We start from the raw sequence: 72,089 nt of genomic DNA on the forward strand, positions 1-72,089 counted from the left end.
ATCATATAGTTGAGGTCGTAGCAAAGGGCTCGTCACCAATCAATGCACGCCTTTCATGCCCTTACTACCACAGATCGGCTCGTCACCTCCTTGCGGTATCCGGGTATGCTCGAGGTCACTACAAAGGGCTCGTCACCAATCAATGTAGGCCGACAACAGCACGAATATAGTGTCCCATACCACCATAATCGGCTCACGAGTTTAGTTGCTCACCGGTCACTACGGGGAGGCTCGTCACCCCGCGTAGGCCGACAGCTCGACCACGGTGTCCCATACCACCATGTCCGGCTCATGAGTCTTAGCGGATCGGTACCATGGTTATTAGGATTTCACTGGTAAGTTCGGTACCCTAGATTCAAGCAAGAGCGTCCATACATGGTTAACATACACCGGACAATCGGGTTAGTTGACGAACTCGACTAGCACGAGCGCACGTTGAATTGAACGACATAGAGTGCGCAAACACTCCGCGTGGCCAAACCACCGCCGCCAACTCTAATACGACTCGGGTTCGTCTAATGCGTCTCACGTGGCGAAAGCAATCTCAACCACGACCAAAGGGTCAATTACCGATTTCTTGGACTAAGGCATAGTCCCAAACATCCTACACTACGACAGATATTCATATGGAATGTAAAACAGGAATGGAACAACCACTCAAATCATGGTGCATACACATCTGAAGAATATCAATTTAACATAAATGTAAGCATAGGAATGCTTGAATTTAAATAACTTGGAATGTAAATGCATAAAGGAAATCATGCGCATCCATGGGAGTATTGAGAATCACTTCTCAACGCCCACACTTAGTGTAATCGTTACACTTAGGTCATTCATGCATTTCTACAAACACTTAGCATACAAGGAATAACATACATGACGTATGTTGGAATACATGCACTTAGACAATTCCCTTTACCAAGGAGTTGTCATACATGCATCTAGCATACATACATGACCAATAATCATGGCAAGCACAAGTGCGTATTTTATACGTATACGGTACTTTATAAATACACTTAGAATACACAAATCTCAACATAGCACATGCATATCAAGAAAGCAATGTAAACATAACATTTGACATGTGAAATCTCATCCATAACAAGAATAAATCACTATCTGGGATTGAAAGCCTTGAAAACCATAACCTATACACTTAAAGTCCGCACCTTAAGCGAGGAAAGAATAGCCGAACTGATTTAGACGAGTTGTCTTCGTCAACGGCGCAAGAATACCCTAAAATAAGGATAGAAATGAGATACAACAACACCAAGTCTAATCTAAGCTCTAACACAAATTAGGGTTAGTTTAACTACCCCAAAAGAACTCAGAATCGTCCGAGGAACGATTCAAAGTAAAGGTTCAAAGGTGAAGAAGAACAAGGAAGAATCAAGGTGATTCACCAACCAATCTCTCTCACTTCCTCTCTCTTTTCCACTCTCTTTCCAAGCTAGGGTTAGAGAAAATTCGTATGGAAATGAGAGCTAGGGTTTAAGGACTATATATAGGCCTTAAAATGATGGAAATAACCCCAGGGTCAAGGTATACTTAGGTTATAACCAAAGTACGCCTTTCTCGATCCAACGAAGCACTTCGGTGGGCCTATAACCACGAAAGGTCGGACTTAAGCTCACCGACCATGGATCTAGGTCAGCCTGAGTTTTCGTACCCGATCGGATTTACAGATCACCGTGGCGGACCACACTCAATTCAACGGTCACTAAATCTCATCAAGTCCACAAGCACTAGGATATGCCCGGGCCAACCATCCTATTCGAGGGTGAAATTGGGTCGAATCCAACGGTCGAATGCTTAAAATCGTCGCGCAAGCGCCACGACGACTCGGATTTCATAAAAGCTTATTAAATTCCAACCGTTCTCACACTCTTCACTCCGAACTCAACCAAATCGACCTAGAACATCCGATCGACTTGATTTTCGAGGTGAAGACCAAGCCCAACTCGGTGACAATCTAAGATCATCGCCATCGGACTTTCGACGCGCGTCAGTCCGATCCAGATCTTCCAAAAATTCCCCGGAACAACCGGATTTAGCGATGGATCCCACATTTCCGAGTAACGTAGCGCTCACTAAACTGCACGTTTAGAGCCATGCAGATACGATTTAAAGTGATTGATGCGAATTTCACAAGCAATCAAGTAAAGCGCTAATTACCCCAAAAACAACTACTTAAGGAAAGATTAGCACAAAAATTCCAAGGTCGTTACAAATCTATTATGAAATCAATGTTTACAATAGACGAAAGAGCTTACCGACCAAGAATATAACCTCTAATATCACAAAACCCTAACTTTGAACTCTCTTTGCTCCACGAAAGTCCTAGACATATTATTTCCACCCTAATCTCTGATTACAAACCCTTTAATAAGTAAAAAAACGAAATAGGAAACAAAATCCGCAATTCTGTAAAACTGAGTAAGTCAGTCGATGGGAGTTTCGATCATATCAAGTGTCATCGATGTCTATCGATATAATTGAAGCCACCTTCAATCATATCAATTTGGACCTAGAAACTATTATCAGAATTTTCTCGATGGGATCGAGTGTCTATCAATGGGATTGACAGCTGCTCGATGGGATTGAGTGGTCTATCGATGCCATTGATAAACTTGGTTACAGGCAGATTTAAGACATTAAACAATAATCTTCACAATATCTTCAATCTTCACAAACTACAGCTCTAAGCTCCATCTCTAATTGCCTCCATCATAGTTACATCATTGTCTTCGTTTCTCGTGCACACTTCGTCTTCGTCAAGCCTTCACCAAACTTAGAGAAGTCGTATAGAAATTAAATTTCTATGTAGGAACTACCTTCGTAAGTATGTGATGTAGAGAGGGTCGTGGATAGTTTCATGGCCAAGATGGATCGAAAAAGGCCTGGTCGATGACAGAAGTGATCTGAACCATCGGACCTTAGATTAGGTGTATCTCACAATCCGAAATGAGTTATCGGGCGTAAAATATATGATTTTGGGGTAAAACGAGCTACTTTAGCCAACCAACTCTGCTATGCCAGGTTACAAAGCCGGATTTACGAAACACCCCTCGATCGACGGTCGTTTCCTTATTTTAATTCCATTTTTACTATAAATAGTAAGTTTTAGTTTGATTATAACTCTTCATCCGTTGGGCTTTACGAGTTGTGTTTAACATGAAAAGGGCTTAGAATAATTAGGAGAACAGCTTGGTGAAGCCAAATAGGACACTTACTATTTTTGGCTAAAAACCTTGCGCACCAGTAGACATCATGACCGTCTATAAATAGTAAGTTTACTATTTATAGCAAGTTGCGAATTCTAAGAGTTTTAGTTGTAGTTTGCTTCTGATTTCTCTCCCATTGCTTGTTACCCCTATTTAAAGGGTTGTGAACTCATTTATTTAATTAATTAATTAATTTTGAATTTTATAAAATTCATTTTCTATTTTGCTTGTTTTCTTTCTCGTGGATTCGAGAAGCCTCTGTGAGGAGTTTAGAGAAGTTCCATGAATTCAGAATAATTATCCCTAAGAAAGATGGTGCTCGACCTCATCACGTTCATCCCTGCGTCAATTAGTATCAGTGTCAGGTTCCCCCTTAGGCCGATGGCAAACAACGAAGGTATGAGTCAAAATTCTATGGACGATGATCCAGGGATTCGTTATCTTGCGGAAAGAATGAAAGCTTTCCATCGGGAAAGTCAGTTAACTATGTAAGGGTTGTAGGCAACACTCAACCATCTTGTGGATGCACTACTTCCACCCTGAGCTCTAGGCGGTGGTCCACCACTTATGGTTGCTCCACCACCCGTGGTTGCTGTATGGCACAACCCTGATTTTCGTATACCACCACCAGTGAAAAACCGTAGGGCTTTTTTCTTTTTTTATAACACACGCACACACACCCCACACACTCACGCCAGTGGAATTTCACCACCTATGGATACTCGAACCCTTGACCGGGTGTTGAAACTCTTGAGAGTCTAACACTTATGGATACTTGAAAACTGTAGGGCTACACCAGATGATTCAAATTCTAGCAACGAGGACATTAATGAAAGTTTTATCCGATGACCAATCCATGGAGGCGATCATCTAGATCGTGCTAAAAGAGACTATCGAGGTAAGGCTGAACTTCCTAGTTTTAACGGTTTATTACGCATAAAAGATTTCCTCAATTGGTTAGCCGAAGTAAAGAGATATTTTGATTATATGGACGTGCCAGATCATGAAAAGGTAAAATTGGTAGCTTTTAAATTAAAATCTGGTGCTTTTGTATGGTGGGAGCAATTACAACTCTCACGAGCCTGTCAGAACAAATCGTCCATCTCATCATGGCCACGGATGAGACGTCTTCTTCAATCACGATTCCTCCCCAGTGATTATGAGCAGATATTATTCCAGCAATACTAGAATTTTCGACAAGGAAATCGAACCGTCACAGATTACACTGAAGAATTTCAGCGGTTGGTGACATGAAACGATCTGTCAGAATCTGAGTCACAGAAGGTGGCACAATTTATAAGTGAGTTGCGACCGACAATTCAGGACCGAGTTCAGATGTATCCAGTCGAGACCGTGGATGAAGTAGTTTAATTGGCAGGTAGGGCAGAGATGCAACTTGCAAGAGTTCCTACTTGGCCCTATCCTTCAACTCGACCCCCATGACGGGTCCCATACAGGATCCAGTGTTGGTACAAGGAAAATATCTAGTAGGAAAACGTCCTTAATCTCCTTCAACTGCAAACCGTGATATGAGGAGTGGCTCATCCAGACCTCAACCTGCATCACCCACAACAGCGGGCCCCAGTAGAATTCCAAATCCTTATGCTCGGCCAAGATCGGACAATTGTTACCGCTGTGGCCAACTAGGCCACTTATCAAACACATGTCCTCAACGTTCCACAGCACACTTGACCATAAACAAAGGGGGCACTGAATATGAAGCCACAGAAGAAGACTCTGGTTTGGATAAACATGAATATGCCACTAAGGAAATAGCAGATGACGATGAAGTAATGGGTGAGGATCGTGGTGAATCTCTAGTTGTGATGCGATTACTTATACCCCACGAAAGGAATTACATTCATAGCGACACAATATATTCCATACGCGGTGCACCGTCAATGGAAAGGTCTGTGATGTGATCATAGACAGTGGTAGTAGCGAGAATATCGTCTCAAGAGTTATTGTGGACAAGTTATAGCTATCAATGACAAAACATCCTTGTAGTCAATTAGCTGGATAAAAAAGGTGAACGAGACCAAGGTAACTAAACAATGCACTATCTCGTTTTCAATTGGTAAAAATTATAAGGATAAAATACTTTGTGACATGGTTAACATGAAAGTATGTTGTATGTTACTCGGTCGGCCTTGGCAGTCGGACCGAGATGCGACCCATCAAGGACGAGACAATGTTTATATATTCGTCAAGGATAGTCGAAATATAATCCTTGCCCCTATGGCACCAGAGAACCACCCTGAAGCCTCTAAAGTGGAGAGGAGTTCTCTCTTGACTATTCGAAATTTCATGGAGGAATCTCAGGAAACAGGCAAGGTATACACCGTAATGGTGAAGGGTGAGGGATCGGAACCCTCAAACATTCCTCCAAGGTTAAGACTATTGCTAAACGAGTTTAAAGAAGTCTGGCTTGAAGATTTACCTGATGGATTGCACCCTATGAGGGATATTCAATATCATATAGACCTCATCCATAGGGCTAGCGTGCCCAACCGCTCTCATTATCGGATGAGTCCGAATGAATGTGAGATACTTCAGTAGCAAGTGGAGGAATTGATCCGTAAGGGTCTATTAAGAGAGAGCAAGAGCCCATGTTCCGTACCAGCATTATTAACGTAAAAAAATGGAAGCTGATGCATGTGTGTCGACAGCGGGGCAATCAATAAAATTACCATCAAATATCTGTTCCCAATCCTGTGATTGGACGACATGCTCGATATGCTAGAGGGGGCCAAGGTGTTCTCTAAACTAGACCTGAGGAGAGGGTACGATCAGATTTATATCTGACCCGGTGATGAATGGAAAACGGCATTCAAGACCAAGGAAGGGTTGTATGAGTGACTGGTCATGCCCTTCGGTCTATCGAACGCACCAAGTATTTTTATGCGTTTGATGAATCAAGTTCTAAAATCGTTCACTAGCCGATTTATGGCAGTATATTTTAATGACATACTAATATATAGCCAAGATGAGACGGAGCATAGGAAACATCTCAGGCAGGTGCTGCAGGTCCTACAAATTAACAAGTTGTACCTCAACTTGAATAAGTGTAGCTTTTTAACGGACAATTTGTTGTTTCTAGGATTTATTGTGATGTCCACGAGCATCCGTGTGGACAATGAAAAGGTGCGAGCCATTAGGGAATGGTCGATCCCGACAAACATTCATTAGGTGATGAGTTTTCATGAGTTGGTGACCTTCTATAGTCGATTCGTGCGAAATTTTAGCACATTAGTCGCGCCTATTACAAATTGCATGAAAAAAGGATCATTTCAGTGGACCGATGAAGTTGACAAGAGCTTTCATGAGATCAAGCATAGTTTGTCCACAACATCGGTCTTAGTGCTTTCTAATTTTGAGAAGCTGTTTGAAGTTGAGTGTGACGCTTCATACATTAGAATTGAAGGAGTATTATCACAGGAAGGCAGGCCGGTTGCCTTCTATAGTGAGAAGCTCAGTGAAGCCCGAAAGAAGTAGTCGACGTATGAGCTTGAGTTGTACACAGTTGTTTAGGCGCTGCGACATTTGCGGCGTTATCTGATTCAAAGAGAGTTTGTTCTATACACTGACCATCAAGCATTAAAGTTTATTAATAGTCAGACTAACATGAATCATGTACATGCTAGATGGGTTGAGTTTTTACAGGAATTCACGTTCGTTCTAAAGCACAAGTCAGGGCAGTAGAACAAGGTGGCTGATGCACTTAGCCGTTGTGCATCACTACTTGCTACGATAAGCAACGAGGTGGTTGGCTTCGACTATCTCAAGGAGTTGTATGCCAAGGACGAGGGCTTCAAAGATTCTTAGATGAAGTGCTACGAAGGTCACATCAATGACCTTCATATACAGGACGGTTTCCTCTTCAAAGGGAATCGATTGTACATCCCCCAAAGTTCTCTGAGAGAGTAGATTATTCAGGGTTATATGGAGGTGGCCTTGGTGGACACCTTGGCCGAGACAAGACGTAAGCTCTTTTGGAAAAGTGGTATTACTGGCCGTAATTGGTACGTGATGTGGGAAGAGTCGTACAACGTTGTCAAGTTTGTCAGACCTTTAAGGGACAATTTCAAAATACGGGCCTCTACACCACGTTACTTGTGCCTGACGGTCCTTGGGAGGATTTATCTATGAATTTCATGCTTGCTCTCCCATGAACACAATGCAGCATAGATTCAGTGTTCGTGGTGGTAGATCGTTTGTCACGCCCCAAACCCGGAGATCGGACTTACAGGAATCCTGATTGCCGACAGCCTCCGTAATACCCCATTCTCGGCTCCCAGTGCCCATTCACCAGATTCCGATTCTGGGATCCTATAAGAGGATTTTTCAACGTATATTAATCTCGTAAGAAGCATAACCACAAGTTTACCCAAATCATAAAGGCAACATTATCATCACATATCCACTAATATAATCATTTAAATACAATGCTGAAAGGAAAATACATATATCGAAAATCAAAGCTCCAGAGGTTCGCTGCATGCTCCAAGCTCAATGCTGCTGCAACCTAATGCCACCTGCATACATCTACCGTGCATAAGCTTATAGAAAGCTAAGTCAGTGGTGAAGGTGTGTGCACAAGGTAAGTGCAAAGTAAGCAATATCAAAGTAATCAAAGTAAGCAGAAATACTGATAAGCTCATAAATCATATAATATCAGGATAATGCGAAAACATGCTGATAGGCTCATAAATACCACTAGTCTTATCTAGGCTATGTGATGCAATATATATATATATATATATGTATATGTATAAAATAAATATCATATAATGATGAAGCAATATAGATTAGTTATGCAATGCGGAGACAATAAGCCAAATATCAGATGCCGATGATGCAGTACAATATGCAGTGCGAATGAAATGACTAAGCTGGAGTGAAGTCGGGATGATAATACGTAGTATCGCAAGCTATGGGGTCCATCATAAGGGACTTCTATCCAAACCAGTCTCATACCTAAATTTAGATAGTCAGACTCAATGTAGTAGACTCCTGATCTTAGGTTAGTTGCGCGCCCAACCGAAATCCTGGCCATGCGAAGGTACACAACAATTAGTTGTGCACCACCAGCCCGAGTGGATAGTGAATGAAATGAATGCATTAGTATGTAACTCCTACTCAATAATTTCACATATCAGCACAGTTCCTCTCTGGAAAATCACCGAGGTCTATTACACTCCAAACCAGATTGCCGCCCCATTGTGCGCAACAAGGTGAGTGGAAGAGACCTCACTATCTACCTGCAAATATCGAGCCCGGCTCATCGATATAGGACCCATTCCTCAAGCTGGTCAGACTCAGCCTAGCATTTAAAAGTGCCCTGGTTTGTTAATTAGCATGAGTGTTGAATCAGATAGACCGCAGAGCCTCATAGGAAGATCAATTCAAGACGTCTGCCTCAACCGGATGTGTGCAAGCTCACCATAGGTAAATCTAAGCCTCACATCCCTTGTCCTAAAACACCAGGTAAATAAAACCCTTAAAACAAATTAGAACATCATAGGGTTTTAATTTAAGAAAACTTTTTTAAAAACAAAAAATCCCAAGTTTTCTTACTTTGTCAATTTTCTCAATACACATCTCAATATGATCGACCTACGTTGTCGATGTCCTCAATGACGAATCGATTCATCGGTATGAGGACAAAAAGTGTCCAGCAACCACATAAATATTTGGACGGAATTATCGATGTATCGATTTACTTATCGATACCGTCGATATTTGAATCTTGGGTCCATCGAAGGTGACTCGATAATATCGACAGACAGATTTTTAGCGCTCCTGTTTTTACTTAATAATATCATATATGCCTCGATATATCGAAGCCTTCCTCGTTACCATCGAAGTTCAAATCTCGATGACATCGGAAGGCTCTTGATAATATCGGTCATGGGTGCGAAGACTTTCGGAAAAATATTTTAGGGTAGTTTATCTATGATCGAGGGTCACTCGATAGAATTGATATTCAAAAATCGATGGTATCGGTACAGTCTCGATGGCATCGAACTAGGACAGAAACTGTCTAGCAAGCTTAAATGAAAATCCTTTAAAATTTTTGATGCCTCGACACGGCTATCGATATCATCGACATTCAAATTCCGATGATATTGAAGGCCCCTCAATCATTCTTATAAACCTGAAATATTTCATAGCAAGTCTTTCTCATTTTCAAATATCGATGAATCGAACTGTGCATCGATGAAATCGGAGTTCAAAATCCGATGACATCGACACGTGTTTCGATTCCATCAACCAGCTGGCAAGAGGTTTCAAAAGTGTATGACATTTGAGTTTGTGTCATCGAGCGGAACGTCGATGCTATCGAGAGTATAAGCTCGATGATATCGAACCCGCTCGATAATATCGAACTGTTATAAATGTGACCGTTTTATATCCGTTGGAACCTTTTGCCTAGATAAAGAGGACTTGTCTATTATTGGTGTAGAAAAATAAGAGAGCACTTTTGAGTGTTTAACCTTAGATCATATATCTAAAGCCCTTTCTCTCAAGGGAGTTCATCCTCCAATCCACCCCCATCATTGATATTCAATAGAGTAGATTGGGGAATGAACTTCCGCATTTAAGGATCCTCCAGCTACCACCTTAATGGAAAATCATTAAGCTGAGATGCCTTGAATGCATAGATGATTGGAATCACTCTATCTCCTTTATAGGAAAATACTTGAGAGTAGGATTCTATCATAACCTTGACCCAACTTGTCGCCATGCATTAGTATATCTTTTGAGTTGTGGTTCAAGGAAGCAGAAGACTCTTCATCAACAAAGGAGGAGATTTTAATCGACGAGCTAAAAAAGGACTCATCTACTTATCTGTAAGTTATCAGAGTTCAAAGAACCCTTGTGATCATTCCTTTGTATGATTGGGTCTAAAGTGGTTCTCACCCTTGTAAGTCCTCTAAGAGGCCTCCAATGGGAGAGTACGTGGTGGGTATGTAGTGTTGACCCTTGCTTTGTGGAGAGCATAAACTTCCGATTAAAGGTGAACCTATCTAAAACCTTGGGTTCGAGGTGAACCGTGTGAAACCTCCGTTAGGGTCTTGTGGAAGATCCTTTGCCAGTGTGCCTAAAAGTGGGTGCTATGTGTTGACTCTTGCTCATGAAAGCATAAACAGTCAACCTAGGTATAGGTTGTAAAGGTTAAACATTAACCTGTCTAAAACCTTGGGTTCGAGATGAACCGTGTGAAACCTCCGTTAGGGTCTTGTGGAAGATCCTTGGTCAGTGTACCTAGAAGTGGGTGCTATGTGTTAACCCTTGCTCGTGAGAGCATAAATAGTCAACCTAGGTATAGGTTGTAAAGGTTAAAGGTGAACCTGTCTAAAACCTTGGGTTCAAGGTGAACCATGTGAAACCTCCGTTAGGGTCTTGTGAAAGATCCTTGACCAGTGTGCCTAAAAGTGGGTGCTATGTGTTGACCCTTACTCGTGAGAGCAAAAACAATCAGCCTAGGTGTAGGTTGTAAAGGTTAAAGGTGAACCTGATTTAAAACCTTGGGTTTGGGGTGAACCATAGGAAACCTCCTTAGTGAAATCCGGTACACTCAAGGGTTGAGTGCGATTACTGGGACTGGAGTAGACAAGTAGTCGAACCACTATAAAAATGACTGTGTTTGAGATTGTTATTCTTTTGATTGTGTGATTTACTTTAATATTTTCGTATCTGAATATTCGATATCACACCTCACACACATACACAGTCATATTCATCATAAACTAGTTTGCATATTGTTCACTTCTTAAATAGTTTGTGATTGGATCCTCTACCAGGCTTGGAAGCCGGTAGAGTTACTTTTGAGTAATCTTGATAAGTGCCTTTTGTTAGGATTAGTGTAATAGGATTTTTAATAAATCATAATAACTTTAAAAAGTCCTATTCACCCCCTTGTAGGACATATGGGCATATTCCTACTTCAACTAAAGCGATTTTCACCGCTATTTCAGCATTACCCCCTCCTCTCGGGCAAGTAAGGTCGTACCACCTTCCAATTGACCACGACACAGTGGGAGATGTGGCCTAATGGTATACGGCCCTCATGCACTCATACATTCACTCGGTCTAGACGTTGAAGTAACCTCTGGAACCAAGAGGGTTCTAGGACTTTCACCCAAGGATATCTATAGCACCCCATGTAGAACGAATTTCTGGTGTCACATCTGATCATCCACGATATGCCTGTGGAGGCTATGGCCTTGATGTCGCTAGGGCATACGGTGGTCATATCATAAAATGTGAGATACATGAGTCACACCATCCAGTCATGCATTAAACCTGTACGTACCACGCGCTCATGTGGGCAACTCCTCCTATTAGGAAGTACCATAATAATCTGCCCAATGGCATATGCTATGATCAATCATTCCTCATATCAGGCATACATATGATGCACATGGGCATAGGTCGTGAAGCTATACTAAGCATGTTATATGATGATGGTGTGATGCGCATGGCATGGGTCATGAAGCTATACTAAGCATACTATATGATAATGGTGTACTTTTCTCATATTGAGGATAGGCCTAGACAGCCTACTCATAACAAGAATGGGCCTCACAATGGGCTCAAGGGAAGGTCACAATGTGGACATCTAACCATCATTGTCTATTAATGTGGTCATTTAACCAACATCACTCCCAAGCAATGGCCTACATAAATATGATTACATACATTATAGTGAAATCACACATTACATCGGTCCGCACCTTCATCGCATTGGGCCTCACTCAAGGGCCACATATATACCACATCGGGTCTCGCCATACGGGCCACAAATACATTACAATGAGCCTTATCAAATGGGCCACAAATACATCACTACAGGCCACATACCTGGGCCTAATACATATCACAATGGGCCGCATGACATGGGTCTAATATACATCGCAATGGATTGCTCACACAGGCCTAACATACATTAAGGCAGGCCTCATCACATGGGCCTAATATGCATTGCAATGCGCCGAATGACATAGGCCTAATACACATCACTATGGGCCTCGACACATGGGTCATAAATACATCACATCGGGCCTCAAATATACATCACAATGGGCCTCATACATAAAGCAAGTAGGCCCTGAAAACTGATGGACAACAAGGATAAAACATATATCACGATGGTCCCCTGTCCCTGGACGGCGTGGATGAAATCACACATCAAGGTGGATCACATGTCCCATGGACGATGTGGATAAAACATACTTTGTGTGGGGTTCACGTCCCATAGACGGTCAGGATATAAGGTACATACATCACCTATGTCCCACGTGGACAGCAGGGATGAAACACGTACATCATGGTAGGCCCACCATCCCATGTTGGATGGTGCAACAGATACATCACCTAGATGGGCCCCAAGGTGTAGGTATCATGATGATATGCTGTTACATACTCATAATCAGTATCGATAACCGGCCTATACAATCGGCCTCGACAATCAGAATCGACCTTGACAATCGGAATTGGCCTCAACAATTAGAATCGGCCTCGACAATTGGAATCGACCTCGATAATCGGCACCAATGATCGACATCGACAATCGGCATCGATAATCTGCATCAATAATTGGCACCAATAGTTAGCATCGATAATCAACACCGACAACCAGCACATAAACAAGGCGAGGTCCATAGATGAATAGCTGATCAACCATAATATAAGGATCGGCCCTTGGTCGTGGTTATATCAAATTCGATAGTACGAAGCCATCCATCTATGGTGAATGAGGCCCACTTATTTGGGCTAACCTACTAAGAGAATGATGAGAATGGGCCTAAAAAGGCCTAAAGGAAGGTCACAATGAGGACATTTAACCATCATTGCCTATCAATGTAGACATTTAACCGACATCGCTCCCAAGGAGTGGTCCACATAGAGCCATACGTATAGTGGGCCCATGGCCCTACACAAGGGCCTAACATACATCACCATGGGCCTCACTCATGGGTCACATATGCATCACATTGGGCCACGCCCATGGGCCTCGAATACATCACAATGGGCCTCACCCATGGGCCTCGAACACATCACAATGGGCCTCGCCCATGAGCCTTATCACCGGGCTTCATATTTCAAGTGGGCCACATCACATGGGCCACATTATTTGGGCTGCATCAATGTACTTCATGTATATTAAATAGGCCACATCGATGGGCTTCATGTATATCAAATCGAGCCACACCAATGGGCTAAATCTATATCAGATTGGGCCTACCCTTATGTATTTGAGATCTGACCTACTCATAAGTTAACATAGAGATAGATGAAGTGAAAGCCAAATATCAACTTGAGTGGGAGCCACTATGGCTCCTAAGAAGTTTTAAACAGTGGATGTCACCATACCCCATTACTATTGCAAATGGTGGGGTTCACTTGAACTTTGGACTCACTCATTTACCCCATGTCATAAAATGATCTCACAAATGGTTGGACGGTATGGATATAACACATGCGTCATGGTGGGGATATAACACATGCGTCATGGTGGGCCCCACCACCCAAACAGTGGGCCGTGAAGATAAAACACATATATCCTGGTGGGGCCTCCACGTCAAATAGCAGTGGGACCCACAGGGTTGGACGGTATGGATTGTATCCACATGTGCAACAGGTCCCACAGACCTAGCTGACGCCAAGGGAGCAGCTACATAGCTGCTATGTGTACAGCTTACTGCCTTATAAAGAGCAAAGGTGGGTCCCACGTAGGGCCCGCCACAACATGTAATATAAAAAATATATATATTTAATATATTAAAAATGTCAGCTATTGTACATGCATCTTTTCTGTATTAAAAGGGAGAGGTGGGTCCCATGTTGGGCCCACCCTCATAGATGTATATAATATATATATATATATATATATATATATATATATATATATATATATATAACATATATATGCGTACATTATATTATATATTAATATAATATAATATAATATAATATAATATATCAATATTATATTTAATATATTACCACGTCCAAGCCCTGGACGACCTAGACATACACATGCATCATGGTAGCCCCACACGTGGGGTGGGTCCCACCGTCTAAGGATGGTGGATGCCCCACACCCATCATGGTGTGGCCCATCTAAATGGATGGACGACATGGGTGGGTCCTATGGACCCCACCGTTCGTACACACTTCACTGCTAGCCACCCATACTAGGGAATCAATGCCAAGACCTCAGCGTTGAAACGAGGTATCTTTCACCCAGTCTACCACTAGAGCTATGGATCTAGGTGTGGATAAATGCATTAAGGAGGGCCCCAAACGGACGTGGGTCCCACCGTCCAGGGGCAGTGGACGGTTTGGATAAAACACATACATGGGTGTGGCCCATAGAAAGGGATGGAGGGTGTAGATGGGTCCCATAGACCCCACTGTTAGCCCACACTTCACTGTTAGTACACCCACTGTCAGTCCACACTTCACTGTTAGCCCCATCCCACGTCAGTCCACACTTCACTATTAGCCCACGTCCAGTGTCCCTGGATGCTGGACAGTGTGGATACAACACAGACATCATGGTGGGTCCCACATGGATGTGGCCCACCTAATTGGATCAATTTAATATTTGTGTTTTTCCTTCCATCCATATCCGGTAATGGGTTAGATGGTGTAGATCCAACTCATCCATCGGGTGGGTCCCATGAAGGTGAATGGCATGGATAAAATATATACTTCATAATGGGCCATAATCATAGAAAGAGAGAGAGAGAGAGAGAGAGAGAGAGAAGAAGAAGAGAGAAAGAGAGATCGGAGAGGGGCCCTGCCACTATGGGCCCTCTTGGATACAAGCATACATCAAAGTGGGTCCCATCATATGTGGGCCCTCAGATCACAAAAAGACAAATACAAAAGGAATAAAAATGTGGGTCTAAGATCACCTACTGTCCACTTCTTCTTGGTCTTGTGGAAAGGTAGTCGCCTAAGCTTTGATTTCAACGGAGGATGGTGATGTTTTGATGGTTGAGATGGGAGATGAGAGGGTAGGAAGTGTGTTGAGGGTCTAATATTGCATATCAGACCCCGATTACTACCTGATTTTACGTACACGATAATGCCTAATATTATAAATTAATCGTGTTTTTGTTACAGGATGTAATAAGGAGCTTTGATTGAAAAATACTATTAAAAGCATGGATTTAACGCTCCGAAGTCACCAGAGCAAGGAATGGACTCCAGGGGACCGAGATCGATGGATATACATGCCAGAGATCCGAGAAAATCGAGAAACTAAAGCTCAAGTGGCTACAAAGTCAGCCAGAATGCAAGATCACAGGGTTTCCACCATCCTTTCAACTTGAAACTTCATACATGGCCTGAGGACCATAAATTAACAGTACACATCGAATTTCAACCATTAGATCCCTGTGAAAGTGGCTCAACGGACAGATCAGCCCATAAAATCTCGATTTGGGGCTCGTATGATATCAAGATATGCTCCAAATTCGGTTTCAACTGCTTTAATTGGGTGATAAAATGATTGAACGGAGCGGATTTCTTAAATACATCACCTTCGGACCCACACAGGCGATGCATGTGCATAGCATATACACTCCGGCCGCACACCAGTTTTCCAAAGGTCGGTCAGCGGGCGCTGACCGACTATTTCTAAACAAAGCAAAGACACAACAGCGTCTTTGCATGGTTTCGCCGGTTGATCATTGTGGGCCCCACTCATCATCCGTTTAGATGATCTAAACCGTTAAATTGTCTCAGGAGACGGCCAAGACCAACGCCTAGGTTTCCTTTTTCCACCATGCAAGCGTATGCATGTTCCCAGCCGTTAAACGCAGGATGGACGACGGAGAAGAAGATAATGTGGGCCACACCAACTTCACTCCAAAACCACCATTCCCGAACAAGTTTTCAAGGTGAACACAGTGGTCGGACTAGATTTCCTTTCTGGCACTGATCCTGGGCCCCACCAACATCACAGCAAGAAACATCCGCAGCTCTGTTTCGCAAAACAGAGCCTGCGGACGAATCTTGTGGGCCTCTATCATGCTTCATCGGTCTGATCTGGACCATCCATCAGAAGCCCACGCTCCCTATCATCCTAGCCTAGATGACGGAATTTCAAGAAACTGCGAAGATCAGCTTTCAACCATCTAAACGGAGGACGAATGGTGCAACAAAAAATTATGTGGGCCACACCAAAACAGAAGAAAATGGTCATGTTCGACCATTTTTCCATGCTTATCTCAGTGAACGGAGTAGATTTTCTATCAGAACTCATCTGTAAGGGCCACCAAAGATCATCGTAAAAGTCATACGCACGTCACTGCGTAAGAAGCCACCGATTTCTCTCCCATTCGCACCGACCTTGTGTCGATCCCTCTGCCTATATAAAGGAGAAGAGAAAGAAAAAGGGGGGATGGGGAACGTGAAGCGTGAAGCAGCAGGAGGGGAGGCTGGGAACGTGGGGTAGTTTTCTTACGGAGTATTTTTTTCCTTTTGCTTTGACTGTATGTTTTTCTTTTTCTTTTTTTTAGAGATTTGCTAATCATGTCTATGGTTGGCTAAACCTCTTAGCTAGGGCTAAGAGGTGAAGCTTTTAGAGTGATGGGAGAATTTATGCGTGTGCCTTTTGTTTAGATTGAAGGGATTTTTGATTTAATTTTATTATGGGAATATTTTTAGTTTTTAATGGCCTGTTGTAACTGAAATTACAATGGATTTGCAATGGCTTTGAGTATTTCTTTTTCCTTATTTTGATTATGACGTCAAGAAACCCTATTGTTCACCATTGTCTCCTGGGCATCGTTGGATGGTGATATCCTTCCTAACCTTCATAATCATCTGATTGGTTGATAATTAGTTTAATTCTGTTGTTGACTTTGTCTCCTGGGCATAGTTTGGTGATGGAATCCATTCTAATTCATATACTTTTCATCTCTTTAAAATTATATCAGAGGAAGTTCAGTTTAATTTCTATGATTCTTGATGTAGGCATAAGATCTCCCTGATCTCTACAAGTATATCTTCTGAATCCCTAGTTTCTTTCCTCTGAAATCCTTAAGTTTTAGATTAGTATTTCACTATTATTCCTCAAATTACAACTCAAATTAGATTTCATCTTTTTCTAGTTCTAGTTCTAGATATTTTCAGATTACGTACAGGTTTCAGTCCCTTGGGATTCGACCTCAGTCTTACCGAGATTATTACTAAATCACAACCCTATACTTGGGGAGTGAACAAGTTTTTGGCGCTGTTGCCGGGGACTGACGGCTATGATTCTCTGAAATTAATTGGTTTTAGAATTAGATTAAGATTAGGATTTTACTAACTTTGGATTAAAAGTTTTTTATTTTATTTTATTTTTAAGAACTAACCTGTTTTCCTGTTATGTAGGATCCTGAAATAACTTCTAAATTGGTAATCCCTTTCTAATTCCTCTACTTTTTCTATTTTTAGAATTAGGGTTTGAGTTTTTAGAAATTTTCTTATTCTAGGCTTTCTTTTAATTTTAGGAATTTTCTATTTTCTAGTATTTTTCTATTTTTAGGAACTAGTTTATTTTTAGAAACTTTCCTCTTTTGTTTTTAGAAACTAGGTTAGTTATTTCTAATTTTAGAAATTCTTTTCTTTTTAGAAACTAACATTCTATTTCAATTGTAGGAACTTTCTAACTTTAGACTTTGTATTTTAGAAACTAATTTCTTTTGTTTTTCTTTTTCAGGATCTTAACATAGGAACTTCTCATTTGGTACCTTCTTTCTAATTTCTCTTCCTCTTACTTTCCACATTGCTATAGGATCTTTTCTTCTATTTTTCTTAGGATTAAATTCAGATAAAGGGTTTCATCATGTATATGCACGAGTGGGAACGTCAGTATGCTGAGAAGAAAAACCTATTTTGGGATGATGAAGATATAAATAAACCTATGTCTCAAAACTTTTCTGAAACTATCAGTGAGAACTGATCAGAATATAAAGATCCACCGGCTAAGAAGTCCTTACGTGATTATATGCAGGAGAACAATTACACCCCATGGATTAATAAAACAGTACGTGAGTGTTAGGGTTATCATAACTATGGTTGTAAGAATTATTATCACCCATCTGATAAAAAGAAAACAATGCGTGATTATATCATGAGTGATAATAAGTATTACCAACCAGCAGATTCTCCCACCTATGATTAGTATGACTATAATCGGTGGGAACATCAAAATTAGGTAAATGAACCAACAACATGTTATAATGATTATTCACTTGGATCTCATACCTTTGAAATCCAACCAGAAACGACCCTAGAGGATTCATTTCAGCATGACATGGCCTGTTTTGCGGAAATTAGAAAAGCAATAGAAATACTCACTTCGCACCTCGAAAGGATAGAGGAAGCTTCTTCATCCCAACCACAACCCAATCCAGAAATACAATGCGAGGAAAGTGATCCTCACTCACTTTTGAAGGAATCGGGAATTTGAAATGAGGAGTTGGATTCCATTAATGAGCATGCGGTTCAATTTCCTGATGAGAAGATCTAGATGACTGTTCAAAAGAATGGTGAAGATACATGGGTGTCTTTTAAATATAGTGATGATGACATACCTTCCTTACATGACACACAGGATTTCAATAATGAGGTAAAGGTTAGTTTATTCGAACCTCAACCAAATTTAGGAACAAAATGTGAGGAAGGCGATCTCATCCCAAATGTGCACTGCACTGAACTAGAATATGATGAATATTGGGATGGCAATCCTGAATGTGCAGCCACAGTTCTCCTGGAATCTATCTCAAGGTTGGTCCAGGTCCATGATCAAGATGTACACAAAGTGGTCGGTCATAATGAGTCACTCCCCTCACCTGACTTGTCTAATTTAAAGGTAGAGGATGAACTCCTTACAACCGACCCTTTTTACTCTTGTGAAACATGTTTGGACCACGCCTCTGAATCGAATGATGATGTGATTCAGGAGAAGGACGAGTTGCTCGCTACGACCCTGGAATTTGAAACCACTCAATTGAGGCCACCATCTGAGCTATACGTGTTTGACAATTCAACGCCTCGATTGAGTAGTCTCAATAAATAAGTGATCACATCGATGCTTACCCTATTGATTTTCAATCTGTCTGTGCAAGAATGGAGGAAGAAAACGTACATCCGGCTACTTTCAAGGATGATGGTTTCCTTAGGCAGATCATCACGAGCTACAATGTGAAAAATAAGTCACACTCAGCTGAACTTCCCAAATCTTGGGATTGCTTGGCACACTTTGCAGGTTCAAACGATCCCATGTCAAAAGATAAAGTGGATCCCTTGCAAGATAACATCTTGGTAGTCATCACTGACCGAGAGAACCCTTATTCTGAAGCCCCTTCTTCCCTTAATCTTAAACATCTACCATTAATGGAGGAAGAGTCGACAATGGAACCGAAGTCTGATACTTCAGAATGTGTTGAGATTACATCACTTCTTAAGAAGTTTTCTAAACTTTATTTACGTGTAGTCTCTAATTCACCATGGAGTACTAACGTTGAAACTTCTTTTGTCACAGGTGAATCGTATATACGTTGGATACCTCAAGCTATTTAATGGAAAATTTCTTATGAGGGACATAAGTCTCTCTGGAAAGTCATGCTCCAGGGCGCCCAAGCCTATTGCAAAAAGGGCTTTTGGATGATCTTGCTGAGGAACTTACTGAGAGACTTATCACGATATTGGCCGGAAGAGGAACCTTGCAGCATGATCGAGTAGTTTTTTCCTGCTTTCATAGGACTAGGGTAGTTTGTTTTATGCTGTTTTAGGATAGATGGTAAACTTAGCGCTCCTGGCAAGCAACTTAGCTTTTCATTCCATTTTATTTTCTTAGTTCAATGTTTGTGGGTAACATTACTGCAAACCCTCACGAGACTACAACTCATCCACTAGGGGTAACCTAGGGGTTTAAAGGCTTGTTGCATATGCTAAATGCAATCGAGAGCACCTGCGAAAGTGGTATAGGTAGGATTTTATTTTTATTTTTGTTGGTTTCTCTCTTGTGCTGACCCGATCTTACGTAGATATCTATGGAAAGCCTCTTGATTCTTTCATTCAGGTATTATCTTCCCATCACTTCTCATTTACTTTCGTTGTCTCATATGCATTGCATGCTTATTCTTTTACATTGAGGACAATGTAGATTTTAGGTTGGGGGTGGGAAATTGGTCTTGAGCAACAATTGTGAAAATTTTTAAAATTTTCTGGGAAATTCTTGTGAATTCGATGTGATTTTGACATCTATCTTTGATTTAGAATTGCGAGATACGCGATGTTGGTAATTTATGTCTCTTAGATTCAGCCATCTGTCAGATTTCACAGCTAAGTTCGAATTGTTAATCCAGAATTAGAAGTTGTAAACATTGATTGAGTCATGATTTCACATATCACATCTTGCTTTCATATAAAGGTTTCAGTTTGATTTAACTTGGTAATCACTAAGCAGGTAAGGAACCAGCCTGAAAAATTTGCCCGTCATGATCAATTAAAAAAAAAGAAAAAAAAGAAAAGAAACAAAATAGATACCTTTGGAAAAAGTTGGGCGAATAATTTTCACCATAGGTTTGCTCCCTATAGGTGATGATTTGGTTCCCTATGGATGATATATATATATATATATATATATATATATATATATATATATATATATATATATATATATATATAATAAAATAAAATAAAAAAAATTGGGTGTACGGTTTTGACCGTAGGTTTGCTCCCTATAGGCGAAGATTTGATTCCCCTCATTGGCGTTGCTTTTAATATAAAAAAAAATCAAAAACTGGAAGAATGAAAGAATGATCTGTGAGGAAAGTTTTGGTTATCATGAATTATCTTATTGGTTACCAATGATATCCTGAAATTGAGAAGTGAGTTTCATGTTGATAAGCCGAGATTATACTATACACCCATGGAACTTAATGTTTAGAATTGTTCTGATTGGTGGATTAATACTTTGAACTCGACTATGAAGTTATCGTGCGCTTGAGTCCAGGAGATATGCCCGACATTCATGAATCATAGAATTCTAGGATCTGGATTGTTTTTTAAAAATCATTCCATTTTATAGAAATTGTCCTGTAATTTTCAACTTACTTTTCGCATAATTTGCTCGGGACTAGCAAAATGCTGGTTGGGGGTTGTGTTGAGGATCTAATATTGCATATCAAACTCCGATTACTACCTGATTTTACGTACACGATAATGCCTAATATTATAATTTAATCGTGTTTTTGTTGCAGGATGTAATAAGGAGCTTTGATTGAAAAAGAGTATTAAAAGCATGGATTTAACGCTCCAAAGTCACCAGAGCAAGGAATGGACTCCAGGGGACCGAGATCGATGGATATATACGCCAGAGATCCGAGAAAATCGAGAAACTAAAGCTCAAGTGGCTACAAAGTCAGCCAGAATGCAAGATCACAGGGTTTCCACCATCCTTTCAGCTTAAAACTTCATACATGGCCTGAGGACCATAAATTAACCGTACACGTCGAATTTCAACCATTAGATCCCTGTGAAAGTGGCTCAACGGACAGATCAGCCCATAAAATCTCGATTTGGGGCCCGTATGATATCAAGATATGCTCCAAATTCGGTTTCAACTGCTTTAATTGGGTGATAAAATGATTGAACGGAGCGGATTTCTTAAATACATCACCTTCGAACCCACACAGGTGATGCGTGTGCATAGCATATACACTCCGGCCGCGCACCAGTTTTCCAAAGGTCGGTCAGCGGGCGCTGACTGACTATTTCTAAACAAAGCAAAGACGCAACAGAGTCTTTGCATGGTTTCACCGGTTGATCATTGTGGGCCCCACTCATCATCCGTTTAGATGATCTGAACCGTTAAATTATCTCAGGAGACGGCCAAGACCAACGCCTAGGTTTCCTTTTTCCACCATGCAAGCGTATGCATGTTCCCAGCCGTTAAACGCAGGATGGACGACGGAGAAGAAGATAATGTGGGCCACACCAACTTCACTCCAAAACCACCATTCCCGAACGAGTTTTCAAGGTGAACACAGTGGTCAGACTAGATTTCCTTTCTGGCACCGATCCTTGGCCCCACCAACATCACAGCAAGAAACATCCGCAGCTCTGTTTCACAAACAAAGCCTGCAGACGAATCTTGTGGGCCTCTATCATGCTTCATCGGTCTGATCTGGACCATCCATCAGAAGCCCACGCTCCCTATCATCCTAGCCTAGATGACGAAATTTCAAGAAACTGCGAAGATCAGCTTTCAACCATCTAAACGGAGGATGAATGGTGCAACAAAAACTTATGTGGGCCACACTAAAACAGAAGAAAATGGTCATGTCCGACCATTTTTCCATGCTTATCTCAGTGAACGAAGTAGATTTTCTATCAGAACTCATCTGTGGGGGCCACCAAAGATCAGCGTAAAAGTCATACGCACGTCACGGCGTAAGAAGCCATCGATTTCTCTCCCATTCGCACTGACCTTACGCCGATCCCTCTGCCTATATAAAGGAGAAGAGAAAAAAAAAGGGGGGATGGGGAACGTGAAACGTGAAGAAGCAAGAGGGGAGGCTGGGAACGTGGGGCAGTTTTCTTACGAAGTATTTTTTTCCTTTTGCTTTGACTGTATGTTTTTCTTTTTCTTTTTTTTAGAGATTTGCTAATCATGTCTATGGTTGGCTAAACCTCTTAGCTAGGGCTAAGAGGTGAAGCTTGTAGTGAGATGGGAGACTCTATTTTTTTGATTTAACTATTAAATTGTGAATTGAGCTTGATTGTGGTTTGATTATTAAGGGAATGTTTTTTAATTTTTAATGGTCTGTTGTGACTGAAATTACAATGGGTCTGCGATAGCTTTGAGCATGTTCCTTTCCTTTTATGTTTATGACGTCAGGAAGTCATGTTGTTCACCATAGTCTCCTGGGCATGGTCGGATGACGGACCCTTCCTAACCTTGATAGCATGATGATCGGTTGGTAATTAGTTTAATTCTATTGTTTGCCTTGTCTCCTGGGCATGGTTTGGTGATGGAATCCATTCTAATTCATATACCTTTCATCTCTTTAAAATTATATCAGAGGAAGTTCAGTTTAATTTCCATGATTCTTGAAGCAGGCCTAAGATCTCCCTGATCTTTACAAGTGGATCCTCTGAATCCCTAGTTTCCTACCTTTGAATTCTACATATTTTAGTTTACTATTTCATCATTATTCCTCAAATCCACCTGATTTAGATTTCATCTTTTTCTAGTTCTAGTTCTAGATATTTTCAGATTACGTACAGGTTTCAGTCCCTTGGGATTCGACCTCGGTCTTACTTAGATTATTACTACATCACAACCCTATACTTGGGGAGTGAACAAAGTGGGCCACATACAAAACTCTCTCATGGAGGTTTAGGAGAGCTTGGACGTGTGATGTTTTGGGTTGCTTGGAAAATGGTTTGAGAATGAGAGAGAGGGTTGTAAAGAAAGAGAGAGAGAGAGAGAGAGAGAGAGAGAGAGATGGGTGATGGAGTGATGGATGTGGTGAGTGATGGGTGTGTAAGAACTTTTTGACTTTAGGAGTAGATGGTGTAAGAAGGGTATGGGGTGTGTAAGAACTTTGTTGACTTATGGGGTTGCTTGGGGATAGGTGTATGGTGATGTGTACTTGACATGTACTTGACCATTGATGGGATTGATTGATTGATTGAGGTAACATGTTGTAGAGATTCTCTTGGGTTTTGTAACGTACAGTGTTTTCCTCGAACTGAACGTGGGCCCACATCTCCTAGTTTGGGTATCGCCTCGGGGCGCGAGACGTGACATCGGAACCGCGGCAACGGCGCAGTCGCTATGGTACAAGTCTCGGGCTAAGCCAACTCTGGTTTGCACGACTCGGCTTAGGATCGCGTACAAACGTTGGATACAGGTCGAGGGTTGTCGAAATTTGATCGAGAAGACCGCAGAAGCCTATGTAACGGTACGGTCTAGGATACGGGGCTTACATCGTTTCTTCAAGATGACACGCTTTATCCCATGCAAAAAGACCCTTGATGCAACACACATGGTGAATCTATTCTTCAAGGAGGTCGTACGGCTACACGGGGTCCCCAAGACCATTAGTTCTGATTGTGACATGAAGTTCATTAGCTGCTTTTAGTGGACTTTGTGAACTTGATTCGATACACGACTTTAATTCAGTAGCGCCTACCATCCACAGATTGATGGGCAAACTGAGGTTGTAAAACATACATTAGAAAACCTCCTTCACTGTATTTCAAGAGAAAAACTGAAGTAGTAAGATTTGGCCTTGTCTCAAGCAGAGTTTGCATTCAACAATATTGTGAACCGCTATACAGGAAAATCACCATTCCAAATTATCTACGGACGAGTGCCTCGCCACATACTTGGCTTGGTCCCTCTACCTAAGCTCTTAGGCACGAGCATTGTACCAGAACATATGACAGACAGGATCATAGGCATCCATGCGGAGGTGTAGACCAAGCTACATGCCTCGAATGAGAAATACAAGGAACAAGCGAACAAGCATCGGCGACAAAAAGTGTTCGAGGTGGGCGACCGCGTTATGGTTCATCTGCACAAAGAGAGATTTTCGATCGAGACATATAACAAGTTGAAGAATAAGAAGATTGGACCCATACCAATCATCCGAAAGATCAATGACAATGCTTATGTTGTTGATCTATTAGATGACATGGCGATCTCATGGACTTTCAACATTGCAGACCTAACCGAGTATCATGAAACAGAGCAGGACGAGAACTCGAGGACGAGTTCTCTTGAAGTGGAGGGGACTGATGTAGAGCGGGTTGCAGATAGTTTCATGGCCAAGATGGATCAGAAAAGGCCCGATCGACGACAGAAGTGATCCGGACCGTCGGACCTTAGATTAGGGGTATCTCTCAATCCGGAATGAGTTATTGGGCGTAAAATATATGATTTTGGGGTAAAACGAGCTACTTTAGCGAACCAACCCGCTGTGTCGGGTTACGCAAGCCAGATTTACGAAATTCCTCTCGATTGACGGTCATCTCCTTATTTTAATTTCATTTTTACTATAAATAGTAAGTTTTAGTTTGATTATAACTCTTCATCTGTTAGGCTTTAGGAGTTGTGTCCAACATGAAAAGGGTTTCAAATAATTAGGAGAACAACTTGGTGAAGCCAAATAGGACACTTACTATTTTTGGCTGAAAACCTTGTGCACTAGTAGACATCACGATCGTCTATAAATAGTAAGTTGTGAATTTTAGGAGTTTTAGTTGTAATTTTCTTCTGATTTCTCTCCCATTGCTTGCTACCCCTATTTAAAGGGTTTTCAATTCCTTTATTTAATTAATTAATCAATTTCAAATTTTATAGAAGTTATTTTCTATTTTGCTTGCTTTCTTTCTCGTGGATTCGAGAAGCCTCTATGAGGAGTCCAGAGAAGTTTCGTGGATTTGGAATAATTATCCTTGAAGAAGACAGTGCTCGACTTCATCACGTTCATCCCTATGTCAACATGTCAATCGGATTCACTCTTATATGGATCTTTTCTAAAGTCACTGTTAGGCCCATGTCCTTAAACCATTCCATTCCATAGGATCCCGCGGTCCTCCCGATCGAATTCTAGTGACTCGCGACCTATATATTGCATTTGCGCGTGACCCTGAGTCACATCCTATAAACTCGAGTCGGCTCAGTCAGAGACCCATACCATTGCGACTGCACCGTCGCTGCGTCTCGTGCGCCAAACCGACGCTTAGATCATAAGTGTGGACTATACATGATCATGGTCATGGACCGCATGTTGCGGGACCCACCTATCCCTCATGACACATTTCCCTAGGCCATTATGAGGATGACCTCACCCTAGCTATAGCCACCCTAGCCTCTAGCCCATGATTCCTTTCTCTTCCCCATGCCTTATGCCTATCATCATTGCCTAGCTAAGAGAGTTAGGCAATCATTGCATTTCTCTCTCTCTTATCTCTCTCACTCTCTCTTTCATTCCCATTTCCTTCATTGCTAGCAAGAGAGAGAGCTCCCAAAATTTTCAGCCACTTCCTCTCCCTAATCTTCCTAATCCAACCATCAAGAGACCATCTCAACCATTGAATCTTGTCCCCTTGGAGCATTGGAAGCCATTGGTGGAAGAAAAGGTCCTAAATTTAGAGGTGGGTTCCCCTTAGCACTTGTTTCTTTGTATCTTTGCATGGATCTTCATCTTTTTTGTAGCATAGGGTAAGTGGGATCCACCAATCAATGGTGGAGATTCCAGCTTGGTCCCTAAATGTGGCCAAAGGCCCATCATACCTTGCATGTATGTATCCAGGGTGGGACCATTCTCTATGGATCCCACCATGAAGTTTCCACGATATGTACTTGGTATGGCCACTTAGGCCTTGATTTGTGGTGGAAATGGGATTTCCACCCTTGATATTTTTGTGATTAAGGGCCTACACAAAGATGGGACCCATCTTAATGTATGCATGTACATGGAGGAGCTTATAGTGGCAGAGCTCCTCCCATCTCCGCCGCTTCTCTCTCTCTCTCTCTCTCTCTCTCTCTCTCTCTCTCTCTTTAATGGTGCTGATGATATGTATGGCCCACCTGATGATGTGTATATTTAATCCCCGCTGTCCATTTTAAATGGACCAACCTGCTGTCCAAACCAAGGCCCACCCTACTGTCACGTCCAGCTGGCTCACCATGCTGCTCGTTTTGGGCCGGCCTAGATGGAGGGACAACATTCATCTAGCTCGATCATGGAGCTGTGTGGCCCATACCTTGATGTATGTACGGTGCTCACACCGTCCAACCCGACAGAGGCCAGCGGCTAGTCGGGTCGGCCGTTCAGTGGGTAGGGCCCACCAGGCTGTCTATTTTTGAAAGGACCTAGATGGAGGAAAGATACAAATATCAGCTTGATTGATAACTGGTGGGTCCCACACGTGTGGACCCACCTTGATGATGTGCTGGATCCACACCATCTAAGCAAGGACGGTGGGTCCCATGTAGCACGTAGTTGTTGCTGCATTAACATCAGCAGTTCTATGGGATGATCACGAGGTATGTGTTATGTCCATACCATCCATCCATTCATCAGACGTGTAGGGCCCACCCCACACGTGCTGCACGTGTGGGATGGTACCCACCTTGATGTATGTATTTTGTATACACACCGTCCATCTGGACGGTGCTGTGAGGGGCCAACCATGATGTATGGGCCTTATCCTCACCGTCCAGATTGCTGGATGGTGTGGCCCACCTTTGATTTATGTATTGTATATCCACACCGTCCATAGGCTGGGATAGGTGGGGCCCACCTTAATACATTGTTTCATCCAATCGTCCATCTATGGGACCCACATGATGGATTTGTTTTATCCACAGCGTCCATCCCTAGAACGTGTGGACCCCTCGTGACATATGTGTTTTATATCCAGCCATGCCGCCCATCTGATTTTTGGACGGGTGGGGCCCACCTTGTGATGTGTTGAATATTCACACCATCCATTCACATGGCCCCCACGTGATGTATGTGTTTGATCCTAGTTGTCCATTTGGAATGTGCAAGGCCCACCTCAATATAATGTATTTGAGGCCCGATGTGTTGTATTTGAGGCCCATTTGATGAGTCCCAATGTGATGTATATGAGGCCCATTTGATGAGGCCCAATGTGATGTATTTATGGCCCATTGATGAGGCCCAATGTGATATATTTGTGGCCCATTGATAAGGCCCAATGTGATATATTTGCGGCCCATTTGACGAGGCCCAATGTGATGTATATGAGGCCCATTTGATGAGGCCTGATGTGATATATTTATGGCCCATTGATGAGGCCCAATGTGATGTAATTGCGGCCCATTGATGAGGCCCAATGTGATGTATTTATGGCCCATTGTGATGAATATTTAGCCCATATGATGTGTATGTGGCCCATGAGTGAGGCCCATCGTGATGTATATTAGGCCCTTTATGTGAGGCCCATTATGTTGTGTATGAGACCCTTGTGTGAGGCCATGGGCCCACTATATGTTAGGCTATATGGGCCACTTCTTGGGAGCAATGTTGGTTAAATGTCCACATTGATGGGCAATGATGGTTAAATGTCCACATTGTGACCTTCCCTTAGGCCTTGTTAGGCCCATTCTCATCATTCTCTAAGTGGGTTAACCCAAATCATTAGGCCCAATTGATGTTTGCATGGTCCATCTATTCGTATTGGGATAACCCAAGATGTTGAGCCCCCATTGGTTGCTTGTAGGATTATTTCTTTTAATCTCGGAGTCCATCAAGGACTTATTTGGGCCCCCTAAGGCATCTAGCAGGCCATGCAATAGTATAGTGAAGGAAGCCCATTCCGGATCCTTACGATTATAGGTAGGCCACCTAGGCACAACCTTGATATGAGGAGAGTTTATCATCACCGTAGACAGAGGGATCCGTGCTATCGAATTTGGTATATCCACAGTTGATGACCGATCTTTATGTTATCGTTTAGATTGGCTGTCCTTCTATGGACCCCACCTTATATATAGGCTGATTATTGATATCAATTATGAGTATGCGATAACATAACATCATGATACATGCTCATACGCATCATCTGCATGCTTATTATGAGATGTGGTTGACCATTGCATATACCATTGGGCAAGTTGTTTACGGGACTCCCTGATAGGCAGAGTTACTCTGCGTGAGCGCACTGTATACACTAGATTGATGTATGACTGGATTGTGTGACTCATGCATCTTGCATTGTGTGTTGTAACTACTGTACGCCCTAGCGACATCAGGGCTATAGCCTTCACAGGCATATCGTGGATGGCAGGATTAGACACCGAAAATCTTCTCTTTACACGAGGCCCAAAGGATGTCCCTGGGTAAAAGTCTCTAAACCTGACGGTACCGGAAGATGCTCCAACGTCGAGACCGAGTGGATACACGAGCGCATGAGGGCTGAATACCAGGAGGCCACATCTCCCACTGTATCGTGGTCAGTTGGAAGGGGGTGTGGCCTTACCCGCCTGAGGGTAGGGGCAATTGCTGGGTTGAGTATGACTAGCTCGTAAATGGGTCCGCTATTAACGTGCCGAATAGACATTGGCTGACTATTGGCCAAGCGGATAATGAGGTCTCTTCCGATTGCATGGTTGCGCGTCCAATGTAGGGCGACAATATGGTGTATAGTGTATTAGACCCCGGTGATTATCCAAAGAGAAATGTATTGATACATGATGCTCTAGAGATGAGCTGGATTGATATGTGGATTAGTATGCTTAAGATGCATCTTGCACATGACATTGACTGTGTAGGCCTTACATCGCATGACCTTGGTACGGTTAATAGCATTCATGGACTTACTAACATGTTTCCGCATTACTCTGATACTATATTCTTTCATTGCTATCTTGCGCACACACTTTCACCACCCTCTAAGCTTTCTATAAGCTTATGCACGATAGATGCGTGCAGGTGACGCCAGGATGCAGTCGTAGCTGAGTAGGAATAGGAGGATGTAGCCGAGCTTTTGGAGTCCCGACATTATCATTATATTTCCTTTATGCGCATTGTACTTTAAAGTTTTTTATCATAGTGAATTCTGTAATTTAGTTCTGATTATTGTTCGTGGGTTATATTTGTGGTCATGCTTATTGTGAATCAAATTTATGTTGAAAATTCTCCTTGTAGGATCCCAGGATTGGAACCTGGTATATGGGTGCCGGGAGCTGAGAATAGGGTACTATGGAGGTTATTGGAGTCGGATTTAATGATCGGGAATGTTGTGAGTCCGGCTTTTGAGTTTGGGGCGAGACAGTCAAACCTCATTCCTCAAGTACCTATCGGATAAAATGATGATGAATATCAATATGTTTAGTACGTGAGAGATAAACAAAGTTCTTTGCCAAATTAATCGCACTTTCGTTATCACAATTAACTGGCACGGTCTCCTGCTGAAGGCTAAGTTGATTTATCATTCCTCTCGACCAAACACTTTTTTTGAATGCTTCCATTATTATCATATACTCTCTTCGATTATGGAAAGAGCCACCACAGACTGAAGCTTTAACATCCAACTGATCATTCCACCTGTTAGCACAAACAAGTAACCGGAAGTCGATCTCTTGTTATCTACATTTCTTGTGTAATTAACATCCACATAGCCTATCAACTTGTCCTCTGACTTTTCAAACGTTAAGAAGTAATTTACTATACCTTGAATATACTGAAGTAACAATTTCATTGCCTCCCAGTTTTGCTTACCAAGGTTAGCCATGTATTTGCTCACAACACCTACTGCATATAAAATATCTGGTCTCGTAGAATCCATGACATACATTAAACAGCCAAAAACGCTTGAATAGGGAATATGAGACATCACCTGCTTTTCTTCATCTGTAATAGGATATAGTTCAGAAGAAAGCTTAAAGTGAGCAACATGGGGTGTGCTAATTGGTTTCGCCTTATTGATACTGAACTTTGTTAATACCTTCGCAAAGTATTCAGACAATGATAATCGTAGACTGCTCCTCTATCTGTCTTTATAAATATCTATGTCGAGAATCTTCTTCGCAGCCCCCATATCTTTCATTTCAAATGTCCTTGATAACTGAGTATTTAATTTATCAATCTCAAACATGTTATGGTTGGTGATAAGCATGTCATCTACGTATAATACTAGTACAATGAACTATTCATCATTCAATGTCTTGTAATAGGACACAATGACCATACTCACTTCTGATAAATTGTTGACCCATCTTAAAAGTATTAAACCTTTTGTACCACTGCCTAGGCGACTATTTTAGGTCATATAACGACTTCCTTAACCTGCAAACTTTATTCTTAGCCTCTTTTACTTTGAACTATTCTGGTTTCTTCATGTAAATCTGCTCCTCTAACTCCCCATGTAGGAAATCAATCTTTACATCTACCTTTTCTAGTTTCAAGTTGTATTGGCTAACTAACACCAATATAAATCTAACATATGTTTGCTTGACTAAAGGGGTGAAAATCTCGCTGAAGTCAACACCCTTCTTCTGCGCATATCCTTTCGCGACTAATCTTACCTTATATCTATCATGTTTCTTCTTATAAATCTACTTACATTCAGTCAATTTTTGCCCCATTAGAAGCTCCACTAGCTCCTATATTTCATTTTTAGAAAGAGAGTCTATCTTGTCATGCATGACTGTCATCTACTTCTCAACATCAGAACCATTTAATACTTCCTGGAAGGTAGACGAATCTCCCTTATCTATAATGAGGGTGAATAAGACATTCGATTCATCCCTGTATTTGACTGGCAATCTGCGATCTCTCGACATATTTTTTTCTCATAGGTGGCTACTCCACCTGCTCTTGTACCACTCTTGTGTCTCAGGCTTTACCCATATATCTTCCTTTTCAATCTCGACATCAATGTCCGTTGATTTCTCTAGTTCCTTATGTTCATCCTTGCGGAATAAGGAATCTTTATCAAAGCTGACATCTCGGCTAAGATTTCTCTAGTTACTTATGTTCATCCTTGCGGAACAAGGAATCTTTATCAAAACTGACATCTCGGCTAATTATGATATTTCATGTGACTTAGACGTACAACATGTACCCTTTCATACTACCACCATAGCCCACAAAAATACACTTCTTAGCCTTTTGGTCCATCTCATCTCTTTCAACTGATGGTACATGAGAGTAAGCATCATAACAAAATACCTATAACTATGAGTAGTCTACCTCATGACCACTCCACACTTCTTCAGAAATCTTGCAGTCTATTAGCATAAATGGGGACCGATTCACAAGGTAATAACCCGTGTTAATAACCTCATTCCATAATTCCTTGGCCAATCTGGCATTGCTCAACATGCTTTGAGCTCTCTCCAAGCGAGTTTGATTCATCTGTTTCGCCACACCATTTTGCTCTGGTGTGTACCTAATTGTATTATGCCACATAATCCCCTCATTCTTGCAAAATTGGTTGAATTCCTTTGAAGTGAATTCACCACTGTTATCTACACTTGGAACCTTTGGTTTTTGTTCTGTCTGCTTCTCAACCCTTACCTTCAACACCTTGAATGTGGCAAATATATCAGATTTAGTTTTAGAAAATAAACGCAAACTTTTCTGAAATAGTCATCTATGAATGAGACAGAGAATGATGACCCTCAACGAAAACAACGAGCATATGAAACCCCATATACTTGAATGCACATATTCTAGCACCCCTTTACATACATGCATTCCAGTGTTAAAAAGTGGCCAAGATAGTTTACCATATATATAATGTTCACCTATACGAAAATCAACTCTTTTAAAAACAAGAATCAGAATACGATCAAAAAGTACCTTCATACTACGCTTGCTCATGTGGCCTAAACACGCATGCCACAAACATGCCAATGTGGACTCCGTTACAGATGTTGCAGCTTCATTCGATATGGTATTCCCAATCAACTTGTAAAGGTTGTTATTCCATTGTACTTTTATTACTACGAGTGCCTCTTTTGAAACTTTAATGACCCTATCATTACCAATGAATTTGTAACCAAGTGTCTTAAGAGTCCTAAGAGAGAGAAGATTATTCCTATGGTTAGGAATGTGTCTCACATTCGTTGGGATACGCTCCATTATATCGAATATCCTAATGCACATTAAACTGATATTAATTACCTTACATATAATGCCATTGCCTATAAAAACATGTCCACCTTCGTACTTGTTGTAGCTGGTAAACCAATTTCTACAAGAAGTCATGTGGTATGAGGCCCCCGAATCTAAGATCCAATTGTTAATAAGGTAACCAGATTTGAATGTGATCAAGACATCACCACCATCCACCTCCTTATATGATTGCGCCATGTTGGCCTATTTTGGCGCATTCTCATATTTTTCTCTCTTTTGAGCCTTAGGGTTCCTGTAGTCATTCATATGTCCCATAATATCATAATTCCATCACTTTATCTTACCATTCCCTTTCGATTTGGATCACGATAAAGAATTGCCATTCTCCTGTTCAGAATTCATTCTCCTGGCAGCCAACGCATTTGTAGAGGTACCTTCGCTACTTTCTTTCCTTCTCAGTCGTTTCTCCTGAAGGGTTGAGATGACAGTTTCTGCATCGATGGTATTCATATCATGGATTAGAGTGTCTACGAGATTCTTGTAGGACAGTTGAAGCGAATTCAACATAATTAAGGCTTGATCTTCATCTCTGATCATAAGCTCTACATTCGTCAGTTTTTAGAGCAATTCATTAAATATACTCATGTGTTTGTTAATATCAGATCCCTCTGTCATTTTAAGATTTTAGAATTGTTTCTTAAGATACATACGACTGCCCAATGATTTTTTATATAAAAGCTATCCAGTTTTATTTATACATCTATGACAATCTTTTGATCCAGGACATTATATAGGACATTGTCCACTAGACACAATTGTATTGAGGTTTTAATAATCCCGTCTAGTTTATCCTACTCTTCATTTGTCACATATACAAGATGCTTTGCCTTGTCAAGGAGAGCGTGTCACAATTCTTATTGAAACAGGTGGCCTCTCATCTTAACCTTCCACAGATTAAAGTTATTTCTCCCAATAAACTTCTGCATTTCATACTTAATTTTCGATCCCTTACAAGACATGCTTTTATATTCAATAAACTCGAAAAACAAATCCCAACGTTAGCTCTGAAATCATTTATTGGGAGGACGCGCAGAAGCAACCTCGAGTTATAATCAAACGATGAGAGATCAATCAAACCAAGTATAAATGGAATACGAGGTTTTACATGAAAAAATCATCACGGAAAAAAAACTACGGCACAAAGCGACAACGAATCAACTATGAAATCAATATTTACAATAGATGGAAGAGCTTACTGATCGAGAATACAACCTTAGATATCACAAAACCCTAGCTTTGAACTCCCTTTACTCCACAAAAGCTATAGACACATATTTTCTTAACTTACTCCCCAATTATAAACCCTTTAATTTATTAAAAACCAAAATATGAAACAAAACCTACGATTCCGAAAACTTGAGCAACTCAGTCGATGTGAGCTTTGATCATATCGAGTGCCATCGACGTTTGTCAATGAGATTGAAGCCGCCTTCGATCATATCGATCTAGACCTAGAAACTATTTAGCGAGTAAAGACCAAGAATCAGGATTTTCTCGATGGGATCGAGTGCCTGTTAATGGGATTGACAACTGCTCGATGAGATCGAGTGGGATATCAATGCCATCGACAGACCGATTACAAACATATTTAAGACATTAGACAACATTTTTTTCGATTATTTTAATATATGAGCCTAAAAATAGACAAATCCAAGGCTCAAGTGGATCACATCATAGGAAGAGTGGTGATAATGAAATCAACCGTTGAAACTTTTTAGTGCCCAACCTATTCATAAGATCACATGGAGCCAGAAGGGAAAACAAATGTAAGCTTGATCATCCAAAACTTCCTGGCCTCTTACGAGTTTTTAATGTTTCACATTCAATCCCGACTGTGTGGCCCACTTGAGTATTGGATCTGCCTCATATTTTTTTTTGTCCCATGCCTTGAAATGATCTGGAAAAATGGATGCGTGGATAAAACCAAACATCATGGAGGGCCCCAACAGAGCCCCAGCCTGGACCGAATCCGTCCAGGCTGGGGTAGGATGCAATCCGACCAAGATCCATTAAATTTGGGTCGGGTCGATCGGGTACGCGGGGTCCGGGTACCCATTAACAGACTTACACACGTATGCCATGTTGTCACGTATGAAGCAGATCGAATAGTCAAGATCTTTATCGCGCCAATCTCCCCAGCCGTTCTCCGTTGAAAATTCTCACTCTGTCGTTTTCTACCTCGTACTATGGCTGGCGCCAGGCGGTAATATAACTGCTCCGTGTACGACGGGGATTCTTTTTATCCTGCGCACGCATGCTCTAGCTAATCTGCGCCCCTTCACCTCTCTCTGTTTCGATTCAGCTGCAGTTCTTTGATCTGTGAGTTTTTTTTTTCAGGTAATTTCCTTTCTGGGTTTTCTTCAACATGTAATTTCACGCTGAATATCCTTTTTTTTTTTTCAACAATAACAGTGATGATAGAAATGTTTTTATTTTAGTTTCTTTTATTTTGAAGTTTGGTTTTGAGAACAGATTCCAGCATCAGATTCTAATCATGAACGGATATATATATATATATATCTATCTATATATATATATATATATATATATAAATATATATATATATATATATTCTTTGAAAGCTTACTGGACAAAATGTTCCTCAAGTTCGATGCAATCAAGTTTGATTCTATACAATCGAGAACCCACTCTGGAATTGAAAATGCGTGCGAGTTCAATTCCAAAAAATGGAAACTGGGTGTATGCAAGTAAAAAAGGTGGGGGCAGATATTTGCTGAATCCCTTCGATTGGTATGTGATTGAGAAGTGTTGGATTGTGATAATTGCAGCTGATTTTTTTTTTCTCCCAACTTCTCTGTGTAGAATTTTATTTCTTTTTCATATATTGATTTAGTAATTTAGGCCTGTTTGGATGTCCACATTAATCAGGATTTGGGCAGATGCAGCTGCTTTTTTAGTTAAAATATGAGGAAACATGTCAGTTTTTCTCACTCCCTTTATTTTTATTTTATTTTATTATTATTTTAATTATTATTATTATTATTATTTTTTCTTCTGAATTTGGAGAAAGGTGCATTTCCAGGCATTGTTTCAAGTCCTACGTTAACCGATGGTATCTATTTTTTATTATTTTTATTTTTTGGGTGGAAAGCATCCGTTCCACTTGAAGTTTCAACTCTGGCACAACTGCACCCTTACTATTTTGATTCTTCTTTTTATTCTTTGGTTAGGTACTGAGGATGGAGTTGGGTCTAGAAAGTTGACTTCAATTTGAGGAATTCCCAAGTGGGGATTTGTTAATGGGGATTCGTTTATCGGGAACTCTCTTAAATGGAAGAAAATGAGCCTAGAATTCAATTCAGAATGAAACCTCAGTGGGTATTAATAATTGTGTCACATTCTAAACAGAATTGGGTGATTTTAAAATTCAATTCAAGAGAAACCAAAATTGGGACTTGGTAGGGTTCTTTTGCCAACATAAGAATATAAGACGATAATTCAAGAAAAACCAGAATGGATTTTTCTTCAATTCCAAGCCTATTTCCAAACAAAAGCCTATTTAAGAGAAACCCAAATCGTAATTTGATAATTGGATGATATTCTAAACAGAAGATGAGACTGGAGTTCAACCTGAGTAAAGCCCAGATGACAATTTGATAATTGGGTTATATTCCAAAGAAACTCTCTTTACTCTTTAGGAACTCTTTTATGTTCAACCTGAGTAAAACCCAGATGACAATTTGATAATTGGGTCATTCTCTAAACAAATGCTTTTTTTAGGTATCGTTACATGTTTATAGGAAACATGGGTTTTATTTTTTATTTTTTTATTTTATTTTATTTTTTTTCATGAAAGAAATGGGGATTTTATTAGGATTATAGGCTCAATTTGGGTAGGGATCCTGCAAAATCAGGATGGTGGGCACCAAATTAGGATTTTATTAGGATTATAAGCCAAAATTTCATGATATTTTGTACCAACTTACTGATTAATTTTATAATATTTTGCACCAAATTACTGATTAATAATAAAATTTCATGATATTTGGTACAACCAAATGCAGCCTAAAATAACAGGAAAATAGGGTAAAGATTAAGTATAAAGATAACGAAAGGGCAAAGGAATTGATTTAACATGGTTACTTGTATTATTTTACTAAAATCATTGAAAAGATTAACTAATTTTATTGAAAATAGAAAAAAAGTCAGAAATCATTGAAAATAGCCTTAACACTATGTAGCTCATGAAAATAGCCTACACTACATGCCAATTTGCATACGCTATACGCTACATAATGTACACTACACGATACTTAGCTTGCGCTAAAAGTTGTTTCAGTGAACTACATGGCGTTAAGGCTTACATAGCGTCTTAAGCTATTTTCATGAGCCATATAGCGTTAAGGCTAAGCCATGTTATGTAGTGTAAGCTACATACTACACACTGTAACCTATTTAAAACACTGGTTAGGATTATTCAACCAATCAGAATTTTGGGGTTGTGATTTAGAGGCAATGGGTGTCAGGTATACAATTTTTAACTGCCCGCCTGCATGATTAAGGGTCACACACTGCCAGAGTATCAAATAACTCCCATACCCAAAAAGTGGTTGTGCAGATACTATACAGAGGAGGAACTTGAATATCTTCGACCCATGATTCTTTGGTCCAAATGGCATATTTGTCTACTAATCCGGTTCATTCATTTCTTAGGTCCTGTTATGGATGGCACATGTGTAAAAGATTATACCGGTTAGACATTCCTATCTAGCTGACTGTTGGCAGTTAAAGCAATAAAAGAAGAAAATAGTTAATAGTCAGAAAAAAAATGATCAATAGGATTGTCTGGTAAGCATGATTTTTGAAACACAAGCCCCTTATTATGACTCCATAGATGGATGCACCCAATTAGTAATTCATCCTACCATTTGCACTGGGAATAGTGTGGTTCCCTACTCGTAGAGATGGTAAAGGAATCGTCCTTCCAACATGGGTCTGCCACTATAATTCATCCTGCCATGTGCACTAAGAATAGTGAGGTTCCCTACTTGTAGAGATGGTAAAGGAATAGTCCTTCCAACATGGGGTGGTTTGTTTTTTAACAACATTCAGTAACTGCTTCTCTTGCTGTTAATAATGTTCGCCACCGCATTGACTTTTGGTACCTCGAGGGACTATTCAAAGAATGGTATTCTAACAACTATGGGTATGACATGTGCAACGCATGTGGAGAGCATAGGGGAGAGAAAAAGGGGGAGAGAGATGGAGGGAAAGGGTGTCGCTATACGCATGCAGGTTACACTCAGAGAGAGAAAGAGAAGGGTTTCGATGATGGGCGACCCTGCCCACTTTTTCTAGTGTTGTGACCCACTTGAGCTTTAGATATGCCCTTTTTTTGGGGGTTTTTTTTTTTTTTTGCGGGGGGGGAGGGGGGGGGGGTCGACATCCTGACATGAGATGGGTCCCACCGTCCTATGGTGTGGATGTTGTAGATTTATCATAGTGGGCCACATGGAGCCTTTCTTGCATGGGCTTTCTTCCACTTCATCTTTTGTGTGGGCTGCAAGTGCCTCTAATCTTCTTGAAATGGGAAATGGAAATATAGTAACTTCTAGACACATGATGTAACGCCCTGGTTTTTGGAACCCGAGTATACTACTCATTTCTCGAAAACCTGAGTGTTAACCTTTAAAGATATCCAAATTTTGTTGGGGATTTGACGGCGGAATCACACAGAGATGAATCTAGGATAGTAATCCAAGAGCACCAAGCAAACACAACAGAACACAAAGATTTAATGTGGAAAATCCTTTCGGGAAAAACCACGGCCCAAAGCAACAGATCTTTACTATGAAAGCAGAAATTACAAAGAGAAATGACTTACCGGACTTGAGCAATCCTCAAATCTCACCTTGCTCCACCCTTTTGATAACCCTAGAACCCTTTTAGAAACCCTAAGAATAGTTTCTAAAGCCTTAGAATCCCTTAGAATACTTCCCAATCACGTATACTTCCCTTTATATAGGTTTAGAAAGAAACCTAAACAAAATCGGAAGGAAAAATCGCAGAATCTGCGTTTCCGCAGAAAATCTGCATAAACCTTCGATGACATCGAGCAACCTTCGAAGTCATTGAAAAATGACAAAAACTATCCAGCGACTAGAAGTAGAAATACAAAAAATACCCGATGACATCGAGCTGGCTTCGATGTCATCGAGCCAAGGCAGACAAATTTAAGACATCTGTCAGCAACAATTTCCACAATGTCTTTCAATTTTTAAACGTGTAGCTTTTTGTTATCTTCTCTTATCTTTGCCTCATATCATAGCTTCATCAATGCTTCTGTGTACACTCTGTCCTTCTTTTACGCCATCGCCAAGCCTAAAGAAGTTGCACAAAACTTGAACTTCTCTGTAGGAATGACCTTGGTGAGCACGTTTACTGGATTCTCGCTGGTGTAAATCTTTTCCAGTGTTACGCCTCATTCCTTAAGCACCTGTCGGGTAAAGTGGTGAAGAACATCAATATGTTTAGTGCATGAGTGATAAACAGAATCTTTAGCCAAATTGATAGTGCTCTTGCTATCACAATTAACCGGCACGGTCTCCTGCTGAAGTCCCAACTGATTTATCATGCCCCTTAACCAAACACCTTCTTTAAACGCTTCCGTCATTGCCATATATTCTGCTTCGGTCGTGGAAAGAGTCACTACGAACTGAAGCTTCGACATCCAACCAATTGCTCCACCTACTAGTACAAACGAGTAACCTGAAGTCGACTTTCTAGAATCCACACTGCCTGCGTAGTTTGAATCCACATAGCCTACCAACTTTGCCCGTCTTCTCAAAAGTTAAGATGTAGTCTTTTGTACCTCAAATGTATCGAAGTAGCCATTTCACCACTTCCCAATATTGCTTGCTAGGGTTTGACATGTATTTGCTCACAACACCGATTGCCTATGAAATATCTAGTCTCGTACAGACCATTGCTTGCATTAAACTGTCAACCGTATTTGAATAAGGCATATGAGACATAATCTGTTTTTTCTCTCATTTGATTTAGGACATTGTTCTAAGGAAAGCTTGAAGTGAGCTGCGTGGGGAATGTTCACTGGCTTTGCTTAGTCCATCCCATAATTGATCAGTACCTTTTCAAGGTATTTTGCCTGTGATAACCAAAGCCTGCTCCTCTTCCTGTTTCTATGAATATCTATGCCGAGAACCCTCTTGGCAGCCCCTAGATTTTTCATCTCGATTGTCCCTGATAACTGAGTCTTCAGTATGTTGATTTCAGATATATCATGACAGATGATCAATATATCATCAACATACAATACTAGGATGATGAATTTTCCATCAGTGTCTTGTAATAGACACAATAATCGTATTCACTCCAAGTAAATTTTTAACTCAACATGAAAGATTTTTTATATCACTGCCTAGGTAACTGTTTCAGGCCGTACAACGACCTCATTAACCTGTAAACCTTTTTCTTTTTCCCTTTAACTTCATAACCATTTGGTTTCTTCATATAGATCTGCTTTTTCAACTCCCCGTGTAGGAATGCAGTCTTAGTATCCATTTGTTCTTGCTCGATATCGTATTAGGCAACTAGCGCCAACACGAATCTGATAGATAATTGCTTAACCACTGGCGCGAATATCTTTATAAAGTCGATTCTTTCATTCTAAGCATACATCTTCGCTACCAACATTGCTTTGTATCTATCATGTTTCCTTTTAAATAATCACTTGCACCTGATTGCTTTTCGACACATTAGAAGCTCCACCAGCTCCCATGTGTGATTTTTGTACAACGAGTCCATTTTATCATCCATAGTCGCCTTCCACTTTTTTGCATCAGGCTCATTAAGACCCTCCTGAATATTAGATGAGTCCCCCTTATCTATAATGAGGGCATATGCAATATTAGAGTTTCTCCATGTATCTTATCGGTAATCTTCGATCACGCAGTGGGTTTCTTCTCACAGGTGGCTACTCTACCTGCTTTTGTACCTTTGTCTACGCATCTGTCTCTACTTGAGTATCATCCGTGTCAATTTGGACATCTATGATTAATCTTTCTGGTTTCTCTTGCTTATCCTGATCATTCTTATGGAATATGGAGATTTCATCAAACCTGACGTCACGGTTAGTGATGACCTTGCGTGTGACTTTGTTGAATAACCCATAACCTTTCACACTAATACCATAGCCAACAAAGATGTACTTTTTAGCTCTATGGTCTAGCTCATCTCTCTCAATTGACAGTACATGAGAATAAGCCGCACAACCAAATATGCACAAATCTGAGTAGTCCAGCTAATGACCACTCTACACTTCCTCTGAGATTTTACATTCAATTGTCGTAGACGGGGATCGATTCACCAAGTAGCGAGCTGTGTTAACGGCCTTAGTTCATAAGTCCTTGCCCAACGCAACATTACTTAACATGCATCAGGCCCTCTCTAAGAGAGTCCGATTCATCAGCTCAGCCACACCATTTTGTTTAGGCATGTGGCGTACTGTGTTGTGCCTAATGATCCCGTCATCTTTACAATATTCATTAAACTTAATGGAAGTGAATTCTCCACCATTGTCAGTCCTTAAAACATTTATTTTTCGTCCTGACTATTTTTCCAATATTGTCTTCCATCGTTTGAATGTGGTGAAAATTTCGGACTTACGTTTCATGAAGTAAACTCAAACTTTCCTGGAGTAGTCCTCAATGAATGAAACAAACCATGACGACCCCCCAATGGAAACTTCTGGCAATAGCCCCCATACGTCAGAGTGCACATAATCATGCACTCCCTTACATACATGTTTCCCAGATTTAAAAAATAATTTAGATTATTTACCACATATACAATGCTCGCATATATCTAAATCAGAATTCTTAAAAGCTGGAATCAAATAACGATCGGATAGTACCTTTATGCCCCGCTCGCTCATGTGGCTCAGATGAGCATACCATATACGTACAGATGTGAAATCTATAATAGCTGCTGCCGCTCCACCTGCTGAAGTACTCCCGATCAACCTATAAAGGTTTCTGTACCTTTGCATTCTCATAACCACGAGTGCCCCTTTTGAAACTTTTAGAACGCCATCAATACCAGTGACCTTTCACCCTATAGTCTCGAGTGCACCGAGAGAAATCAGACTTTTCTTCATATCAGGGACGCGACTGATATCAGTCAAGGTACGCTCCATCAAATATCTTGATGCTCACAGTACCAATAGTCACGACATTACAGACATTATCATTGCCCATAAAAATCTATCTACCATCGCGTTCTTTGTAACTAGCGAACCAACTCCGATGAGGAGTCATGTGATATGATGCTCATGTGTCAAGGATCCACTCATATATAAGATTGTCATGCAAGTGTCTGAACATAAACACAGACAAAACATCACCTCCACTTATTCTTCATCAGATGTGACAACATTGGCCTCCCTGGAAGAAGCCTATGGGTTTTCTTTCTTTGATTTAAGATTTGTGCAATCCTCCTTCATGTATCCATTCAACCCACAGTTCCAGCACTTTAGTTTTCTTTGTCCTCACCCTTGAATTTGGATCTAGGTCTTGAAGATCCTGTACCTCGCTCAGTATTTCTTCTCCTTGTAAACAGTACATCGGAAGATGTCCCCATGTCGCCGTCTAGCTTTCTCATGGCCTTCCCTTGAAGGGATGAGATAACTGTGTCGACACTCAGGATTTTATTTGCGGTGCACATTGTGTCCTTGAATGACTCATACAATGTCGGATGAGAATTCAATAACATGCTTGTTCCTCATCTTTGATCACTTCCTTCATATCCAGTAGTTTGCAAACCAATTTATTAAAGTTGCTGATGTGGGCCTCTAGATCTCCACCCTCTACCATCTTGAAGGTATATTACTGTAGCTTCAAGTGTAGGCGATTTTCAGAGGATTTTTCACATAGATATCCTCTAACTTCGCACATAAACTAACAACAGTTTTTTCCCTCAAAACATTGTAGAGAACCTCATCCGTGAGACATAAACGGACGGAAGCTAAAGCATTCATGTCAAGAGTATTCTAGTCTTCGTTATTCATTGTCGATTTCCGCTCCTCAAGAGCTTTAACTTTGCTTTGCTTGGTTAATAGACTAATCATCTTGATATTCCATAACTCAAAATTATTTTTGCCTGAGTACTTCTTAATATCAAACTTGGTGTTTCCCATTGATGCTAATCATGCAGATGCAAATCTGTGCCCCAACGATTTCTTTGATACCACTTGTTGGGGATTTGACGGCGGAATCACACAGAGATGAATCTAGGATAGAATCCAAGAGCACCAAGGAAACACAATAGAACACAAAGATTTAATGTGTAAAACCCTTTCGGGAAAAAACCACGGCACAAAGTGACAGATCTTCACTATGAAAGCAGAAATTACAAAGAGAAATGACTTACCGGACTTGAGCAATCCTCAAATCTCACCTTGTTCCACCCTTTTGATAACCCTAGAACCCTTTTAAAAACTCTTAGAATAGTTTCTAAAGCCTTAGAATCCCTTAGAATACTTCCTAGTCCCATATACATCCCTTTATATAGGTTTAGAAAGAAACCTAAACAAAATCGGAAGGAAAAATCGTAGAATCTGCTTTTCCACAGAAAATCTGTGTAAACTTTCAATGACATTGAGCAACCTTCGATGTCATCGAAGAATGACAAAAACTGTTTAGCAACCGGAGGTAGAAAAAAAAAATACCCGATGACATCGAGCTGGCTAAGGAAATTTTCATACACATTTAGAATATATGAGTGACTGCACATAAGGTTCATACAAACCAATGTCTCAATTCTAACAATTACAGGAAGGAAATAATTTAACATATGAAAATGAATAAAATGTAACTAAAGTTGAGTTGTAAGATCACGCAGCTCCTCTTGGGTAGATACAATCATACATCCTTAGTATTTATATCCTGCTCCTCATCAACTTGAACATGAGTATCATTTAAACAACCTATACTACCTGTACGATTATATATTCAAAGGATGAGTGGCCTGCTCAGTGTGAATTCCCCTCAAGATTTCACACCACTGCATTAGTTAAGCATAGTTTAAATAATAAAGCATACAAAATAATCCATGATGCAATCTTATTTAAATGCATGGATGCATGAATGTACATCAACTGGGGATGCACATCCAGTTGGACAAATGAATGAACCTTTCAAATAGTCGGTCTATTCGTGCAAGAGAATGGACCTTTCAAATAGTCAGCTCATTCATGCATAGGAATGGGTCTTTTAAATAGTCGCCTCATTTATGATAAGAGAATGGACATTTCAAATAGTCAGTTCATTCATGTAAGGGAACAAGTCTTTTAAACAGTCGACCCATTCATGATAAGAGAATGGACCTTTCAAACAGTCGTTCCATTTAGGCAAGAGAATGGGTCTTTCAAACAGTCGACTCATTTAACTTGCAAAAGTGGTCATTCGAGTAGTACACTGGTCTTTCAAACAGTCAATCAGGGATCATTAATGCCCACGTGTCAAATGAATGGACCTTTCAAATAGCCAGCCCATTCATGCATAAGAATGAGTCTTTCAAATAGTCGACCCATTCAAAATGCAAAAAGGGTTGTTCGAATGGTGCACTGATCTTTCAAACAGTCAACCAGGCACCCAATAATGCCCAAGTGCCATGAATGCATGATTAGCCCAACCATTATTATTCCAATTCTAAACAAGCAATTTAAGAAAGCTCAAATGTCACTATGGGGGGTCGTCACCCAACATAGGCCGACAGCTCGGGCATAGCGTCCTATACCACCATCCCAGGCTCATAAGACTCCAACATTGAAATGTTTATTGGTAAACTCCTCAATTAGTGGTCAATCATAGTTTAATAAGTGGCATTTACCATCGCATGGTTACATAAAAATAATCTATCAAGCCACTTGGGGCAATATTCAATCGAAGCTGCATGAGGCAAATATCAAATCAAAGTAACATAGGGCAAATGTCAAATCAAAGCCACATAGGATAAATAGTTCATCAAGGAATGAGATAAAAATGGGTTATCCCCAAAAGCCACCTAGGCACAACGATCCACAAGATGGTAAGTCCACACAACATTCCATTTAATCCATTAGTCAAAATGGATACTAGGTCGAGGGTCCATTATAATTACAATCAATCAAGTTATATCCCAAGTCTGGATGTACATATATAAATGGAGTTTTCTACTGATAGATTTAGCAATTCAAGTTTCACAAGCAATCCACAAGTATGAGAATATATTCAAGTACATCATATAGATGTTTATACAAGATAAATGTTAAGCATATAATTTGAGAATCAATTCCAGTAACTAGTACAAGTAATTATGAAATAGAGATATCAATTATCAGCCGAAATTAAAATAGATACTATTACTTAAGCTAACATGAAAGCGAAAAGCCCAAGGGGAAGAAGTCATCAATTTACAAGTCGAATCGCCTACCAATGATGTTAAGGGATGTGTGCACTCTTAGAGTCGAATCCTATGACAACTCGAGCTTGACTTGGTTCCGATTTGGATGGGATCAACTCAACCCAAGTTAACAACCAAAATCCCCAAACCAACCTTGAGCCATCCCACGAACTTGGTGACCCAACTTACTCCAACTCGGTCCCATCGAAGGATGCCTACACATGGAATTCAAGTCTATCTATAAGAATCAACTAACATAGACCTAATTACAACTGAAACCCCAAAAATTTCAGAGTTAACTCACCTTACCCAACTGAGTTGGCTTGGTTTCAACTCTACCAAAATCAACTTTGCCCCAAAATTGAGCCTACCCTTAAATCCAGCCTCCACACCGCAATCCTCTCAAACACGACTCCTAGTAAAACTTCTAGATGATGCCGGACCAAAGTAAACCCCAAATCTAGACCCTTATGATGCTAAACTCAGTACAAATTACTAAGCCATTCAGTCATGAGTTGAATTGTCCAACTTTGGTTTTAACTGAGTCAACTTGTCACTAGATGATGATGCAACATATTTTTTGCAGAGCCAGAAATCAAACCAGACCGGGATGATTGGTCAGGATCACACCGAAACCAGCCCATCATGGATCTGGACCGAGTCGACTCATAGGCTCAACTCGGCAGTGAGTCGATGTAAATCGACATCTCTCTCTCTCTCTCTCTCTCTCTCTCTCTCTCTCTCTCTTCTACTTCTTCTTTCTTTGACTTCTAGTTCTTTCTTCTCTCTCAGACTTCTAGAACCCACCAGCAGTGACATCCAGCTACCCTGGACCCGATCAGACTCGACTCGAACTTGGTTCAAGTTTGAACCGAGTCGACTCAATGCCAACATGATGACAACCCCACTCTCTCGCTCCTTATTTTTTCTTCTTCCTTTTTTTCCCTCTCCCTCTTTTCCCTGGGATGACCTGGACCAAACCAGGCCCGCCCCAAACCTGAACCGAGTCAGTAACTCGTTCCAGTCGACTTAGCAGTAACCAACACTCTCTTCTTCATTACCTTTCTCTTCATCCCTTCTTCTCTTGCTAGATTCCCAAACTAGCTCTGGATGTGTTAGAACATGGGTCAATAGGTCGATGAACTCGGATAGACTCGAACTGAGTCCAAAACTCGCCAGCATCTTGGTGGGCAGAACAACAATGCTACAACCGCACCACTCCTACTCCCATCTCCCTCGTTTCTTCTTCTGTGCTCTTTCTCTCTTTCTTTTCTTCATTTGTAGCATCCAGAAGCTTGGTCCGATGTGCCTAGATGCACCAGACTCAACCCGCAACTCAGGTGAGTCGAGTCGGTGCAACGACCTACTCGAACTCTCTCTTTCCCTTTCTTTTCTCCATTTCTTTCTTCCTTTCTTCTTCCTTCTCTCTTTCTCTCCTTCAACTATGGCCAGCAGGAGTTCTCACTCGACCAGAACTTGCCTCGACTTGAGGTGACTCAGTGCAGCTTGAACGGGGAAGAAGAAGGCAGCCATTAATGGCGTCTTTGAAACCACAACTCCTTCCTCCAATCCAATCCCTTAGGACAGTTTGTATGGACCCTAGGAAGCTTATAAATAATATTTTTTGAAGCTTGGAGGAGATTTGGCCAATGGGTTCGCTTACAGAAGGTTTTGGCTCGATCTTGGAACAATGGGAAGAAGTGACCGTGGCTGCGATTTCTCTTATTGCAGCTAGGGTTTTGGGCTATCTGGGGTGTTATATCTTGATTCGGATGCCCTGGAATGCTTCGGAGTGGCTTTTAGAAGCTTGTGAGTGGCTAGGATTAAGCCCTGGTGGACACACACTACTGTGAGGTCCGCCGTGATGAAATAGACAAATCCACTCCGTTCATTCTTTTTATCAACTCAAATTAGGGCCCCAACCCAAAGGATGAGGTAGATCCATGGCCTAGGTGGGCTCTATTTCATGATTTTTGTGGGCTTACTGACGATTTTCGACATACCATCGGTCAGATAGCTTTTAACTCTGATCACCACTGATCCAAAGGGTCCCAGGGACTCACAGTAAAGCATCCCGACATCCACTCCGTCCACAGACTTCCACTGCTCCTAATAGGACATCTGTCCAGTGTTAAGGCATAAGGCAAATCCATAGCTTAGGTGGGCCACCCTAAGTGAATCTTTGCCTTTTATTGTTAATTCCCGTCAATCCGACGGCCGGATCGATTCACAAATGCTCGTCAATGACCATAAGGAACTATAGGTGCCAGTATCTAGTTAATTAGCTATTAATTACTACATTGGATGGTTTTAATGGTAGATTGTCCATCGGAGCATCATAGGCCTGATGAACAGTGGATTTGCTGAGTTAGGTCCTGAAACTGACGATGTACGGTTCGATTGTTCTAATAGAGCATTATGTGAAATTTCGTCATGATCAGATTCCCATAATTAGGTCCTTTGAGGTTTGGCATCGATTCCACCAAGGTGTAATGTTCCATTTTTAAAATTAACGAATGGATCACTTGATTTAAGGATGAAGATTTCTTCCAACGGTCCTAAGGGTCATAGGGTCTGCCTGGATTAAAAATCAACGGTTGGATTGGCGGTATGATGTGTAATGTAAGCTACGTGTGTTCCCATACACATGCAAACTAATTTAGACTCCATGGTAATACTCGAGTACTGAAAAGTACAGGGTGTTACACATGATGAGTAAGTAAAATGGATTAACATATTCCCTGACATTAGTGATTTAAATACCAATATCAATGCATGTATGCACCTTTGGAATACAAAAACATATAGGGGCATCGCATGGGAAACATGGCATATATAGGGAAATGTATTGCTGTTTGAGGGAAACATTGGGAAAATGGTGGAAATTTTCATACTTCATGTTGAAGGAGACATGATTTCACACTTGTAACTCAAAAGATCATTTAAAAACAAGTATGCATAATAAGTTCCCTTTGTATAGGGTCCTAAACTATGCGTGTTTTGACAGGAGTGACATAATTATATCCAAAACGAGTTCATATAATTTATAATTCATAGAATACAAGGGAATGGATTCACCAAACAAATTTGAGAGAAAGTGGAGTTGTGATTTTTTTAAAATTTTTTTTTATTTTTTCCGAATTTCTTGGGTGGATGTGTTTCTATGTATCAACGATACACATCGCAATGTATCGATGATATGTGGAATTTTCATAAAGGGCATTTGGCAAAATATCGCAAGTTGTTGATATCCCATGATATACCAGCAGTACATTGTCGTATTCTGTGAAATCAAGGAATTTGATGACTTCACCTATATTTTGTACCAACCCCATGCAATATTAATGGTATCGGCCAATGCCTCGATATTTAAATCACTGTCATCAATCCTAACATGGGCTGTATTATTTCCATATTCTCGTGGTATATGTATATAACATGTTTACCCCATCATGGTTTTTGTTGGGCAGGGTTTGACTTGATATTGTACAAAGTGTTCAACGGCATAAAAAAGCTGTGGTCATTGGTATACCATACAGTAATGCCTTGTTTTCCTTGCTTATTTAGAAAGAATGTGGCTTCTCCCGTGCAACGATCTGTTGCAGTTGATGAAGGTAAAAAGAGAAGAAATTAATTATCGCAAGCTTGGGATAAAGCTATGATGATGATATGTTTGAAAGTCGGTGTAAAATGCATAGTAAAGGTTATTGACATTTTTAATCAGTGCACTTCACACAATCTGCATAAATCAAAATGAGTGTTGCTAATTCTACTCGCAAGAGTAGGATTTCTGATTTTAATATCCTTGAAGTGCCAATGTGTAATGAATGTGCATGATCATGGCCGTTCATCAGTACGTCCATTAACCGTGCCTCATGACCTGAAAATCAGCTAGGTTCAGTCATCAAGTGGCCCACACGTGTACCTATGAATTTGAACCATTGGAAATTCTTTTTGATCATTTATCTTTTCGCAACACGTGTTGCATGATCAGCCTGATTTCTAGCCATGACACAGACATGGTGGGCTGATCTGAAGAAGGGATTGGATTTAGGATGTGTGGGAGAGTACCACAGGTCCATACAAAATTGTATTCATGCAAGTAGCATTTTCATTTCTCAAAAACAAAACAAATGACTTTGTGATGTATAATTATTTAATTTACCAATCTCTACTTCATGGATGTTTGTAAATTACTGATTTTATTGAACTTGACTGCAGAGGTTTCAGGCATCCATCCAAATGTCAGAATTTTCAGTTACCAGGATTTGAGAATTGCCACTGATGGTTTTAGTCTTGCTAATAAAATTGGGCAAGGAGGTTTTGGTTCTGTCTACAAGGTAAGCTGCATTTTTAGCTTTACATCTTTGTAAAGATGTGTCCATATATGTATATCTGTATGCGCGCACACGCGCACCACAGGTGATATGATCAGCCATGAGCAGTACCACACGAAGGCATTTCTCATATTTAAGCTGACCATCAGATGCATCACCCCCTGTTAGGCCTAGGGCCCAAAAATCAGTCCAATCCCTGATTGAGGGGGCCACACAATAGAAAACAGTTGGTAGGGGTCATCCACCCTAGATTTTTCACAGGCCTATTGTATTGTGCATGTAGCATCTACTTCAACCATTGGATGCGCACCCCGTTTTAGGCCTAGGGCCTAAAAATCAGCCCTATCCAATCCATACATATGATACATCTGGGGCTTTGGATCGACTAAAATTTTGGGCCCATGGCTAAACGAGCTAGGGTGCATTGGATGGATGAGTCAGATGCCATCAACACATCACGATGGACCCCACAAAAAGGTTTTCACCAAACTTCCCAAGAAAATGTTATCATGGAATTGTCCATCCAAAAAGTGCATCATGCTAACCAAATTTCCATCAGCATGGGGCCACTTCAAGGACAGGCCGCACACCAAGATAGTAAGATTTTTGAAGCCCACACCAGGCTAATAACAGTTGGTGTGAGTGAGGCATGTTCTCCACGAGCGTCGGTTGACCAGTCGGCTAGTTCGACGGAACCTTTAATCCAATATGAAGGCTCCATGCAGACTGACTAATGGTAGCAAGTCGTGACCAATTAGAGTGTGCCACGTGTCCATAATAATTTTGGGTGGGAAATAAGTGCCATTTGAGCGGGAAATCACCCCCTGGCGACTATAAATACCTCCAAGGGTCTTCCTTTCAAACACGTCCTTCTGTCCATGATATGTACAAGAACAAGATCTAGCTCCTTCTCATTGCCCAACCTAGTGAGAGAAGGTGAGCATAGAAGGAGTTTCAGTTTCTAACGCCTGAGGGACATTACTCACAGCACCCTCTCTAAGAGTGCGGAGGCAAAAACCTTGAAACACCTCAGAAGAGAGTGGCATAAGGTGGCTCCAAACCTAGTGCGATACCACATGTGGCTCAATGCAACATCAACAATACCTGACCCTAACTTTCGACGCCCTGTGCACTGAGGTTCGGTGCCGAATGAATAGTTCCTGTCCCTGATGGTCAGTGTTGAGGTACATGCCGTCTCACACTGACACTAATCTAAACTAGTTTTATTCCTCATTGACATGTTAGGTCCATGATAATGCCAAGATATTGAAGTCCTAACTGAAACACTATTATAAGAAATTGGCTGATGGGGTAATTGCAGCTTGTAACTAAGTAGGATATGACCACTACATAGCTACATGACTATTTGATGCCTTTGCTGGCTACATGGCAACACGACTATCTGATGCCTTGCTGACTACATGGCAACATGACTATCTGATGCCTTGCTAGCTACATGGCCATGTGAAGCATATGCGTCTTTAGTTTTGAAACATGTGACCTAATATAGTATCCTAAATTCCTAAAGCCCAATTGGCTACATGAGATGAAAGAAATTAAATTAGGACAAGTTATGCATCATTTGTATTTGCTTTCTTTTGTATCATCCATACTAATTTTCTTGATTTTTACCTTTTAATTAAGGGTTGTAATTAAAGGCTTGTGGTATGTCATGGCCTAGAATGTATTTTTTCATAGATCAATGGAAGCCTTCTGATAAGGCATTTTTGGATCTACACATGATGTTTCTCATAAATATAACAAATAAGCAAAGTAGAACAAAGAAAAGACATTTGTTTAGAAACAATATGGAGAATATTCACTTGCGATTGACCCTATGGGAGCTTCTAGCAGTGTGGGTCTGCCGTGATGTAATTCAGACATCCAGCCTGTCCATAAGTTGGGCATCCTAGGGCCATAGCCCAAAAACTAGCCAGATCCATGACTTATGTGGGCCACACCACAAGACACAGTTGAGAGTAGATGCTCACAGGTGTGTGTGCACCATGATGTGTTCCAGACATCTTAACCGTCCATAAGTCATGCCCCACTTGGATGAGGGGCCTAACCGATTTTCAGGTGATTCCAAAACTCAAGTGGACGCCACAAGTGATCTGAGAGGTTTTAGGTATAAATTCACATTGTTGTTGATGGTGTGGCCCACCTGAGTTCATGATATGGTTAATTTTTGGGGCTTCCCATTTTCTGGAGGGGACTCACCAGATGCATGATTCAGATGCCACATATTCATCATGGTGGGGCCCACAAAAATTTGTGTACATACACTCAATGCTACCTGTAACTCCCCTAATATATGCATTGAAACAGACAAGCACTCACACACTGAATGTTCCCCACAATCTAACAATGTCAACATGACCATACGTTATAGTGTTGTTCAAAATGGGATTCAGCCTGATGCATGCATGATATCTACTCGGACCACTAGGTGCGCCATCCCATGTTTGGCCTAGAGCCCCAAAAGCACGTTGATGGAAACTCAGGTGGGCCACAACACGGAACAATTGGGAGGGGAACCCCAGCCCCATTAAAACTTTCCAGTTGGTGTGTGGGGCTCATCATGGTCTTATATGCCATCTAACCATTCATTAGAGGCACCCCGCCAAGATGAAGGGACACACCAAAAATCAGACCATTCCAAATGGGCCACAACATGTGAATTTTGAGGTTTCAGGCTTGAGTTTACATTGTTCCCAGTCACCCCTTAATTGACTGAGTGGTTTTTATAACACATCATGGTGTGGCCCACGGAGCTCAACATTGTTGTAAATTATGGTAGTTTTGACGCTCTGTGATCAAACACTGTAGATATATGTATGTGTTTGTGTACGTGCATGCATATATGTAGAGGTATTTTAATATGTCCTATTGAAACAAATGTCTTTTCCTAATCCGGCATTGGTGTAGGTGGGTTCCACCTTTTTAAGCAATCTGATATGTCAATCTGGTGGATGAAAATGAACAAGACCAGTGGGACATTTAGTGGGGACTGATCAGATGGTTAGAATCATCCATGAAGCAGTTGTTTTTTTTTTTTTTTCAAAGCATATCCCATGCACTAGTGGCACCATATGGATTTTTTAGATCACCAAATGCGGCCCCATATGTATAGTTTGCTGGCCCTAGCGAATGCTTGATCAGATAATGTGAAATTTCTCTGTGAATGAATGCAGGCGCCATCAGCTTCAATACGATAATGTTGTGATGACTGACACAATTTTTCAACACTTTGGATGGGCAGGGAAGGCTTGCAGGAGGCAGGCTTGCCGCAATAAAGGTGCTTTCAGCTGAATCAAGACAAGGGGTGCGGGAGTTTTTGACTGAGATAGATGTGATTTCAAATGTAGAGCATGAAAACCTTGTTAAGCTGCATGGTTGCTGCATTGAAGGGCATCGTAGGATATTGGTGTATGGCTATCTTGAGAATAACAGCCTTGCTCAAACCCTCCTAGGTAATACCATTAACATATGGTTTTGTTCTTGATATTTGTCTTCCCTTTATTGTTTGGAGTCCTTCCCTACTAATCATTTTGGAGGAATGTTAATGCTGCCCCCCCCCCCCCACACACACACTAATCACACCAAAATATCGCAATAGATGGGGACTCGTGGAAAGAATTTGTGATATCAATGGTCCTCATCATAGATGGGCCATATCACAAAAGAGGAGTTATATGATACTCTGCCTGTGCATGACACTTGATACGCAGGCACTTGGAACGTACAAGTTAAATCTATCAACTCAAATTAAGCAGACTAGATTGTGGAGTTCAGTGTCGCGAAGTTACAGTGTGAAAATCAGACTGCTTGGACAACCCTAACCTCTGATTTGTGGAGAGTTGTTTTTTGGAAATAAGACCATTGGATATTTATCGTTCTGATCATCCAATAGATGTCTAGCAATCTAATAATTAGATGACCAAGTGAAAGTAACTTTTAGTTCATGATACATCTAATCTGGTACCTCTAGTATGGACAGTTTATTTTGAATTATTTGCATGCCATGTTTGCAATTTCTCAGTATAATGTCCAACGTATCATCCATCACGCTCAGCATTTCTCATCCAAAAAATCACATTGTTTTGATCGTCCTAATTACTAGATGGAGAACTTATGTCTAGTGGTTGTGATTGTTGGTTGACTTTTATTTAACTCATTCCTCTCTTCCTTCAAAATTCCTCTAGTCCAATGGTGAGGATCATTCTACTAGTGTGATTATTGGACTATGTCCCATCCTTGATGGGATTTCCAGTGAGCAGTCCAGTTGATATTAGCATGTGTTCTCATCGTCTATATGTGATGTTAGCACTCAGCATCATCCACATCTTGATAATGAGTCAGTATCTATCTCAGAGTTTGGGTTTGAATTAGTGGTGGACCGTGCCTACTTTCAGGTGGAAGGCGCAGTAGCATTCAATTCAGCTGGAAGACACGATTAAAAATCTGCATCGGAGTTGCACGTGGGCTTGCATATCTTCATGAGGAGGTCCAGCCACATATAGTGCATCGAGATATCAAAGCAAGCAATATCCTTCTTGATAAAGATCTTAACCCTAAAATTGCAGATTTTGGTCTAGCAAAGCTTCTCCCACCAAATATGACTCATGTCAGTACCCGTGTGGCCGGAACAGTGTGAGTTTTATGGTTTTTCTCCATTATCCACTTCTCTTTTCACCATGTCTGAGAAACCATGGTTTTTGCAAGCTTGTGAAACCATAGAATTTGAAACGAAGACGATGTTATGAGGCACTACATGATGCTCCGTCCGAATGAGCGGCATCTCTTATCCGAGGCAGCACTCTTTACTGGTTGCTAACCTTTCAGTGAACCAGATCGTTCATCTGGAAAGGCCAGCATGGATGGGTGATGGACTAGAGTTTCCTCTATGGAACAATCCCAACCATCCAATATGACCTTTCCCGGTCGCGCATGGACTGCTGGGAAGAGTTCTCTCTAAACCATCCATTTTCAAGCCAGCAATTGAATGGATAGAATCGTCCATCAGGAATTCTTTTTTCTTTTTCCCTGCATTGTCCATCCATGGTAAAACCCATCGGATGAATGATCTGGATGACAGGACCACATGTATGAAATGCTGGCCTGGGATTAAAAAATGCCAGTAATTCATGCTGATCATTGTATATTTGCTATGGGCTATGGATATGAAGCTTGACCTTTCTACTGCAATTCGCTACTTCATGTTTTCTAACATGTGTTTGTGCATGTTCTTTAAGAGGTTACTTGGCACCCGAATATGCAATCCGGGGACAGCTTACACGAAAAGCAGACATTTACGCCTTTGGTATTCTCATTATGGAAATAGTCAGTGGCAGATGCAATACCAACAAGATGTTACCTTCTGAAGAACAATACCTTCTTGAAAGGGTAAGCAGTCTTTTACTTCCATGCACACTCAAAACATTCTACATTTTTCTCCAATGCTTTAGGACTGTTAATTGCGTTCAATTGCATAGGCCTGTAAAGTTCTGTTCTCATTTTCCCATTTTTATGTCTTTCGATGCCAATTGCAATATAAGAGGGTTTAAAATTTCAGAGCTCGTTTTGAGTTTACGCCAGACCACTAGTCAAATCAAAAGTTAACTAATTATTTGAATGAGCTTAAAAGCATGTGTACACCATTTACTTCAACCTTTCAAGTGAGTATTCAGCTGAATTTTTTAAGGTTCTGATGGAAGTGAGGATGATGAATCCATTTGGGCTTCTTTCCCTCATGGGCTTTTCTTGTTCAGAGGCCTTCTTCAGTCACTTTGTTTGGTGGACCTTCTAAACCTCCTTGCTCTAAGCTGTGGGAATCTTTATCTCTGCATCTGTGTTAAGTGTTTTTTGTTGGATGATGATGGGCTAATAATTTCCTAACGTTAGATAATATTGAGAAGAAAAATTAGGTGCTTCTAAACATTTCTTACACGTTGGAATGGAACGGTGTCAGTAGACCATCCATTAATCCATTTTTGAGGTGGCTGTGGAGATGCTGTTCTTTTTCTTTCACTTCTTCAGTGTCAATTGGGTCCTTTGAAGTTGCTCTTGGACATGGTGGGCGGTTGGATTACGTGTCCCTTTAAGCCAAGAGGTAATTCTTTGGAGCATGCTACTACACAAAATCATGTCGGTGTTTGGAAGGAAAAAAGATGAGAATATTCTATAATCATACATTCTCCTGTCTTGAGTGAAAGAGAGACTTATGGCTCTCCATACGAGTTGGGGCCTCGCTTTGAAGGCCTTTAAGGGAGTGTTTGCTTCCAATATTTTGCTAGATTGGTTTGGGGTTATTAATGATATGCACAAATCCTAGAGAAAATCGAACTTGGACGAAGCCCCTTAGCGGGTGGTGAAAACTAAATGTTGTTGGAGCTCCTTCGCCAATCGCTATGCTTTCATATCAGTCGTGTGATTAGACATGGTACTGGAGCTATTGGATTGCTTTTATCTGACCTTTTCGTGGGTCTGGTATTATCTGAAGGAGATTTGCACAATGCAATTATGTGGCTGTCCGGTTCTTCTTTGACCCCTTCATGTTCCTTGGACATCATGTTCAATCATGCCTCTAGAGAAGCCGATTCCATTGCTGATTTGTTAGCTGAGGGGGCCTCAAGGCACTCGCTTCATTTGGGTGATTCCTATCCACTGTCTTGATGCATCTTTGTATGCCTTTTGGACAATTTTTGTAATTATTGATAGAACAAGTTTTACCTCTCTCACTTGACTGGAATATTGATCGAGTCATGTTGGATCTTTCAAGTGCTTGAGGTTTTAAACACTTCCATGTAGTTGGATCTAATAAGGTCCTGGAGTTGATAAGCAAATGTAATTAGATTATTAGTGGAAGGAAAAATGGCCTCTCCAATAAACAGGAGAAAGAGACATATTTAGAGAAGGCTAGGTCAGCATAATCTTGTCATCAGATAATTCAGTGAAAGATATGCTGGTGATAAGGACGACGATGGGGGACATGATTTTTGTGATTCCCTCATCGGAGCGGTCGGCTTTGAATTTGGTGAGCCTTCGAGGAAGGGAGTGGAGAAGTGAGGTGGACTTCCAAAATGCTATGTCCCATGTTCTCACATGCGTAACTCTTCCTACTTAAATATAGATTTCTGGTTCAGCTTGAAACTTTTTAAGACCTCACCTAGTTTTTGCCTCTCTGTTGTCACTCTTACTCCTATATCAAACTTTGTGATAAATGGTCAACTTGTCTTACCCTTACTACATTTCAATTTTAGGACTTCAACTTGATCAAGGTCCACTGATGTTTTGAATAGCGTATGTAGCGTATCTATGAATCTATGAAGCTACGTAGTATTAGCAAATAGCGTATATCCCCTATAGCGTATGCTACATAGGTCGTAGCATATGCATTGCGTATGGTACTTATTATTATTATTATTATTATTATTATTATTATTTATAAATGACAATTGTATTTTGTATTTTGTACTTAATACTCTCAACCTGTGGGATTTTAATTTCTTTTCATACTTGCAACTTGTGGTTTCGATTAGACATTATTAATTAAGGTGATTTTCTTAGAAAGTTGTTGATGTGATAATGATTTGATTTCTTTTGATAAATGATAATTAATAACTTGTTTGAAGTTTGAACATGCTTATACTTGGAAAAATGAATAATTGTTTAGGCATTATATACACATATATAATGTATATATATATGTGTGTGTATATATATATATATGTACATATATATTGTTCTGTTTCTTATTATTTATTATATTTTTCTTATTTTTGAATTTAAAAAATATGATTATTGTGTAGCTTATGCTACACACTAGAGAGGGCTGAACACAATGCAACACTCTACCACTATTGAAAACATTGATGTCCACCTTTCCACTGGTGCTTTTGAAATGCTAAGCATTGGCCTGGTTGTGCTGCTATCAAATTGCTATTTTGACTATTCAGTACTTGGGAGTGCTATGAATCTTTTACTTTTTACTTGATTATCCAAATAAAGATAGTCAAATTTCCTCCTTGATGGAGGTTTTATTCTTTTGGTAAAACCAAAGGATCCTATGGGACTAATTGAAGAGTTAGAAGACAAATTGGAAGAGAGACTCCATTTTTTTAAAAGGATTCAAGTCCTTTGAGTGGACACCTGTTAAACGGTGTAGGAACTTCCTTTCGAGAAGTGATGATCGTGACCCAATCTCTTCTAAAGGAATGGAATCATTTAAGGAGGGAGTAAATATCCTCTAAAAAGAGATGCTGTGGGTTAAGTCACTCTTGGGTTCCTTAAGAGACCCTTTTGTAACGACGAGCTCATGAACATGATCGAGAGGATCATTGCAACTTCTGTCATTTCTACATCCTTGTCTCTAGGCATTGGTAAACTGTTGTTTAGCACACAGGTGTGGACTATAAAGCCTACTAGACTGCAGTCTTTGAACGTGTGAACTATGAAGCCCACAAGACTGCAGTCTTCGAATGTGTGGCTCTAAGCGACAAGGTGTAAGGTTGGAAGAGTTTTCGAGTCGACCGGTGACTTGCCTGAGTCGATTCTGTTTTGATCCATCACCAAGTAAAGAAAGGGACTATATGAGGGTATAAAAAAAATGTCTCTGGCGGTTTTTTCGGGTTCTTTTTAATTTTTAATACACACACACACATTTGCGACTCGGTGACCTGGCTGAGTCAAATGGAACTCAGCTGAGTCATTTTAAGTGTGTTTTTAGTTAAAAAAGACACATGAAAGTTGCGTAAACGGTATTAATATCATGTTATGACTATTAACATATAATATTTTGATATATCATTCTAAAATTATAAAGAGGCTTCTTTTATCTAGAATCTCTCTCATTTCATTTCTCACATTCACCTCCTCTCTTTTTTTCAGTTGGGGCTCACAACTCAAGTCACAACTATAAGCACGGTTTAGGCATCAAAGGAGAAATGATGAACAACCATAAACTTGACAACTAGGAAAATAAAGATGAAAGACTACAGACTTGACTAATTTTTAGGATTTGACATGTTTGCTAGAGGCCTGCTTGATAAATGTCTTGGATCTCATATGCATCGGTGCATATAGGGTCTCTACTTTATTATTCTTGTAAAACTTTAAAATTTATTCTTATAAAGCTCAAATCACATCAGTTACAGATTCGAAACATGAATCATGAAATCTGTAAGTAATAGGTACTTCTTTAATACTTATATGATTTTATTTTTTTTTCCCATAATAATAAGAAAGAATTTAATTAGGAAAACATGACTCGCCCAAATTACTATGTCAACCTGCCAAGTCAAATTTCGTAGGTGGACCAAGTCCGGTCCAAGTTTGAGTCCTGAGTTTGCTAACATCTGCTGCGGATAGTTAGCTTGAGCAGGCTGTGATGCCCATGAGATCACATCCATCTGAAATCCATGCTGGTTTATGAAAGTGAAACCAATGTTGGTCACATTTTGGAAGGCAGTAGGGTTCATAAAACCAATGTTGGTCACATTTTGGAAGACATTAGGGTTCATGAAACCCACGTTGGCACATTTTTTAAGTGGCGATCAAACAGGCGTAGAAATGAGGTCAGAATCTCAAATGCATAATTACTGTTATATAAAATGAGATGAACTCATTTTTAGGTGTCAACCAAGCAAGGCCTAAGGGAGCATATGTAATGCACTGAAAACTTTGTATAAAAATGCATTTTTGACATAAAGCCACAATCAATTACAACTGTAATACAATGATAGTAGAAATGGCTTTTATGAAAAGACAATTTTACAGTTAGGAGTATTACTTTTAACTCCGAACAATTTTGCTGTGTTCTTGTGATTATTAGTTTCAGAATGCTAGACTCCTAGGGCTTTCAATGGTCCGTGCCTGGGCTGAGCCACTAGGGCCAGCATGACCTGACCAGATAAAGAGCCAGGCCAAAACCAGCTAATGCCTGGTCCTCTGATAACCTTAAATGATGCTAGGTGGTCACATGTTGCAGGCGTGGAACCTGCATGAGTGCTGTGAGCTGGAGACACTAGTGGACCCATCACTAAATGGTGATTATGATGTTGATGAGGTCTGCAGGTTCCTAAAGATTGGTCTCCTATGCACCCAAGAAATGCCGAAGCTTCGGCCCCCGATGTCGACTGTTCTGAAGATGTTGATGGGCGAGATGGAGGTGGACGGCGAGAAGATCACAGAACCGGGATTCATTTCAGATTTGATGGACGTTAAAGTCAGAGACCCAAAAAAGAAATCCAAAACAAAGAACACATCGGACACAGCATCCTCTGGAATGTCACAACAGGAAAATTCATCAGTGTTGTCAGAAAACACCACCACATATGCATCCATTACATTCACTGCAATAAGCGACCGGAGCCCTTGAGAAGTCACCTTAGGATTGATTTTTTTGTTTTCTGATTTTTGAGCCTCATTTGATGTAAATATCGTGTAACGTCTCTTTTGGGAAAAATAAAAATAAAAAAAGTGGTTTAGGGGGCGTTTGGTTGCACATATTTGCATCAAATTATACTAAATAATCATGAATTATAGTGAAATTTCTTTAAATTTGGTGCAACCAAACACCCTTGGCAATTTTTCTTTTCGAAAATTTCAATGTAACATTCACTGTACTTGGAGTTTTGCTAAAAACCCACATGCACCTATAGGTGGGCATATGTGGCAACCTGGCAATGCTTTTGGGACATTAAAGCTGTTCATCAGGTTGGCCACATGAACATTGAATGCAGATGGTTGGATATTCTTTACGTTTTTTTAACCATCAATTGTTCTTGTACATGTGGGGCCCACCTGTTTAACTGATCTGATTTGCATGGTTGGATGTCCAAAACATGCTATGTTGGCGCCGTATTTAGTTTCATGTGGCCCAGCAAAGCCCTTTGTTCTTGCTTATTTTGATAATCATTTACCATTTAGTTGGGGTGTTTGGATGTACCATAAAATTGAGCTGCAATTATTAATCTGGTGGGCCCCACGATGGATGAAGGATGCCCCAGAAATTTCTTAGGTGGATGATCCTAATCCTTTTGAGTTGTGACATTCTATCAATTTAGTGAATTGTTGCTGTATCAATTTTTATTTTTATTTTTATTCTTCTCTTAACAATTCATTTGTTGGCCAGGAATAGAATGGTTGACATGGTCCAAATTGGGAGGTTTCAAGGTGTCAGTCTTCCAAGTTGATGCCCATCAGATCAATGGTTCGGATCACTGAACCATGGGCCTCATATGTAGCAAATTGTATGTTTTTGATGATGGACACACAACCTTTCTCGTGACTAGGTCGGGTCAGTTCTCTTTCGGGTTTGACTCTTTCATCCAGGGTCGAGTTGTGACTCGACGAGTGGGGCTGATTCACCCCTATTTTCAGTAAGCTTGTGGTGCTGAACCAGATTGGACTTGACCTGGTCTAAGTCGACTTGGGCGAGCCGCTTATCCATGGCTCTTGCAATGAAGGGTTAGGAGAAAGATGAGATAATTAAGAAAGTTTGAAAAGGGGTTGTGTGTTTGGACCTTGTAAGATTCACCTTGATATTATTGAGAAATCTCAGACCCTTTCCTAAAGGGCCTGTTTGGATGGCAGGGAATCTAAGGGAATTGGATACCAGGGACAAAACAATCCAGTGACATTTTGAATAAACTGCACTCTAGACTTGTATCATATCCTCATGGAGAAGAAACAAATCCAAAAAGATTGAGATTCAGTGCCTGTCCAAACAGGCCCTAAGCTTCTTGTTTTCGGTTGATGGGTTCATTATTTGAAGAATAGTTGAAATTATGGGCAGCAAATCGGGTGGGCTGGTCAAGATGATGTCCAAGGTCAGCCCATGAGATAAGGACCAGACTCTAGGTCCTTCCCAGCCCATAAGCAATGCAGTGTAGTTTGGGTCCTGCCAGCGCCACCGAGCCCACAAATAAAAACTGTTGTCTCAGACCGTCCGTTTTCCTGGCCATCATGCTGATGCAAGCCAAGTCAAGTCCAATTGGACCTAAAATCAGGCCCACTTCTAGCCAATGGGACTTGATGCTTAGCTGCTGGACTCGAGATGATGGAACTTTGCTCTATGCAACCTACCAGCTACAATGTACTGGACGAGAGAGAATATATATATATATATATGTGTGTGTGTGTGTGTGTGTGTGTGTGTGAGAGAGAGAGAGAGAGAGAGAGAGATTTGATAAGGGTATTGATATATATACTTTGGTTTTTTTTTTAAATGAGGAAATTCTGAGCCTTGACTGGCCCATAAATGCAGCGATCACAAACAAGTGGCTCACATACCTTTATTTAACCGTCCATTTAAATATCCAACATTTGAATGGTTTGGATAATTTTATTGATGTGATTTTACTGTTGCTTTTGGGTATCATCAGTGTGTCTCCTATCCTTAAAAAAGACCCAAAAATGGTTTGGATTCCACTTAAATCCTAACATTTTACTGATATTTCAAAATACATTAAAAAAATAAAATAAAATTGTGTATTTGAAATATTCCCGATTCCATTTACCTCTAAATCCATGGCTCCCAAACGCAAAAAGTGGCTACTTGGATTTGAAATCCACCCGTTTATCTTCAAATCCAGGGTGCTAAATGGATCATAGTATACGTGATCCGATGAGATGGACTAAGAAGGTAGCAGAAGATGACCTGGCTAATGTGCAATAGGTATAGAAGATCTAGGCCATTCAATAGGTACGTCCCGGCATGAACATGCCCTAGCCTAAAAATAAGGAGAGACATTCTTATACTAGAACAATTGATGGCTAGAAAAATGGCCAATAGTTCACATTTATGTAGATGCGTGGCTCACTCAATAATTGGCCATTTTTCTAAGCCTCATTCAAATATATTGTGCTCCGCTTTAATAATAATAATAATAATAATAATAATAATAAGTTAGGATTTATATGAACAGTTACGGTAGAAGTTTTATGCTAACTGCCAACCTCATTACCAATTTCTATAATTTTTTAAATAACTCCTTTAACGAGGAACAAAGCAAAATGAGAAAAAAATGGCTTCCTTTAATTAGGAACAAAGCAAAAGGAGAAAAAAATGGCGCTCTCAGCCGCCAATTTAGACAAAACACATGGGTGCATTTTCCACCTATTCAGTCAGCCTTTGAAGTAGGGCTATAGTCCTAGAACTAGATTAATTACTACAGTTGAGTCTCCGCGAAACTCATTCTTCGGTTTGACTTGATGGTGACTTGGGAAGAATTGTTGACAACCAGGTTTTTTAAAAAAATTGTGGGGGACTTCACAAGTGTCTTTAACGCGTGTATTCATTTTGTATAGTTGTGGCATGTGGCCTATGAATAGTGGTTGATTTTCATTCTCATCAGGTGGTTTGAATTGATCATGCTTTGACTTTCATATCATTAACAATTGTTTACGAAGATGAATATTTATGTTGGTACTAGTATAAGCACATAGAGAGAAATCAAATAAAGTAATCATAATCGCACAAGCAAGTCTAATAGAGAACACTATGAATTTATGTGGAAAAACTTTTGCAGGAAAAAACCATGACACAAAACGATAATGCTTTATAAATAACAAAGTTATAATAGATGAAACATTACCGATTCGAAGCTCCAAGAGAAAACCATTAGTTTTTTCTCTATCCAAAACTCTCTCAAACCCTTAAGCATGTTTAGCATTAACCCTACTCCCATTTACACTCGTATAGTTAAGGAAAAATGTAAATAGAAACAAATCACACAAAAACACACAAAATTGTGCAACCTGTCAACTTGTCGAGTTGACCGGTTAAAATGCTTCAATCGGTCAAATAATCGACTTATTGACCAGAGTTTTCGACTCGTTGAAAACTTCAAAAACTATCGGGAGAATTTTTCCTAAAAACTGATTTTTTTCGATAACCTTCAACCAGTTGACTAAACTTTTGACTTGTCAATAGACCCTGTTTCAGCATAGATTTGAAGTATTCGATTTTTAACAATCTCCGCCATAACTCTAATCTTTATATTGCAACACGTCATTTTCGATCATCCATCTCTACTTTGTCTCCATTATAACTCTGCAATCATCATTTCTTGTGCACACTTCGTTTTTATTCTATCTTTACCAGACTCAGTTAAGTTGCATAAAACTTGAACTTCTCTATAAAAATTACCTTAGTAAGTATATCCGCTGGATTTATGCTTATATGTATCATCTCGAGAGTCACACTGCCTTCCTCTAGCGCTTGTCAGATAAAATGATGACCCGCATCAATATGTTTAGTTCTAGAATGGTAAACTGAGTTCTTTGGCAAATTGATCACGCTTTCGTTGTAACAATTAACCGACACGACCTCCTAGTGAAGCCTCAACTGATTTATCATTCCCCTCAAATAAATTGCTTCCTTAAATACTTTCGTTATTGACATATACTCAGCTTCAGTTGTGGAAAGAGCCATCACAAACTGAAGCTTCGACATTTAACTAATCACTCCCCCGCTAACACAAACAAGTAACCAAAAGTCGACCTTATATTATCCATACTGCCCGCGTAATCTGAATCCGCATAGCTTACTAATTTGTCCCTTGATTTTTTAAATGTTAAGACGTGATCTCGTGTACTTTGAATATATCGAAGTAATCATTTCATTGTCTCATAATGTTGCTTAGTAGGGTTCAACATGTATTTGCTAACAACACCCACCGCATATTACATATCTGATTTTTTACAGACCATAGTATACATCAAGCTGCCAACCACACTTGAATAAAACACACAAGACATAACCTTTTTTTTTCATCCGTTTTAGGATACTACTCAAAAGAAAACTGAAAATGAGTCGTGTGGGGAGTGCTAACCGGCTTTGCTTTATTCATCCCATACTTCTCCAATACTTTCTCAATGTATTCAGCTTGAGATAACCATAGCCTGTTTCTCTTCCTATTTTTGTATATATAAATGCTGAGAACCTTCTTTGCAGTCACCCAGATCTTTCATTTCAAATGTTCTTGATAATTGAGCCTTTAGTATGTCGATCTTAAACATGCTATGTCTAGCGATAAACATGTCATCAACATATAATACCAAAATAATGAACTTCCTGTCACTCAACATCTTGAAATATGCACAATGATCATACCCACTCTCTATAAATCTCTGACTCATTATGAAATAATTAAAATTCTTATATCACTGCTTAAGTGATTGTTTCAGGATGTACACCAACTTCTTCAACCTGCAAACCTTGTTTTACGCCCCTTATATTTTAAATCTTTCTAATTGCTTCATGTAAATACACTCTTCCAATTCTCTATGTAGAAAAATAGTTTTCACATTCATCTGTTCCAGCTCGAGATTGTATTAGGCAACCAGCGCCAATACGAATCTGATAGATACTTCATTTATCATAGGTGCGAAGATCTTAGTGAAGTCGACGTATTCTATCTAAGCATATCTATTCGCTACCAATCTCACCTTATACCTATTATGTTTTTTCCTGAAGCTTCACTTGCATTCGATTGCTTTACGGCTAAGAGGAAGCTCCACCAGTTCCAAGATCTCATTGTTATATAAGGAGTCCATTTCGTCATACATCACCACTTTTCACTTTCAACATCTACATTGTCAATAGCCTCCTAAAAAGTAAACGGATCCCTCTCATCCGTAATGGGTGCAAATGTAACATTCGAGTTATCCCTATATCTCGTCGGTAGCCTACGATCCCTTAGTGGATTCTTTTTCACAGGTGGCTGTTTTACTTTCTCTTGTATCTCTGTCCGCGTCTCAGTAACAACCTATGTCTCATTTCTATCTATCTGAATATCCACAACCAACTTTTTAACTTCATTCTGCTCATCCTTACAGAACCAGGATCCCTTGTCGAATTTGATGTCACGACTAAGGATTATTTTTCGTATAATCTGGTTATATAACCTGTACCCCTTCACACCATCACCATAGCTGATAAAGATGTAACTTTTTTATCCATTTGGTCTAACTTATCTCTCTTAACTGACTACTCTACACTTCCTCTGAAATTTTATAATCTATAGCCATAAAAGGGGGACCAATTTACCAAATAACAAGTCATATTAGCAGCCTCAGTTTACATTTCCTTGCCCAACCCAGCATTACTCATCATGTATTGGGCCCTCTCCAAGAGAGTTTGATTCATTTTTTCAGTCATATTATTCTACTCTAGTGTGTGGCACACTTTGTTATGCCTCATGATCTATTAATCTATTCTCAACAATTATATACTCTCAACACTTTCACCTTTCGCCTTGACTGTTTTTCCACCGTTTGAAGTTGGTAAAAATCTCAGATTTATTTTTTATAAAATAAACTGACACCTTTCTAGAATAGTCGTCAATGAACGTAACGAACTATGATGACCCTCCACTAGAAACTATTGGGGACGACCCCCATCCATTAAAATGCACATAATTTAGAACTCCCTTATAAACATGTTTCTCAAACTTAAAAGATAATCTTGACTGTTTACTATATATACAATATTCGCATATACTAAAATCAATGCTTTTAAAAAAAAATAGAATCAAACAATGGTCAAAACGTACCTTCATGCCTCGCTCACTCATGTGTCCTAGGTGTGCATACCGCATACGTGCAGACATGGAATCGATTACAAATGATGCAGCTCTACCCGATGAAGTGCTCTCGATCAACTTGTAAAGATTAACATTCATTTGTGCTTTCATGACTACGAGTGTTTCCTTTAAAACCTTAAAGACACAATCAAACCTGGTAAATTTACACCTAAGTGCCTCGAGTGCACTTAGAGATATCAGACTCTTCCTTATCTTAGGAACGTGTCTCACATTGGTCAAGATACGCTCCATGCCATCAAATATCTTGATACGTACTGATCAAACATCAACCATATTACAAACATTATCATTGCCCATAAACACCTGGCTATCATCACACTCACTTTAACTGGTAAACTAACTCATATGAGGGGTCATGTGATACGAAGCCCCTGTATCTAAAATCTATTCATCGTTGAAATACTCAGATTTTGATGTGACCAGTACGTCACTACCACTCACATCCTCATTGATTTTGTAGTGTTGCCTTCTAAAAAAGAACCTTATAATTTCTCCTTCCTAGACTTAGAATTCTGACAATCCTTCTTTATGTTCCCTGTCATGCCACAATTTGAGGACTTCAGCTCGCCTTTGCTATCGCAATTGGATTTGGATATCGATTGCAAAGATTCACTATTGCACTCAGAATTTCTCTTCCTTGTAACCAGTGCATCTGTAGAAGTACTGACGTCACCAATTTTCCTTCTTATCACATTCGACTGAAGAGGTAAGATAATAGTTTCAACGTTAATGGTCGTCTTACCAGTGCACAATGAGTTCTTGAACAACTTATACGACTCTAAAAGAGAATTCAACAGAAAATATGCTCGATATCCATCCTTCATCGCCTCATCCACATTCAACAATTTGCAAACATGCCTATTGAAGTTACTAATGTGGATCTTAATGTCAGCCCCCTCAATCATCTTTGGATTGAATAACTATAGCTTCAAATACAAATGAGTCTTAAGATACTTCTTCGCATAGATATTCTCTAGCTTCACCCATGTGTCAGCCATAGTTTTCTTTCTCATAACATTGTAGAGGATTTTGATCTAACTTATCACTCTTCTTCTTTTATAGTTTATGATCATTTTCTAAGGAATGCGTCTTCCAATTCTTGTTGAACTAGAAGGTCCTTCATCTTCACTTTCCATAGTTTAAAGTTATTTTTACCAAAATATTTATCTACATTGAACTTCATATTAGATCTCATAGATACTTTGTCTTCAGATTCAATATCCTTCATAACATTAGCTCTAATACCATTTGTTGAGACTAGATGAAGCACACAAAGAGGAATCAGATGAACTAATCACAATCACACAAGCAAGTCCAACATAGAACACTCCGAACTTACTTGAAAAAACGCTTGTGGGAAAAAACTACGACACAAAACGATAATTTACTATGAATAACAAAGTTACAAAAGATGAAACATTACCGATTCATAGCCCCAAGAAAGAATCCATAGCTTTTATTCTCTCCATAACTCTCTCAAACTCTTAAGCATGTTTGAAATTAACCTTAATCTTATTTACACCTATATATTTAAGTAAAAAATGAAGTAGGAACAAATTGTGTAAAAAAAAGTGCAAAATTGCACAACCCATTGACTTGTTGAGTCGACCAGTCGAAGTGCTTCAATCAGTCGGGTCGACCTATCGACCAGAGTTTTTGACCAGTTGAAAACTCCAAAAACTATCTAGAGAGTTTTGCACACAAAAAAAGAAGAAGAAGAAGAAGAAGAAGAAGAAGAAATTTTCGATAACCTTCGACCTGTTGACCAAACTATCAACCGGTCAACGGCCCCTTATTTCAACATAAATTTAAGGTATTCAATTTTCAACAATTTAATGGCTCATATTTAAATTAGGAGAGTCAATGATTATAAGAATGTAGCTTTTATATAATAGTATTTAAAACATCAATAGTTGATGTCAATCTAAGGATGCAATCCATTGGTGGAAACCAACCACCTTACCACACCCAAAATTCCCAGAGGTATTTAAATTCCACTAAAAATTCCTAAAGGCAACTATTCAAGTCAAAATCAGGTTTAAAACAATATTCTCACACCATATTTTTATGTTTAATGCGAGAATGAAGTCCCAAAGGCTTTTCTTCATTGTTACAATTCTTCTAAAATAGCTTCCATTCTCCAATCAAGAATAACTTTCAAAGTCTTATCTATATTCTTCCAACTGAATACAATAAAGCTTATAAAACGACAAGCTACTACCATTTCTTCTTTATAAATCAAGATCTTTTTCAGACTCTTTGGGATTGGCATTGAGGTATATTAGGGGAGAAATAAATTGAAGCAACTCAACATCCAACCGTGTCAACTTAGCCAGTCGACTCCATGACCTTATGATTATACATTGGTCTAAATCATAAATTAGAGTTAGGCTCAATAGATTAAGCCCATTGAAACGGGGATTGAGCCTATGTTTTCTACAGCCATCTATCCATACAATTAATTAACTTACATGCAATTTCGATGTTTTAAAAGCCGAATTGAGTAGTTCAAACACCATGCAATTGAAATCCAATGTGATTCTTATGTAACGAAACTTCATTTTAATAAACGAAGTTTATTCAAACTACCTCGGTGCCGGCCTATTTAGTCAATAGGCTACAATTGGGACTGGGTGTGACCCATATGGTTAATAAAACAAGCCAGGATGGGCTTCAATAGAAAGTGACCCAATCCTATTTACTATTCAAGGAGAAAATTTAGGCCTGGATCCAAACTAAGTACCTATATATCCAAGGCCCAAGTTTGGTCCATCATCAATCAGGCCTAGAAGCTTTAGTGGCACATATGTTTAACATATATAATATTACTATTAAAACTAACTAAATTGGACCTCGACCTGACCAAACCGGGTTTTAGCTAGGTCGAAGTTGACGGACTTGGCCTGAACTGAGCTAGACCCGACTTTTAACCAGGTTCGAAAGTTGAGACCCAAACCCTAACTTGGTGTAATGGGTACAAAAGATTGGACCCGGACCCAACCCATTAAAATCAAGTATGTTCGAATTAGTACCGTTGGGTCCTTCATTGGCAGTCTCACTCTCTACCAAATTTCACTGGTGAATTTTATTTATTACATGAGAGTCGTATGGTTGTTAAGTACAAACTGAGAGGATTGAACTAGCCTCATTTGTGCAGTCATATGTAGGGCATGCCTACAACTAACAGAGCACCATGTGGGGATGAATGTGAACTAGCCTCAGATCCGCCCTGTCCATTAGGTGCACTGCGACATTTTCACTACGACTCCTAAAATAGTCCAATCCAACATTTTAATGGGTTATACTATAAAGAATGGTGTAAAACCATGCTTAAAATGTATAAACTCATGTGCTATGGCCCATGCTATTCTTAGAATGTCCTAATTTTTAGGGAATCCTTTTATCCTCGTGTGAAATGTCAGATGGGTGGATGATGGCCACTCCTCGAGTGACCGTATTTACAATTTGAATGACTCTAATGGTGAGACTTTAATTATATCTCAGTTGTTTCTAAGTTAATGTAGAGCGGGCCTCGGCCCAGACTTATTCCTGGTTTAGATGGAACGAAAAAAGCCCTAATAGAAGCGGACGTAATCCATCAGATCTGAGCCCAGTCTTACGTGGGGCATGATGTTATTGGGCTTCAGGCATGTCCGAATTAGAGAAAATCATTTTGGATTGAGAAAAAATGTCGTTCAAAGTACAAACAGTAAATTAACCATAACTTTTGATCCAGAATGAGTTAGGGACACACGATCTATGATTTTTGACTGAAATTTCATTCCGGGGGCAACTGACACCTTAAACGTGTCACGTCGCTCCGTTTCACGAGAAAATGACTCATCCTTACTCAAGTCTCATGTTTTTCGAAAAACTTACTATATTTAGTAAATTTTCGGTTAAACATAACTTTTTATTCTTGGAGTTTTAGTATCTGGTGTCTTCTTAGGGTTTTCTTTTTTATCATGCCAAGAATAATCCTGTGCAGTTAGATTAGAAATTTCTATTTTTAATAAGTTTTATTATTTTAAAAAAGTTTTCGTTTATTTGCATTAGGACTCTTAATTAGATTTTCATTTTATTATTTAAAGCTTTGTAATTTCAGTTGAGAGATAGATTTCAATAAAGTATTTCGAATTTTCTTAACTCTCATGGGTTCGAGAGCTATTATGCCTTGTGGACTCAAGGTCTTATTCACTTGAGGAAGACGGTGATCTTTCTCTTTATCCTTTCATGATGTTCCCTGCGTCACAAGTATAATCCACCTAAGTTTTGAATAGCTTAATTTTTGAGCCCTGGTCAAAACCCAAGCTAGCTCACCTTATGGATGAGGTAAATCTCATCCACAAGAAGTCTTGCTTTTATGTAGCTAATAGTTACACCCTCACATGACTGGTGAAAGGCGGCCCAAATGGGTGGGCCCATAGGATTTGATAGCATGCATAATTTTGTGACTTTTGCAAAAGTCGAAGATGGACGGTGCACATCTACTAGTCTACTTAATCTCTATGAGAGCATAAAGGTCGTATAACCCTTCTAATTTTATGGTCAAGATGGTTCAGATTATGATCAACAATATAAATTGCCTATAGGGTCAAGATGGTTCAGATTATGATCAACAATATAAATTGCTTATACGGTGGGCCAAAGGGACAATGGGTAGAACTTATTTATGCCTTGTCTCTCTTCGATTTTCCCTGTAGTTTTGATACTTTCACCAGGATCATTCCTCTTATTTTATAAGGATCGGGAATCTATGCTTCCTCCCAATTGAATTTTAAAATTTCAATTTCAAATCTCAGAGGGAAGACATGAAGAGTGAAATTAGAGAAAACATGTATCCAACCTATACACTAGTGGTTGCTCCCAAGTGGTCTTCGGGCCATATCCAACAATTTGTACACATAATCAAGTAAGCCTTTTTGAAACTAAAATGCCCCTCCAAGCTACTACCATTGAATAAGCTGCCTCCTACTCTCAGATAGGGGATTTGGACCATAAAATTACATATATTTTTGAATGATGATCAAATACAATCCCTGCATGTAAACTTACATACACCTCTATTGTTCTTGCCAAATATGGGCCACACCCAGATTACCAGCTGTGAAAAAGAAGAAGTGAAAATCAGTCTCATTCACTCATTAGTTGGGTTAAACCATTACATTGAGTTAAATCATTAGCAGTTCATTGACTCGAACAGTGTGGCCCACCTCATTGTGGATTATCTTAGTTTCATCCCACACGATCTTGCACCCCACAATTTTCACGGCTTGGATTGCCTACGCAAGTAACAGGTTGGCGAAAGAGTTAGGCTATATGTGAAATATCACATATTTGTAACCTATCATTTCTCCATATCTCCACTCCGAACTATAGTTCACAGAAGTCTGTTTTATTTTTTGAGGAAAAAAATAAAAACCTCCCTACAGTTGCACGACCATTTAAAATTCCATATATTTCACAGGATAAGAAGAGAGAGATATTTCACAAAATTCAATTAATTTAAGATAAAGCCGCTTTTCATTGTCAACTAATACAATTAAGTTAGAAATTTTTGGTACTGAGGTAGAGAGAGAAAGAGATAGTACTCAATCTCACCTACGCACCTTAGGTGAGCACCTATGCCTGCCTTTACATATGTATCATGGGCACCATATCTGAATAGTTCATGTGATGTGGCACCTTATGAAACCCCTAGGGCCCAACTTTTGGTACGCCACAACAAAAAGAAAGGCAAATCAAGGGAGGTAACTGTTTCCTTTTGCCATGGCCCAGCAGAGGCTG

The 72,089-nt window shown here is 40.0% G+C and overlaps 1 protein-coding gene across 2 annotated transcripts; it reads left to right on the forward strand.

Moving 5' to 3' along the window:
* Positions 1-35,088: 35,088 nt before the first annotated feature.
* LOC131245305 (cold-responsive protein kinase 1) lies at positions 35,089-60,463 on the forward strand. Of its 2 annotated transcripts, none has more exons than XM_058244669.1 (7): positions 35,089-35,254; positions 48,826-48,969; positions 49,577-49,695; positions 52,955-53,165; positions 54,108-54,345; positions 54,948-55,098; positions 59,681-60,463. In XM_058244669.1, the coding sequence occupies exons 2-7, from the start codon at positions 48,897-48,899 to the stop codon at positions 60,068-60,070; spliced, it is 1,182 nt and encodes a 393-aa protein (XP_058100652.1). In that variant the 5' UTR covers positions 35,089-35,254; positions 48,826-48,896; the 3' UTR covers positions 60,071-60,463. The 2 variants fall into 2 exon arrangements, with proteins under 2 accessions (XP_058100652.1, XP_058100643.1); XM_058244660.1 differs by lacking the exon at positions 35,089-35,254 and adding an exon at positions 35,676-35,872.
* Positions 60,464-72,089: the final 11,626 nt, after the last annotated feature.

Source organism: Magnolia sinica, chromosome 1 (genome assembly GCF_029962835.1).
Source record: "Magnolia sinica isolate HGM2019 chromosome 1, MsV1, whole genome shotgun sequence".
NCBI lineage: Eukaryota > Viridiplantae > Streptophyta > Magnoliopsida > Magnoliales > Magnoliaceae > Magnolia > Magnolia sinica.

Bases quoted from the DNA above. Each gene is read 5' to 3' on its own strand.
- LOC131245305 (XM_058244669.1), top strand. From the start codon at position 48,897: ATGCCTTGTTTTCCTTGCTTATTTAGAAAGAATGTGGCTTCTCCCGTG. The intron at 48,970-49,576 runs GTAAAAAGAGAA...ACTTGACTGCAG, and splicing joins ATCTGTTGCAGTTGATGAAG to AGGTTTCAGGCATCCATCCA. The intron at 54,346-54,947 runs GTGAGTTTTATG...ATGTTCTTTAAG, and splicing joins ACCCGTGTGGCCGGAACAGT to AGGTTACTTGGCACCCGAAT.